Source organism: Sciurus carolinensis, chromosome 3 (assembly GCF_902686445.1).
Source record: "Sciurus carolinensis chromosome 3, mSciCar1.2, whole genome shotgun sequence".
NCBI lineage: Eukaryota > Metazoa > Chordata > Mammalia > Rodentia > Sciuridae > Sciurus > Sciurus carolinensis.
The window spans coordinates 150,985,395-151,057,483 of record NC_062215.1 but is presented as its reverse complement, the minus strand read 5'-3'; the positions used below and the strand labels follow the sequence as shown (position 1 = coordinate 151,057,483).

The 72,089-nt window shown below is 37.7% G+C and overlaps 1 protein-coding gene across 1 annotated transcript; it reads right to left on the bottom strand.

The window, feature by feature from the left end:
* Window positions 1–26,680: 26,680 nt before the first annotated feature.
* Window positions 26,681–43,881, bottom strand: Icos (inducible T cell costimulator). Its single transcript, XM_047546084.1, has 5 exons — window positions 43,750–43,881; window positions 30,600–30,938; window positions 29,803–29,909; window positions 28,674–28,758; window positions 26,681–27,059 (listed from the first exon to the last, which is right to left on the bottom strand). The coding sequence occupies exons 1-5, from the start codon at window positions 43,805–43,807 to the stop codon at window positions 27,046–27,048; spliced, it is 603 nt and encodes a 200-aa protein (XP_047402040.1). The 5' UTR covers window positions 43,808–43,881; the 3' UTR covers window positions 26,681–27,045.
* Between the last annotated feature and the right edge of the window lie 28,208 nt (window positions 43,882–72,089).

Below are 72,089 nucleotides of genomic sequence, written 5' to 3'. Positions count from 1 at the left end.
GTTCACATATTTCTCCTGAGCTTCTAACCACCTACTGACACCTTCTGAAGTTCCACATGCCATCTAAACTCCACAAATACAAAATAGATCTATTCTTCCCCCAAGAGTATTCCCCACTCCTATCTTTCTCTCTGTGAATAGCATTATCATTTATACAGGTGTCCCAAAGAGAAAGGTAACATTGCTCCCAAGATAGAATCCAAACTTTCCAGTATACCATATAAGAAAGACTCACTGATCTAGTCCCTGCCTACTACACCAGCTTCATCTCTTACAACTCCTGCTGGTCCTCACCCCACTGTAGCTAGACTCTCCTTCTCAGAACTCTCAGATGAACTATGGTTCATGTTCCAAAGTCAATTCAAGTATTGTGTCCTTTATAAAGTTTTTTCTCACCCAGTTTTCCCCTTTCTAGAAGATTCAGTCACTCCTGTATGTCTCAAAGACTGCTTGTGTGCTTCCACTTGTGACTGTTTGCTACACATATTTATTCACATGCCTCTTTTTTTTCTATCAGACAGAAATACCCTCAGGTCAGACATCATGACTAGTTCATCTTGATGTGCACTGGATTTAACATGGATACATATAATAGTCATTCAGAAGATACTTATGAAAAGATCAAACTAAACAAGTGAATGGATTAATCAGTGGCTGTAATTGAAGTTTTAAAGACAGGAGTTGCTACTACAGGTACCCCTGATTAAGGTTTTTGTTCCTAGAGGTTCTAAATGTCAGTAGCCCAATGGAGCCAGAATTAACTTGGGGTTGGAGCTGAGGGGAGGAGAGGGAAATATGATAAATAAATCAATTTCAGTAAAGAGAAGGCTTTTAAAAGGTCAAAGAAGAAATCATAAAAAGTATAGAAAGATGGTTGGAACCAAATTATGGTGAACTTGAATGTCCAGATAAAGTGTTTACAGACTGAGGATTCAATATAGGCTCATAAGTAGAAGAGTAGCAGGACTCTTGTCAATTCATGAATAGCAAAAGCAATAACAATGAAAACCAGGAATTTTAACATGGCCTCATTGTGCAGGAAGAAGTAAAGACCAGAGTCCAAGGAATAGGTGGGATCAATGGACCAATTTAAGCCCTTTATATAGAGACTATTGTCATTGGGAATAGGAATAAAGAGGATAGGTCAAGTCAAATGAACAATCAGTTGTGTTGAAAAAATTTAAAGTTTTCTCAAGTAAAGTGAACTAGGCTGAATAACCAGCTATAAAAATAGGAGATGTTCTAAACGGTTCCCTCTCTGATGTCTCTTTGTGAAGAGACAGATACTTTGCTGAAAGTGAAATAGCTCTGTGACTCTATTTACATAATATCTTCTCTGTGGTTTCTTTTCTTTGGCTACTGAGTTCTGGAGACACACATCTCTGTGTGTTGCAAATCACAACCCTGTTATCAGGGAGTAGATAGAGGAAGGATGTAGGTAGGGGAAAAACAAAAACGCATTATTTCCCTATCTGATGTCTTTAATCTATTAAGGCTAGACATGTGGGAAGAAACAGACTGAATGACAAAAGATGCCAAGAAATTACAGATTCAAAAGAGGGGATTTCACAGAACCAACAGCCCAGTGAAAGATGGAGCCTGTTGTGATCAAGTAGGGGAAAGCATCTGTCTTTGTTCATTCGCCTATGTAGAGCTGGGATGGAGTTGTCCATGACCCCTTGACCATGGTCTAGTCAAATATCCTGAGATCAGTAATACCCCAGACTCTGTAAGTCATATCAGTCTGTTTGCTTTCTTTCAAATCACCTCAAAGACCTGAAACAACCATTGTTACTGAAATCAGAGTTCTGACAACAGGAACACACCAAGCAACCCACACCACCCATGGGATGGATGCATATCTACTTTATACTCTATTCCTTGGGCATTTAAATGTGTCATATGACTTTGCCCGATTTGTCAGAGCTCTTGTATAAAAATTTATGAAGCAGTTCTCACCTCATTGTACTCAATACATGGTTCCTAGGTTAGAAATATAAATGTAAAACTTTCCGAAATCTAAACTGAAGAAGCAACTGTCTTTATCATCTTGTTCCCCAGATCAAATCTTCTGTAGATTTCTTCCATGAAGCAGCAGGATAAGTCATCTAAAATAAAATCAGCCAAAGTTTTGAGATTGTACTGAGGAGAAGGGAGGAGACAGCACACATGATTAACTTTGTCCAGTTGAATTGAGAGTTTCTGAATGATTAAGAAGCTGGAACTTGACTAAGTCAGAAACCATGTGGTCTATAACAGAAAATCTTCTAAAAGAAAACAACAAACTTGCAGGTGAAGCAAACAGATGATTTCTGTGACTGTATAACTAGAACCAGAACTCACATTTCTCCTCAGTTCTGGATAAAGTCCCTGAGCCAAGACCATGCTAGGACAAGGGGATAAATGTATTTTCAGCGATTTTTTTAGAGAGGGATTTATTTTATAAATAAATAAATTTATTTTGATAATGTTTCCATTTCAGGCAAGTGAATGAATGTGAGGGGAGTAGGTTTTAAATTGTTTGCCCCGCCAGTATACCTGGTTTTTAACTTGCTATGTTTTTCCAATGAGAAGGAAAGCAACACAATTCTCACTAGAGGAAAGGGTACTAACCTTTCATTGCATCTGCCATAAGCTGGGCACTGTTGGGTCCTTTTACATACATTCTCACTTTTAGAAGTAGGAACAGTATTGATGGAATACGTTGGCATAGCTACCCTTGACCTAGAACTTCCTACATGCCAGGAAGTGTGAAGTATTTTAAACAGATCACACCATTGTCAAGGTTTTCAAGGTTCATCAATTTTGTAACATGTTTCAACACTTCATTCCTTTTTTTATTACCTTAACTTCAGATGAATCCCTCAGTTGTGAAAGATAGCTGCTGCAGTCATTGAATATTCTGTCCCATTGAATTCTTATTAACACTTCTAAGATTTGATTTTGTCACAAGCTCTTCAGTCGCCATGTAAGGACGACTGTACTGTAATTTTTATTTTTAGGAAACTCACAACATTTTGCATCTTACAATATCTTCTTTTTGAGCTCTCTGGACAGTTGATGCATGAATATATAACCCATTTGTAACTGAGAGATGAAATGACCCAAAAATCACAGACCTGACTAGTTGATATAGAAGATGGGCCAGATCAAAAGTCAATGTGTTCAAAGTCTATGGGTCCTTGTGTGTGTGTGTGTGTGTGTGTGTGTGTGTGTGTGTGTGTGTGTGTGAGAGAGAGAGAGAGAGAGAGAGAGAGAGAGAGAGAGTTTTGTCAAACTGCTTATTTTGCTGCTTCCGAAATACCATAGTTCTAATTCATGGGAATTCAGGCTTCCTCTTTTGACTCTTTGGGCTTATTATCTTATCTTAATGGTACAAAAATTTAGGTTGAGTAATCAGATCAAGATTAGGTACATTATTTCTGTCTAGCATTTAGATTTGTTCCCATTCCTTCATTAGGTGATGTAATCAGAAAGAGAGACTCACAGTGCTGGAAATAACCTTGGTCAACATCTTTTTAAGATGTCTATCAAGGTCAGAGGTCAGTTAGTAGCAGAATGGGGTGGGGAGGAGTAAAGCCCAGAGAACAGGGTTTGCTTCTTGGTGAACAGATAGTAACATGAATGCATGTCAGAGTCAAAGATCTGTGAATCTCTACTCTGAGATTCCTAACTGAGGAAAATTGTGAAGTTATTTAACCTGTTCAAGCCACTTCCTCATACCAGTGTGAATAATAAATGAGATTAAAAGTGTATGTTGCCAAAACTATACTTGTACAAAGTGTATTTATTAAGTATTAATTGTCATCCTTTTCAGGCAGATCTCTTAAATTTGGAACTTCAAGTGGTCCCTCCCAGGTAGTTGACCAGAACTTATAGTTTTCCATTGCTTCCTCCACTTCCAGGGCAAGGATTTTAGTGGGGACTCAGGTCCCTAGAACTGTGCCCTTTGGTGACCTGTGACCTGGGTTCAGTAGTCTCTGTGCCAGGATTGACCAGGACTTTCCTTTATCCAAGACATGCTTCACTGAGTCCTGAAACCAGCAGTCATTCCAATCCTTACTATGGTTGTTCCACCCTGAGAAGCTCTGGGTAGACCTCTGGGAAGTATTATGAATAGAAAATAAAAGTTTATTGTTCTTACTTTATGGTTCCCAAGGGCAAGAATGAACACAGAATGCCGCCTGAACTCCCTCTTAGGCTCTAAACACATTACACTACCACATACAACCCGCTCCCTGTAATTGAATCATATTACTTACAGTCACAGATTTCCCACTACAAAATATTGTCTTAATTTTAACTAACATGCTTACTCCTCAAAACCTAACAGAAAACTTTCCATCCTACCCAAATATCCTAGTTAAGGAAACACATAAGCTCCATCTTGCAGTAATGCACATTCAAACTTCTTCCCTTTTCATATGTTATTGGCCCAGAGTAATTTTATATTTTGCTACTTTCTCAGATATGGATCTCACTGATTCAGAAGCATATGTTCCTCATCTTACAATCTACCCCTCACTGGCAGGTCTACTGCTCTCTGACTGCCTCCCCCTAAATCTTCACAAGGCTGTTCCAAAGATTACCCCAAAACTATCCATTTCAATATCTTTGCTTCAGTCATTGGGAAGCACAATTAAAAAAAAAAAAAAAAAAAAAGACCAACCAAGACATGGCTTGTGATAATTAATTATTCAACTTTTGGGGTTCCTATTACATATAAAAACTGAACTGGATTCTGTGCCTTTATAGGTTACCTAATGCAAATTACTAAATATCTCTAAATTTGCTTTTCTTATATGAAGAATGGAGATAATGATGGCACCCACTACACAGGGTGGTTTTAAATACAGATCCTCCTCAGCTTATGATGCAATGATATCTTGAAAAAAAAAAAAAACTTTGTAAGTTGAAAATGTATTGAATACACCTAACCTACTGAACATCCTGATTTAACAATACCATGCACACAGAGTGTCACTGTCTGCCCTTAAGATCCCCCAGCTGGCAGGGAGCTGTGACTGGTGGCCCTGCCCAGCATCACAGGAGAGTATCATAAAGCATGTCACTACTTTAGGAAAACATCAAAATTCAAAATCTGAAGTACAGTTTCTACTTTCATATCATTATAAAGTTGAAAAACCAATAGAACAATCATAATCTGGGGTCCATCCATATTAAGATAGATAATCTAAAGGACTTGTCATGGTGTCTAGCACACACAAATAATCAGCCAGTAATAACTCTTGTTATTCATCATTAGACAATGGGCAATACAGAGATACCTAAGACATATTCCCCATTCTCAAGGTGCTTGGAGGATACTTGGGGTTTATAAGATATAAGCATGTGATAAGATAAACAGCCAAAGTCTGGTGCAGTAACTCACACCTGTAATCTCAGCTATTCAGAAGACTGAGGCAGGGGGACCACAAATCTGAGGCCAACCTGTCCCTGCCTCAAAATAAAATGAAAATGGTTAGGGACACAGCTCAGTTGTAGAACTCTTACCTTGCATGCACATGGCCTGGGTTCATTCTCCAGAACCACACACACACACACACACACATCCACACACACACACACAAGATGAGAACTATCCAAATAAAGTACATGATGCCATTATTTGTCTGATGAGTATAGGACAAAATACTGTGGGTCATAATACAATCTAGAAAGACCTCAGGGCGAGGTTGATGGAGAAGTAAGGAGCTGGGCTTTGACAGATGAACTGTACTTAGAGGTGAGGAAGGGTGAACACTGCAGATAGGGAAATAACAACAAGCAACATACAGAGGTAGGAAGGGGCAAGTGTCCAAAAACCACTAATACATGTCATGGAAACCTCATGCAGATTAGAACCATATTATGACAAGTAGTGAGCAAAATGTATGGTGCAGGTAGACATGAGATTTTAAACCACAAAGTTGTGGAAGCTTAACATGGGAGTAGTATATGGGATGGGTTTAGGAGAAAAAGACTACAACAGAAAAAATATATTGTTGCAATAGACTCAATTTAAGGTGAAGTACAGAGCTTGGGTAACTCTCTGGAGGTCAAAAAGGAAGCAGCCAGATCTGAAAGATAATTGTAGGGAAAAGATACACCCTGATCTAACAGGCAAGGGCAAGGTGGGGTGCAGGTGTTTGGAAGAATAGGGTACAGAACACTTTGCTTTAATCCCAGGAGGCAGAGAGAATGAGGTACAGTATCAATACTGAAATATGAAAGTCATTCACCCAGTTATTCATTCAACACACACCTGCTACCCAAGACGCTGTACCAGGTCATGGGGATCCAGAGATGAGCACACAGTCCCTGCCTTCCAGGAAATAGCAGTCTAGTCAGAAGGGGAAACTAGCTTGGGGAAGAAAGATGAGTATTTACTCATAAATTGATAGATCTGAAAAAAATATAAATGTCACCTAGAGTATTTCTCACCTGAGACAGACTTTAAAGATGAGAAACTGAAGTCTAGAAGCAGTGTGTGGTTGCCAAAATTCACACCTTTAGTTACTGTGAGCCCAGAATTCTTTGTATTATACCATTATTGTCTGTCCATGCACAACACTCTCTGTTGGGAATGTGTATTTGACATTCAATCATGCATTGCCTTGAGACATCATTCACAGGGTATCCAACTAGGGAATGGAGACCCATGGCATATTGCAAACTATGAGGGAAAGCAAACTATTGCTAACTCACTTCCATGCTCTGGTGCCTTTTTGCCCCCCAAAGATTCTAGGTTACTTCCAAGACCCATGCACCCTGATGTCTGCAGAAATGAGGGCAAGGTCCACCATCCATACACAAGAAACCCTGCCTCTGCCAACTCCCCCACTGCCTATATCCAAACATTCTTGAAGTCTTATCACTCTGTATCCTCAATATTGTTCAATCAGTTACTTCATTTACAGACTACCACCAATCATTCCCTCAATTCAGGTCCTCACTGTAGTTGCCTCCTATTTATTTGCCTCCCCAAATAATTCATCGATTCACTCTGCCATTAAACAGTTAAAATTTTCACCTTTCTACTTAAAAACCACCAAAGTTTCTTCATTGACTACAGGATAGTGTCCAATCTCTAGTATGACTGGAAGTTCTTTTCCTTCCCAAGTTCCTCTCCACTTCTTTCTAGATGTTCTATGTCCCTGCAAAAGATCTTCCCACCATTATCTGAACATCCCTAGGTCTTTCTTCTCCCTGTGCTTTTGCACATGAGTGTCTTTTGCCCTTTTACCTTTTCTTGTTATTTGAATGCCCACTCATCCTTCAATGCCCACCTCAAAAATCACCTTCCATTGATAATTTCTATTAATAGCATTTATTTATAACACACTATGGCAAAAAAATAAGAGGATATAATGCCACATACAGAGATATACACTACATAGCAAAGTAAAATACATTCAATTTGGCAAATGATGGAAAAGTAGGCTGCAGACAGGGGTAGTGTCCAGCCACAAAGTGCTTCTCAAGCCACACTACATATTGCCAGCTATTCAGTTATTCACCTAAGCCTCAGGGGCCTTTTTGTGCTTATGTGCTTTACTTCTACCCTAGACAGTGGGCCTTGCAGATAAGAAATTTATCTTCATTATTTCTGCATCTCCAGTTTCTCAAATGATGTCTGGCATCTGTTAAACACTGAAGAAATGGTTATTGAATAAATGAGCACCTGAACAGGTAAGTCATCTTTATGCCCCACACTCTGTGCTGAATAATTTCTAAATAATGTGTGAAGTGATAGAAAGAAATTCTGAAAAATATCCAAGTACTTAAAGATATGATCATCCTCTGTGGGGAAAACAGATAAATAGTTGGAAGTACATTGAAGAGTTGAACACATTCTCCATATTAAAGTGCCATAAATACAAACTGCTTGAGGTATTTATAAAGTCTTTTCTTCCTATTCACTCTCACCAGGGCAATGCACTTATCCCCATCTAACTTTCAATGGGAGAACATAAAAATTGCAATATAAAAATGGAAAAATGGAAAATCCCAAACTGAAATAAAATCTAAACAGATTACCCCTTTCTTAAGTTCTGGAAGGGTAAAAGATGGAAATAGTATCTTAAGATTTCAGTGATTGCCACAGTGAATATGGGGAACTTAAGGACTTTCTCAAATATTAAAGAAGCAAATTGTGAATGGTTGACTCTGAGGCTCTTAAAAGTACACAACCATACCAAAAACAGACATATATTCATCTTGCAAACATAATCGTGGATACTTTTGCATACAGAATATTGTCTTCTCACTTACCTGAGCAAAATGAAGAGCTGAAGGGAACATTTTTAGCTGTGAACTAAAACAGCATGTATTCTGATAACCCCAAACTTATTATCCAGTAAAGATTTTTTTAAATGCTGAAATTCAAATTCTAGAGACTGTGCTAAAATTTTTTAAATGCAAGAATAGTAAAATTGTAGAGATAGAAAAGACTTCAGAAACTATTTTTTTGAAATGAGGTGATAGAGTTCTGTCATGCTACCCCAAAACATGGCAGGTCAGTCCTTAAGAAAACAGCAGATTCAGGAAGGCCACTCTCTGAACTTCTCTTCTCCCCTGAAGTGGATCACAGGACTCTCCTTGGAGAGGTGCCTTCTCTATACCTGGAGGAAAGAAGCATCATTATCTCCAAAGACACAGGGACACAGACAAGAATCTGAACAGGCCCTATTTATTACTTATAAGTCATGCTGCCCCATTAATGTCCAGTCTTCATCAAACCTAAGCATAAAAATACTTATCCCTCTCTGTTTACTTATTTAGGTGTCAGGGATTGAACCCAGGGGAGCTTAACCACTGAGCAACATTACCAGTCTTATTTTTTTTAACTTATTATCCCCCTTTCTTTGACTCTTCATTTCTAAAGTTTCCCAAGTCACGTAAAACATGTTAAATAAGTTTTTACACTTTGCTCTGATTAATCTTTCTTTTGCTATAAGAGCCTCAGCTGTGAACATACCAATGGGTGAGAAAAGAAATCTTCTCTTCCCTACAGAGGAAACTGAGACCTCAAGTACATTAGACTAGTCATGAAATGACTGTGTAAAGATAACTTCACAGACAAAAGCTAATCTGCTTTGAGAAGTAAGAAAAATCATGTGCAAAGATTCCAACTAAATGAAATTGGGCATGCATGACTGGGATGAGAGGAAGAGGCCTGATCTGCAACAAGCCCAGGCTTCCGTCCAGAATCCCCTGCAGAACACTCCTTGCTCCCTTTCCCTGAGTACAGAGAGACTGGAGAACACTCAGGGGTAGGATAAAGAAACTGGAAGTCTCAGCAGTAGTGACAACTATGGGGAAACGAATAGATATGGAAAAATGAAGAAATGTGAGGTGCAAAAGTCAAAGAGCTCATGATAATTATGAGAATAGAAAATGTACTAATTTTAGGCAAATTATTAGGTAAAAATTGTATAGCCACATTGTAAACTTTCTTTCAGGCATGTAATTAAAAAACCTGTCCTAATCTTTCTTTAATTTTTTTTAAGAACATGTCATTTTAAAATTCAGATTTGTCTTTTTTTTTTTTAAAGATTCATATGTTAATTTGATCTACAGCAACACTAAGTACCACTTCTTCAGAAAAGCAAATTATACTATGGAAAAAAGTGCTTAGCAAGAGCTTCTGTTTTGTTCTTTGCGGGGGTGGCAGAGTTTCTAGATTATAGGCATTAGAACTGAGTCTCATTATCTCCGCTGAGCATTGTGTCCTACCTTTGCTGTGCCTCTGAGTAAAACTGGCTCCTAAATGGCCCCTACAGCCAGCAGCGGTTCAAGGTGGCTTTTAGAGCACAGCAGGAAGAGCTTGAGTTGGGTGGGGTACTTGACAATGTCATACTCAGTGCTTTTAGACACCAGCCTTTGCTCTTGATGACAAAGATAATAAAAGGAGGGAAAAACCCAAATGACTTCAAATAAGACTAGACTTCAAACATTTAAAAACTCAGAGGCTGCTAGTTTGAGTTAAGGATCTTTTATGGGTTGAGCTTGACTTAGTTAATGCCTCACCCCTGCCTTTACTAATACTGCACTTAGAAAAGAGAAATTGAAATTGTCTTCTGGAAATCATATAAAGGAAAAAATTGGGTCTATTTGGCCTGAAGGTGAAGAAAAGGTTTTCCAATCATCTTCAAGAATAAAATAGGATATCATGAAAGGGTTGATTGACCTGTCCTAGAGATATTTTAGTAATAGTTATTGTGAGCTATTTTCATTAATGGCAAAAGAAATTCGCTTGAATTTCAACAAACAAAAAACATATTCTAGTGAGAACTACTGGAAATCATAAGTTGGACCATCAAGAATGTGATCTACAAGGAGAACATCGCCAAGTGCCAGCACATCTGTGAATTTCGACCTCCCAGATCTCGCTGTGAGCCTCATCCTGCTGATTGTTTCCCTGCTGGTCCTCTGGCTGCCTGATCATGATCATCCGGCTCCTGGGCTTCATGCTCAAGAGGCAGGTTGCAGTTGTCATCGAGAAAACCCTCAATGCTGATTTCCCCTTTCCCCTTGCCTGGGTGACTGGCTACCTAGCCATTCTCCTGGAGGCAGGCATGACCATTGTGCAGGGCAGCTTGGTGTTCATGTCTGCCATGACCCTGCTGATCTGCATGGGTGTGATAACCTTTGAGAGTGCATATCCACTCACAGTGGGCTCCAAAGTCAGCACCACCACCATCCTGGCTGCCTTAGCCAACCCAGGCAACACTCTCAAGAGTTCCTTCCACATCTCTCGGTGCCACTTTTTCTTCAACATCTCAGGCATCTTGCTGTGATACCGGATACCATTCACCAGCCTGCCAATCTGCCTGGCCAAGGGGCTGGGTAACATTTCCACCAAATACCACTGGTTTGCCCTGTTCTACCTGATTTTCTTCTTCTGACCCCACTACGGTGTTTTGCTGCTGCCGCACATGCTGCCTGATATAAGGCAGTTGTAAGTGCTGCCACTGCAGCAAGTGCTGTGAGGACCTGGATAAGGTGCTGGAGAGGCAGGGTGTCCCCATCAAGGCCCTCAAGGTCTTTGACAACATAACCATGAGCAGAGAGGCCCAGGATGAGGTCAAAGTCTAAGCCGATGCCAGGGGAACCAAGGCCATCTCCAACAGCACGGCCTTCTAGGGACCGCCCAGAGGTTGGGGAGGATCTCGGGTCCCGGGTGCTCCACCATTCCTGTTTCTGTGCCTTCCACTGCCTCACAGGGATTTGTTCCCCACTAGAAAAACAGTTGACGTCAGCCCTAGCTCTCCTTCCCCTTCCTTAGGATGTCAACTTGCAGGGCAGTTTTATATCAGCTCCTGCACCCTTGGTCCCCCCTCCCAAAAGGAACAGGGCAACACTGAAGGAGACGTGGACAACAAAGCTGACTAGACAGGTGACCACAGCCACCCCTGCACATAGGTGCAATAGGATCTGTTCTCAGACCAAACTGCTCTTTAGAAAGAAAAATCCCCTGGAGGTATTTATGGAAGGTTCTCAAAGGTGTATATACATTTACGAAGCTGTCCTCAATTATGATACAACCCAGGGGCCTATTTCTTAGCAAAGACTGACTTCCCCCAAGAGTTCCTGCTCCCAGGGATCCCTGCCCCAGAGCAGCCCTGTGGAGGGCAAATAGCAGTTGTTTGGAGACTTGGACAAGACCATTGGTGTGGGGCCTCCCACTTCTCGGTGCTCCCCAATCCCCTGTCAGGAGTGCCTTACCTGGACATTTGTGGATGGTCCAAGCAGTTTACCTGCAGTGTCCTTTGTCCTCAAATTTCCAGGATGGGAACCACAACTGAGCTACAGAGAGAGTCAGGATACATTTGGCTCACAGAGAGTGAGAGAAAGACAGGGAGATTGATTGATTGATTGATTCTGAGTCAGGCTGATGGAGGGTGAGATCAGGGAATGGTTAGTATTTGGAGAGATTTTGATCTTCCAGAGGACCTTAGGCTAATTCAAAGTCAAATTGGTCGACAATCATTGAGGCTACACTGATGCTACTTTCTTGGTCAAATAGAAATAGTTCCTGTTGGAGCTCTTGAAATAGGTTATGCAAGTCCACTAAGCTTACCCCTTCCACTGCTGCCACCTCAAGTGCCAGGAATCGCCTGCTCTTGGGACAGGTCTGTTTGCCTCCACTTCCTCTTTTGTGTAAGATGACTTTCTGGGCCAATGGTCAACTTCCATCCATATTCTCACCCACACATGCATCCACTGGAATCTCTTTTCAAAAATTTTCCCATAGATGACTTGTGATTTCCTGCCTTCTCCATGCCTGAGAAACTCCAACTTTTCTCAGAGGAAACCTGGGTGCAGCTAGACTGCCCTGGAAACTATGACTGTGAGTGGCTGAGGGTTAAGGGGTGCTCTTCATGTCCCAGGTGCCTTCTCTCTGCCTTTCAGAGCCCCTTATTTTATTTAAACCACTGCTGCTCATCTGGACTGCTGTAATTCTCCCCTGGCAGGTGAGCTTCAGCCTTATCTGGGACTGAGGATTCTGTGCAACGTGCCCCAAGATCCTGTCCTCCCAGCATTTCCATCTTAACAGGTTGGGATACCAAGCTGAGCCCTCTCTGACCTTCCCCCCATGTAGATACCAATTCCCAAAAAAGAGCCATTAATACTCTTTATTTGTAGACATGTACATTATAGTAAATAGTCTGTGATTGTGTCTTATTTGAAAATGAGGCAGGGTTCTAAGATGTAAAGCACAAAAGACCACCTTTCAATATTTTAATACCACCTTCAAACAGGCCTCTGTGGTCACACCACCCTGCACACTGTAATTTTGTAAGTTAAACCTGGGCAGTGACCGTGGCTGTCTGTGCACACCGATTTTTGAAAATGAAATCCTTGTATTTAAGTTGATTGTATTTTTCAGTTTATTTTTTTACTGGTTATGGGAAGGAAAAAATAAAAGAGATGATCAACTCCCACCTCAAATTATAATTCCATTTCTGAAATATAAAACCTACTGAGAAATAAACTCTCAATGGGAGACATAATAAAAGCACATCAAAATCTTTAGGTTTAATAAAAGACTATACAAAGCCTCTCTACTGAACTCTCCCTGATTCATGTCCTAGTTAGACCTTAGGAAAGCTCATGCAATGGAATAACTTGGATCTCAAAATAAAGCATTATTCAGGACCTTGACCTCATATTGATAGAGAAAATAATAGAGATGAACATCCTAGTACTTAGATCAGCTCCATCAAATAGATAAACATGAACCCATGGTTATCTCCTACCTGTTGGTAAGGATGAAGTAAAAATGATAGGTAAAAGACAGTGCTAATTAAGGAGCCTCACATTAAAAAAGATGATTGACAGTGTTTTAGTCTGTTTTTTTTTTTTTTTTTTTTTTTTTTGCTGCTGTAACTAAATGATCTGATCAGCACAATTATAAAGGAGGAAAAGTTTATTTGAGGGCTCACGGTTTCAGCGGTCTTAGTCCATAGAAGGTAGGCTCCATTCCTCGGGGCTTGAGGTGAGGCAGAACATCATGGCAGGAGAGTATGGCAGAGGGAAGCAGTTCGCATCATCAGAAGCAGAGAGAGAAACTCCACTTGCCAGATACAAATATAAATATATATATACCCCAAAGCCACCCCCGATCCCACCTCCTCCAGCCACAACCTACCCGCCTTCACTTACCACTCAGTTAATGTCATCAGGGATTAATTCACTGATTAGGTTAAGACTCTCACAACTAAATCATTTCTCCTCTGAAACTTCTTACATTGTCTCACACATGAGCTGTTGGGGGACACTTCACAGCCAAACCAAAACAGACAGGGATGGTGGGTGCAAGTCCCCAAGCATTTTCCATCAGTTTTTCTCATATCCTTTGGAATTAACTATGAAGTTTATTAACTAAAGTGTGACTATCCTCTGCAAGACAGATCAGCTGTTCATCAAGACAGTCTTGTTCTCACCTTCAAGGTGCATCCTCAATCCACCCACTGCTTTGGCTTTCTCCTGTGACTACCAACAGAAAGCAAGAAATTTCTCCCAGACAGTATGCTAATTAGATTAACTCCAAATCTGCACTATTTTCAAACCTGAGAATTTGATCCCTCTTCTATTTCCCAGCCCAAATTATGCCCAACTATACTGTCCAGTATAACTCACAAGAGGTTATGCAATGTGATTAAATGGCAACAGTAATGTATTCCACTAATAAATTTCCAACAACATAAAGATGCCTGAAATTTGCATATAAACTCACTAGCATTGTGAAATTCCCAGAAGAAATTGAAGTTCAAAGATTAAATTCTCCTGCAAGTTAAAGTCCAAATAATTTAACATGCAAAAGAATTAATATCCTTAATTTTTCCTTCCCAAGTTATTATTCCACATAGGCTTAGCTAAAGGACTTAGGCTCAAATATTTGATTGGATTCCTTCAATTACTACTGCCTGGGACTTTTGTCACTGAAAGAAGCATAATTTCTTTTGTTCCCTATGTTAAAAGAATCCAAAGACAAAACAAGATTACTACAGCAGCAGCACTACACATATATCCTTAGAAATAAAGACAAACCCCAGGTCCTAGAGAGGTCATCTAAGGAAAAACTGAGGCAAATGAACACAATAGGTAGGCTACACCCACATGAATGTGGCCAAAGGCAGTAGCAGTGGACAGGGGCAACTGCAGGAAGAAGGGTAATCAAAAAGAGAAAGATCTCAATTTTAGTCTTGCCAAGATGCCAGTCAGTTGATGATGACAATTCAAAGTTTGTGACCATGAACTTAAATCCAACTGGGAAAATTTTTTCATAAAATATTATAACATCTGAGGGAAAATTCAAGGTATACTTTCTTTTCTCACAAAGAAGTACTAAAGCTATTTTAGGCTTCCAGGAAAGTTCAGAAATATACAATGATTACAGTACAAGTCACATGTCTTATTTCCATTTCCCCTTCCAATTTGGTTATGGTCCTCTGGTGTCATCCTGAGTGGGGTATCCTTTAAGACCCTAATTTCCATACTTCCTTTTGAGCCTGTCTTTTCAGTTCTGTGACACAGTCTCTGTTATCTCTTATCCCATGAAGCTAAATTCCATGGGCCTATGAATCCTGTTTCCTAGAACATATATTACCCTACTCCCTACATTTTCTTCTGCTGGGATCAGCAGATTGCTGAACTGAAGCTCCTACAAAAGCTTAGAACATCTTTCTCCTAGAAATCTAGAGACAGCTGACTTCTCTGCCTTGTCTCCTGAAAGCACTCACTGAAAAGCACACTTTGCTTTAAGTAGCATTCCATTCTGCTCCATATTTTTATGTGATGACGGAATGTATTTCAGGGGCTCATGTTTTTTCCCTGTTCTGTTCCTTCTGTTCGCATAGTTTAATTGTGATTCCAACAATGAATCCCAATGTTTAAATGAATACTTCCTTATTTATCACAAGTAGGGCTACCATGATCTTAGTACCTGAATGTCTTCTTTCACTTTCTCTTAGCTTTTTAGCATAGAGGTTTTGGTTTGCTTGTTTTAAAGGATACCAGAGAGAAAAGAAAAAGCAATGTTCTCATGCTACCCAAAACTCACTGCTCATCCTTCACCTACCTTGGATAATCCCAACCTCTGGAGACATCCACTTATCAAATCAATATATAACCAAGGTCACAATTAAATCTACAACTTTCCTGCCTGGTTCTCCTTTAATAGATCTCATCTTGCCAGGGCCTGGCTCAGAATCATAATTTTACAATCCTAGGCATTTGATACGTGCTCACTCCCATTAAAACCATGCTGCAGCAAAATTCACTCATCCAATGATTCATTCACTATTCCATTTTCATATTTTGGGTCCTCACCTCTAAAATATGTCCAAATTCTTTCTAACCACTTGGCATATTTATGCCATCTTCAAGGGGCAATTTTCTGATAGGTGTTACCATGGACTTTCAATCCAAGATGGCCCCTCTCAAATCTTTTAGGCCCTGGTGATCACTAGAAAATAATTCTGATCTGTTCTTTGAGAGATTGCTCTTGCTCTGTTAGATTACAAGAAGTCAGAGACACTGTCTGTCATCTATTAACAAATAAAATGCCTCCCCCCACCTAGTGTCCCATTTAGGGACAATCAGACCCGGATCTTGTCTCCTCCTGCTTGAGCTGACAGTCTCCCTCCATATTCTTCATTTATCAATTTTTCCATTTCAAGAAGAAAGACCAAGGCATATTTTCCAAACCACTTCAGCTCCTTCTGAATTTCTTAAGAACATCATATTCCTAGAGGCAGAATGTCAGAGGAGGAGACATTTTTAATAGACTTCTTAGCCTTTGGGTTTGCAATAATTTCAGTGAATTATTTCTCAACAAAACCATATGATGAAATAATCTCTTTCCAATAAGAATAACCACTTCCTCTTTTTTAACAGCTTCATTTTAAGTATAATTTATATGCAATACAATCACAAATTTTCAGTGTTAAGATTGATGAATTTCAGCAAATGTATACAATAATGTAACCACCACTGAAATTAAGATACAGCATATTTCTATAACCTCAAAAAGGTTTCTCATGATCTTCCTTCTACACCTGGCTCTAGGAAATCATTGATGTGCTTTCTGATACTATAGTTTTGCCTTTTCTAGGATATCATATAAATGTAATTACATTGCATATTATATCCCATTTCTTTCATGTCTCACTTCTTTCAGGGAGCCAGATGTTTTTTATATACATTCATGCAATTTCATAAAATCAGTAGTTTGTTCTTTTGTATTGCTGAGTACTATTCCATTGTATAGATTTTTTTTCATAATTATTTTATTCATTCACCAGTTGGTGGAGAATTTTTGTTGTTTTCAGTTTTTAGTTATTATGAATAATGATATCGGGAACATTTGCTTACATATTTTTTGCATTGTCCTATTTTCATTTCTTTTGGAAAACCTTAGGAGTGAAATGGCTAAGTCATAGGATAAAACTATGCTTAACTTCATAATAAATTGCTAAGCTATTTTCCAGAGTGGCATTATCATTTTTCAATCTCACTAACAATGTGTGAAAGTTGCAGTTGTTCTATAAGTGGCTGCACCTTAATTTTAGTATACTAGTGAGTAGTAGTATATTGTGGTTTTAATTTGTATTGCCTGATAAATAGTAATGCCTAACCCCTTTTTCTTGTGCTTATTGGCTATATTTATATATTCTTTAGTGAAGTGCCTGTTAAATCTTCTCATTTTAATTAGTTTTTTCTTATTATTGAGTTATAACAATTGTTTATATATTATGGACACAAGTCCATTGTCAGATATATGAATTACCAATATTTTCTACCACTATGTGACTTGACTTTTTATTTTCTTAATAATAATTTTCAAAGAGCAAAGTCTAATCTATTAAGTCTGTGTGTGTTTTTTTTATGCATAAAATCATGTAGAAAGTGGGGTAATTGTTTCCTCCTAGCCTCCTCCACCTGGATATCCCCTCTATATACATATACACTGATACTGCCTGTTTCCTCCTGTCAAACTCCTACTCATTCTCTAAGGCTCAATTCACATATGACTCATTAATTAGGATTCCTACTTCTCTTGTATCTCACAGCCTGTCAACTATTTAACACTTAATTTTCACCTAGCCTAGGTACTTACTATGTTCTGCATTGTCTATTTTATCTCTACTAAGCTGTAGCACCTTGAAGGTACTAATAAAGAATTACGTTTTTTAGTCTCTGTAGCACCCGCTGGAATGCTTTGCATGCAGTATTAAGCAGGCTTAACTTTTTTCTGGAATAAATAAGGAAATGGAAGGAAGAAGTAAGGAAGACATTATACACGGAGCTGTCCTATGGAGGAAGGTTTGTTTTGTGTTACTCTACAATGAGAATTGGAATCTAAAAGTGATCTTACAAGGAAACAAACCTCAGTTCAGCACCCATATTTGGAGGTTTTATTAATATTTGCAATGGGACCCCATATGACAGTGAGCTCTCTTTTACTAACTGTGCTCAAGCAAAAGTTAAAAAACTCTTTCAACACTACTCTAGAAAAAATTATAACATTGACCATAAGAGGTTAGACTAAACTAGACGACACATCATTTCCTTCCTATTTGAACATCCATGGGCAGTCACCAGTTGACCATTGCCCTTGATTGCCCTTGATTCATGTCCATTTTTGTTTTATGTCCATCTTGCAGCAAAGCTGGAGTACATCCCAAACTGCACTGTCGGGTTCTGTCCTCCTCCTTATTTGTTCCCATATATCTAACTTTTATCTTCACCATTATCTTTCAGTTACCCAGAACAACCCAGAATATTTCATCAACAGGTGCAATATAAGCAAGTAGGCATGAAGAACAGCTATCAGGAAATAGTAAAACAGAAGAAATTATTTATGAGAAAACTGTTGGTGCATTTCCACCTGGACCAGGAGCTAATTCAAACCAGTGGCCAGCCCAGAGCCTGAAGATGGGCCACATTACTACTGATGGTTTAGTAAGTAGATTATACCTGCTGGAGTTGTGGTGTGAGCATAAAATATAGATTCTGATAAGAATGAATTAAGATTCTGAAACTTCAGTGAACGACAAAATGTTCTTCTTTCACTCCACACTTACCAGAAGAAACCCTAGGCTAAGGATTGTGATAATTGCATAATTATTATAGCTCTTGCTCAAGTTATGATAATTGCAAAAATCTCAGATTTTAACAAATTCAAGGAGTAGTGGAGCTATAATTAAACTCAAAGGATTTAGTCTAAAATGAAAAGGTAGGTTCATTCCAAAAACCACTTTCATTAAAAAATTTAAAAAGTTGTTAGTCACAGCTTCTCATGTGTGGGGAAAAAAAAACAAACAAACTTTGATTGAGGAAGGTTGTTTCACCCGTGTCTCTTGGGTCAAGGCAGAGTGCAGAGTTGAAGAATATTGGTCATGTAGAACAGGGAGGCGGGGGAGGGTCAAGTTTTGGTGAAGAACAAGAAGGTTCTTCTCCCACAGTTGGTTTCCCAGAACCTTTCCCTGCTTCCGTTTTTTTATCCTATCACAGTCTCTTCCTGTGGCTGAAGGAGAGAGGAGATAAAGAGAGGAGAATGGATATTTAGGGAGGTTATAGGGTTATGCAGAGTTGGACTGAGTAGGAAAAAATTAGTAGAGGAAGAGATATGCAATTGTTTCTGCCCATTTCTGATTCTTACTAGGAAAGCAACCAGAGGGAAATCATTCCACATCTTTGGGGCATCTATGAAGTTGGGCTGGGAAGCTCAGGGAGTCCGTGGTTGGGAGGACTCTTTTTGGTTGAGTTTTGTAAATGTTTTTCCTTGATTGATCAGATTTGATGTCTCAGACCTTGCTTTCTCTCATGTGCAACTGATGATTCTAGACAGTAAAAATTCTGAATGGTTGGATTTCTGCAGTACTTTGCTTAAAATCCAGAATTCAACATAATTATTCCTTTAGGATGAGAGAGTGGAATTAGGAAGGGAGGAGAAGAGTGGAAATACAGTCTGATTATTTTAAATCACTCCTTTGATCCTCACATACCAAAAGGATTTGCTCTCAAAGCCTTGTTTGGGAAAAGTTAGACCGGATCCAACTTCCAACTGGAAAGCAGTCAGTGGTTCCCATATTTCTCATATTCATTCACTTGGGTTTCTTTCTGCTAAGAGTGCTTCCCAGAAAGATCTATTTTTCTTGACCATTGCAAGGAAATAAATTCAGACACTATAGCATTTAATATATACCATGGGAGAGAAAAAAAATAGAAGATACCCACCCTGATTTCCATTAGAAAGGAAACTCTGACCCAAAATAATTCAATTAAGTGTAGTCTACTTCCCACATTAATAAAACAAGCAAGCATTAAAAGCTAATGTCGACTTCTCTTAGGATTTTGGCAAGCTCTGCCAGATTCAGCAAGGAAAAAACCTTACTTCAGAGAGATGGGGACCCACTGACATGCAGGGCAGGACAGGCTCCAGACTAAGGGAGGCAGTTGAGTCTTTTCTTAACAAGGGTTCAGACCGTACTGACTCTTCAGTATAGTTTCATTTTCAGGGATGTGTTTTCTTTATTAACTAGCAAATAAATCACTGGGTCTGCAACTCCTTTTGGTAAAAGTAATGAAAAAACAACTGGCATTGAAGGAGTTGAGTTCAGCGTCAGTTGCTCTGAAGCCCATACTCCCTGTCCTCCTTCTGCCCCAGCATGTACACAATGAGCAATGGGCTTCAGCCACCTGGTAGGCTGAAGTCTGAAGCTCTGCTCTTGACTGTAGGACTAGGACTCAAAGCATGGCCTCCTGGACAGGAAAAGATTCTAAAGAAGATAATAACTAGAGCTTTCCCAAGAAAGGGTGTGGAGTTTCTGAACAAGAGTCTCAGAGGAGGTAGGCAATCTTAAGTACAGAAACCCATACCAGGAGTGGGAGGAAGGTTCATAGAGGTTCTCCATCCCCTCAAAAGCTCCAGTTTCCAGGTGGCTTTCTTTTGAAATTCAAGGTATAATGTGGCAATGTTATTTGTTATAAATCAAACACAGGGTGAGAAAGGCGGTACTTCCAAGGATGTTATGACAGAATGATCTCATGTACCTGGAGCACGAGTATGTAAGACATTAATAGAGAGAGCCTAATGGTTAGGTTACAGAGTAGGCTGAAAACGGTCCTCAAAATATAACCAGATCCTAATCCCTGGAACCCGTGAATTTTAACTTCTATGGCAAAAGGGACTTTGCAGATGTGTTTGCTAAGGATGTTGAGATGGGGAGATAATTTGGGACTAGATTAAATATAATCCCAAATGCTGTTCCAAGAGGAAGATAGAAGGAGATGTGACTATGGAAGGAGAGAAAGCAATGTGTCGATGGAAGTGGAGATTGGAATGACTTGCCACACACTTGGTAGCCACCAGAAGGTGGGAAGAGGAAGACAAATGGATTATTCTCTAGAACCTCAAGAAGGACTGACCCTGCCAATACCTTATCTTCAGCTCAGTGAGACTGACTTTCGACTTCTGACCTCCAGGACTGTAAGAGAATAAGTGTGTATTTTTTTAAGCAACACAAATCACCTAGTGCATAGTCATATGTTACAATAGTCATAGGAAACCAACACAGAGACAATGTGAATAGGAAAAAAAGAGCACACTAATTTATTAGCTGTTTCTAATGGGAAAATGTGGGAGGAACTGAAAGAGGATTGCGAACTGATAAGGAAAGGTGTTAGAAGAAAACTAAGAAGGAGGTGCTTTTCAAGAGCTACCTCCAAGTTTGTAAGGGGTATTTATGACAAAAGGGTTTCTTTTTATTGTAAGGAAGTCTTCTGTTTTTTGTGCTACTGGGGAATAGAGCCCAGGCATGCTAGGTAGGTGCTCTACCAAGGGGCTGCATCCCCAGCCCTTTTTACTTTGTGTTTTGAGTCAGGTTCTCATTAAGTTGCTGGCCTTGAACTTGCAGTTCTACCTCAACCACCGAGTCACTGAGATTACAGGTGTACACTGGCACCACTCCTGGTCTGTAACAGAGTCTGTTGCTGTGCTTTCAAGATGAAACCCATACCTACTTTGGCATCATTTTTTTAAAACATGAAAAAATAAAGTCTTTAATTTAATTTTTCTTCTGACAAACCAAAACTCCAAATGGATTTAGAGGCACATGGATTTCGTACTGGGGATTTTGCAGGAATTTATGTGACATTTTGAATTGTCTTAAGAAAGTATTTTCACCGCACTATTGAAATAATGATGGAAAAGGAGTGCCAAGTTCATTATACACAAGCTACAATTGCTTTGGATTATCACCATTAAGCCAAAAGAAAAGAATAAAGAGAGGCCATATTAGGGAGTAGTCCCATTTTAGGATTCAGGATTTTTGTCAAAGAACCATACTTGGATGCCATTATGCTATTTATTGACCCTGAAGATTAAAGCTTCTTCCATATGAATCCAGAAATTCACTTTTAACCCTCCTCAACAGTCAGATACCCTTTTATAAGGAGAAAGAAGGACAGACATCCATGTTTTAGTTGAAGGGTTTTCCCAATTCTACCCTCAGAGACTTTATTTCCCAGTGAAACTGCCTGACCACACTTCTACCTTCTTAAAAATTAAACAAAGAAAAATCATAGGAGCACTATGCTAAGAACCCAAGGGAGAAGAGATGGCTCAGAGTCCTTGTTAGAACATGTCCCTGAAATGACACAAGAACAGACAGAGTTTGAAAGACTGCGAAAGTCAAGTCCACAAGGACTGGTAGTAGGGGTTATTTATAGATTTGATCACAGACTGTCTCACTGTCTTGGACAGAACATATGGCAAGGTGGCAAATACTTAAAATTCATACACTGAATTCATGAGCACTAATCAACAAGGTAGAGAGAGAGATAAAACATGGCCTGGAGTGAAAGAGACACAGGCATAGTTTTACTTTCTTGTGACAGAAGACAGGAATTCACCATCTTTCTCATCTCACTGAGAATGCAGACCCTGGAGGAGGAGATTACATGTTGATACTGATGCCTTCCTCCTTCTGGAAAATTTCAAATTCCTCAGCTATGCTTTTCATAGAACAAAGGTTGACTAACAAGTAAGCTGAGTAACAGCCTGTCTTCTGTGGGACCAGGGGACTTCTCATCTACCCACTTAAAAAAGTGGGGCAAATGGAGTGGGTTGACATGAGATGAGGACTGGAATCACACAAGGAAAAGCTAGTCCCCTTTTGTGAAGCATGTGAACTTAATGAAGAAAAAGATATAACAACAATGTAGAGAACATTATTCAACAGGATTCAAGTTACTCATTAAAATAGGAGGTCTCCATGTCCCAGAGAAGTGGATGTAGGAGGGAATGGAGTAGAGGGAGCTAGCCACATTTTGGTGCCACTCAGTGATAGGTTCCACAGATACAGATGGAGTTAAAAAGCCAAATGAAAAGGGTTATTAATTAAATGATAGTTTCCAAAAGTGTGGAAGGAGTCAGTGAAGAAAGAAGGACGAAGCGCCTTTCTTCTACAAGGGTCTAAAAGCTATTTCCCCTAAGCCTGAAGGAGCAAAAGGAAGGTTTCCATTTGAGTTCCTCCAAATACAGTGAGATGAGGATTCCAGGGTAAGTTGTTCATGAGACAGGGGAAGAAAACACTGAGAGGAAAGTTAGGAAGTGAGGCAGAGAAGGAACAGCTACCAATAAAGAGGTAAGGACAGTTCTTACTGTAGGCCATGGGAACTTACACCATATGCATGCTCTGCAAGCTGGTATAAAGTTCAAGCCATAGGACTAGACCTCTGGGTCAGGGGCTGAACTGTGGCATCCAGCAGGGATAAGAGCCCAGGATAAGGAGGGCATACTCATGGAGGAATGACCCAGTTGAGGGTGTGAGAGCCCAAACAGGGTAGAAAAGGCATCCATGGAGCAGGGAAGCCCACTGTGGAGAGTCAGAGCCCAACAAAGAGACTAACGAAGGATTGAACAGCCTAGAATGAAAAGTAAGAGCCCCAGTAGAGAGAGGAGGGTACTGTACTGGGTGGAGTGGTTGGGAGGGCCAGAGCCAGCTCTCAGATCAGGAATGAATCACATAAATAAATACACCAAGGATCTAAAAGTAAGGTTTCTTACTGACAGAAGGACAAGTAAGAGAGAGATTAATCTGGAAGAAATGGTGTGGTGTTATATTGGAATTAATGACAGGGTATGAATCATGGATTTCTAGAAGGACTCATAGATATACAGAAACATGTGTGCAAGTACATATATATATATATATATATATATATATATACATATTTACATCTACATTTATATTTATACCTTTATCTGTCCATCTGTATGTCTATCTGGATAGATATATATCCCCAGCTCTGTCCACTAATTGGCCTAGGAGAAAGGAAATTCTATTAGCAATGACTAACACCTCAATCTTGGATTCTAAAATCACACTCCACTCAAGGAAATCAGGGCTTCTGGAGAAGCAGCTGATCCAATGCTGCAACAAGGAAAACTCAAGCTGAGACCAGAATATATTGTTCTGAAAAAGAAGCAAGGAAGTCCTAAAAGAATGATGAACACAAGCTTGACCTGGCTCCCACTGGTTGAGGATAAGATAATTTCAGCATCAAAACATAATAATGATAGGAGCAAACTTTTACTAATCAAATAATGTGTGAGACCATGACACCATGCAGATATAAATGAACAAATGGATAACTTGAAATTCTGATAAGGAACAGAAGATATACGAAGGTTCAACCTACTTTCCAACAATATTTATTAACTAGAAAGGAGAAAAGGGATGCTTTACAGTGAAGAAGTTTGGCAGACATCTCTTTAGTCAAGTAATTAAAATGAACACTTACAGACATGTAACAAATGAAAATTGTGTACTTCCTGATGAGATACAATTAAAAGAGCATAGTATCATTTCTGTGTTATTTCTGACAAAGGTGAATAACCTGATCTTGTTCAGGAAGAACATATCAGACTGACCCAAACAAGGGACATTGTATGAAATAACTGCTTGTCATCCTCAAAAAAAAAAAAAAAAAAACCCAAGACCACGAAGTCTAGATGGAGGAACTGCCCAGACTGAAGGACACTCCAGAGACATGTCTACTAAATGCAAATGGAGGTCCTGAGCAGGATCTTTGGCTACAGAATACATTGTGAAGACACTTGGCAAATCTCAAATGCAGTCTGAGTATTAGATGGTAGCAATGAATTGATGTTAAAATTCCAATATTGATGACTGCAGTCATTTCATAATTGATGACAGTCTTGGAGGACAGTGTTCTTTTTTGCTGGAACTACATACTTTTCAGAAGTGATGAGACATTAGATCCGAAACTTAGGAAAAAGAGCAGTCTTTTAGCTGTAATTCTATTTTGTAAATTTGGATTCTTTCAAATTTTAAAAAGATGAGAAAAAAGCAGCAGTCCCACTCATTGCACAAGGTCATTCAAGAACAAGGTCAAATTTGCAAGCACTAACTAAGGTCATCATTTCCCTGCCCAAACAGAATACTGTGAGGTATTTTCCAGATGCTGTGTATCCAAAGCATATTCTTTAATTCCTACTACTGCTAAGATGTACTTAATAAATAGCTTCTCTTAAAACCAGTTTTTATTTCACAGAAATTTAGTCCTTTACCAACTCATTTTGAAATGTTCAATGTTGAGATGAGAATACTTTGTGGTACACCTTAGGACAGCCAAAGCCATGAAGGCTGTCCTCCCCACCCTCACCCCCCACAACCAGCTCAGGGAACACCTCTGCAAAGCCAGCCAGGTGGCCAACTAAAAACAGAGAATACCATACTTGATTCAAATTATAAGTTCAGTACTATACTGTACACATCAAGCATTACACACGCTTAACACAATATAAGTATGCATAATGACATATCAAGTCTCACTTTTAAAGTAAACCAGAAGCAGGAAATAACAATGAGGTTGGAAACTCATAAAAACTACCTAATGAGGTCCTCATTTTACATAAAATTAAAAATTTTGTTACATACACACTAGCTGCTTCAGAAGCCTTAGGCATGTGGGCAGAAAGTGGAGAAAATATTCCAGCTAAGAATAATCCCATGTTACATGTATTTAAGAACCTTTCCAGCCAAATCATATTCTAAAGAAGATTATCTTAAAGGGTCAGGGCCAGTTTCCAGGCTGAATGCATTGTAGAAGGAACTGTCCCCTAACCCATGTGTACTTTTTCACAGGTTCTAGAGGTACGAAGCTGGAGGAGATCTGTTCTGATTCCCAGGGTGACTTTAGTCTCTGGGGTACAGTAACTGGCTGTCCCTGGTTCAGAGGAGTCTCAAGCCTGGAGCTCTGTGCAAGTCCAGAGGGCTGCTCTAAGCTCATGGGGACCATTCTAACCTGTCAAGCCCAGAGGCAGCATGGCTGCAACTTGACAGCCGTCTTCCTAAACTGCAGCTTTCAGGCTAAGTGAATTATTCACTCTACCCCAGGAGAATGCTTGCTGATTAAACATGGTTTTGTTTGTTTGTTTGCAATTTTTATATGATCCATAAAAATAGCCAAGCTTGTGATTAATAGCACCATGAAAACACAGATAATGGTAGAAAACAGGGTAATAAAATGAAGTTGCTTTTGATTCTGGGCATGTTTCCTACCACTAATATTAACAAAGTAAACCATTTTAACTGAATTTGGGGAAGTAAGATGTTTTTCTAGAGAAAAAAAATCTTCTTGTAGGGTGAATATAACACAGAATATAATTTTCCTGTATTCTCCCCACAAGATATATATATATATATATATATATATATATATATATATATATATATATTTGTGTACATGTGTGCATATGTGTGTATACAATTTTATTAAGCAACAGAGGAAAATATGTAGACATAGCTTCTATTCAGAATGGTGCAAGCTGTCAAGTAAGAATGTAGATATATTTTTAAAAGGAAAATTGAAGGCAGGAGAAGACATCTGAACTCTTGGTGGAGTGGTCCAACTAAGGCCCAGAAATTGGAAGAGAGCACTATGAAGGTAGTAATATATTGGTACAATATAGTATACATCAACATCCCAAAAATAAAATAGCTACAGTTGTGAAGCATCTCCCTCTACTGTCTGATTTCAAAAGGAATACTCGTCCCTACAGAAAAGAGAGGTAATCTGTTCATAAAATGAGGACAGATGCTGGCCCTTGGCTACCCATTAGCTTTGCAGATTAATACCCTTGGCATCTTGAATTTTTTTTTTAGATGCATTTGTTTTACTAGCTGGTGCATTGCTAGGAGCAGATGCAGAGAGGCAGGGACTCTATCCCAATGTGGTCTGTTTGTCGAGCACACATGAGCAGGGCCTTCTATAAGGCCAGTTGCGAGAGGGTGTTTGTTTTGAGTGAACCCAGCAATAGTGAGGCAGTCTGTTAAAATCACTCTCCACTGATAGAGTCACTGATCCAGATTGAACAAAACATCAACAGAAGATAATATGTCGTCAAAAACTGTCGGATTCTCGGTGGTCCAGGAAATGAAGGCATCTTGTACTTCAAAGTTGGTCCCCCAACCAATGTGGTTCATGCCTGGGTGCCAGAGATTATGAGGTCACATCTGTAACAAAAATTAAGTGTAAATTCTTTAAAATCTATGCACATGCCAAATCCCTTCAACAGGCTTTCCCCTTTCCCTCTCGTACCCAAACCCACACACATAGACACACACACCATCTGAATTCTTCTTTATGTTTCAAGACCGTACCAGTTCCTCATTTTTAAGTTTTATTCTGCCCACTCTCAAGGGCTATAAGACATTCTCTTAACACTTCATTCTAGCTGCTGCTGGAAGGGAGGGGACCACTTTCTGCACATGTCCCCTACTCCGGTGCAATAGCCCCGCTCTGCATCCCTCTGCTCCCCTGCTTTCTCTGAAGACCTGAGAACAGGCTTATCCCAAGCACAGGGCACATCTCAGGGATGAGGGCAAGCTAATGTTCCCAGCAGGCAGTTCCAAACCAGTGGTGATGGAACCAGTGGATAAATGCCCCACGTACCTTCCTTCAGGAGAACCATTCTGACATCTGATGAAGTCAGGCCCCTGTGACCTAGAGCTGAGGCCTTGGCAATGCACCCCCAACTTCCCACTTGCCTTTTTTCCTTGCCTGTCTCATTCCCTATTCTGCTCCGTCACACCTTTTCCTGGGTTCACCTCCCAAGTAAGACACTTGCAACCCAAATACCCATTTCAGATTCTGCTTTCAGGGACCCAAACTAAGACAGAACACATTATTATGAACACAATGATTGGGATAATTTTTTTTTTCAATTGCAATGTAACAAAACAAAGTTCTTTGCAACCATCAAAGCTACGGTACTGTCTAGAGAACCAAACGCATTATTGAACCCTATGGGCATCAATTTTTGTTATCTAAAAAAAGGAGGGGATGGACTAACAGTGCATTTTTAGCTCCCTTTACTGCTAAAATTCCTTGACAACAGAAGCTGTCTCTGTGCCTTCAGTACAGTCCTTCACCACCAAGGGTGGCAAAAATGCAGAGGCTCCTCTTTCCTTACACACTTCGCATCATTCGAGCCTCAAAGGTGTAAGACATACAAATTTTCCACAATGGAAGCTCCAGACTTTCTGGATGCTCCTCACAGTAGGCAGCACCTAGTTCTAACTCTCAAAAGAAAAGGTCACTTCCACCTACCTAAGGTTTCTAAGGCCATTCATGGTTCCTAGCCTTGCCCTCTCTTTGCATAGATATACCCGAATGTCTTCATTAATCTCTCCTTTCCCATCACCTGTAGGATGAGTCCAGGTCTCTCTTCCTAATCTCGGTGTAAAATTCTCAAACGTCTATGCAGTCCCCACAGCACCACACTCAAAAGTTCACACTTAACTCTTCACGTCAATGCTCATCATATGACCTGATGAACTTTTCAACAAAGAAGATTTAGGATCCTTCCAGTTTTTTAAGTAACACTTAGAAAATTACCTTGACGAAGTTGTGGCTTATGAACTTTTTAATGGGTTATTTATTTTTAATAGAAATACAGTTTGTGTTAAATATATTTGAAAATAATATACTGCAGAGGGCCTGGATTCTGTTAAGGTAAAAATTCACATTTTTTTTTAACAGAAAATACTAAAATGAGACCTTAGGGATGCCTACTTTTCCTTTGAAACAACCCTCTTCCCTCCCCAAACCTCCAGGTGGAGCCGTACCTGCAAGTCTGGTTTTCTTCGCTGTGTGCACGGCTGCCATGAACATGTATTCGCTGTTGGGGTCATGCACACTGGATCCGTACTTCTGAAAGAAAAAGTCAGAAACGTGACTCGTCATCTGCTCTTTGCCATTTTTCATGCCTATTTTCTATTTTTTGTTGAAGAGATACATGACAAAAGGGTGATCATGAACTAATTCCTGGTGGTGGGTTAAGTATAACGGTACTAAAAAGACTTCAAGTACTAAGAATTTTCTGCCAAATTTCCTTCCTCATTTTTGCCCCTTATTGTTCCTTCCCCAATCAACTTGGATTGTGGCACTGCCTCAACTTAGATTGTGGCACTGACTCAACTTAGATTGTAGCACTGTTTCATCTTCTTCCTTCTTTCCTTCTTTTCAAATTCTATTCTGGCACAGATACACGCACCACCTGGCACACTGTGTGTGCATTTCAGTATTAGCACACGTGCATAATATGCAGAATGACATAGGGTCTCTGAGTCAGAACCTGCAATGTAAAAGACTAAAAAGAATGTCCTACAGACATTATTTAGATTTTTTTTTTTTATTTTGCCGTCGTCTTATCTCTATGAATAGATTTTCAGCAGTTTTCATTAAAAGCAAGGAGTCTAGTAACTTGCCAGGAAAAGAAGCTAGCAATTTCCTTCTCAGCTACTACTGGCACATTATAAGATTTTTTGCTGGTATTCTTAATTTACCAGTTACGTGAGACCTACGACTAATTGTTTCATCTTTTCCCTGACTCTTAGGAATCTTAGATTCAAAGCTATGTTTAGTAATTTCAAAAATCAGAGACATCTATTTGAATATTTTAACCTTCTTCCTAATCTTTTGTCTCCCTTGACCCCAATTTCCTATCTTTTTTGAATAATAATAATCATAACATAGCTCTATAAGCCACTGAGTCTTTTTGGAATGAAGCAAGTTGTAAAATAAACAAATAAACAAGCTCCGTTCCAACTTATTAGTTTAATTAGTAGGTATATCTTAGGGAAAAAGAATTGTCAACCTTTTGATCAAATAACTCTGGCAAAGAGCAATGTGTATTTTTGATGAGTAAATAACTACTCAGGAAAGCATATGCAAGAAGAGATAGAAATTTCTTACCTTTTTTGTAAACCAAAAAATAAAAAAGCATCCAAAAGTGTACACAACAATAAAAACTGCACATCCAATGGGTAACCAGAACTTCAGTTGGCAACAAAGCTGTGATTCTGGATTGCAAAAGAGGCATGTTAATTAAAAAAACAAACAAAAAACTCTGAGAATCAAATCTCTTTCAGTGCTGAATCATGAGTTCTTTTATAAAATTTAAAGGAGACATTAGTCATATAAAGTTTTTCTTCATTAACATCAAGAAATTCAGTAAATGGTAGCTAATATCACCTCAGTATTATAGCAAGGATCCAGAAACTAAAACCTAAGAAATCTACCAACATATGTTTACAAATGTGGTCAATACTGTATTTTTGCAAAAGAGTAAGTAGGAAAAGTAATGGTATAAAACCATGATTTTTAATCATTCTCACTACATTAACAAACTCAGCAGCAATAAAACACTTTATACCTTCCATTAACAGAGGTAATCATGGTTAAGCTATGAATTGGGGTATTTGTCTTAAATTGTTCTGTTTTTCATTGGCGTGTGTTTTAAAGACAACGTGACCTAATTCTAAGTCAACAGTGTCAACAGTCTATGTGATTAAATTACATATTACCAATAATACCAATTATGATTAATAATAAATCATGTCTTGTATATTTCATCAAAAAATGATCTGCCATCAACTACACCTAAATGAACTCTAACAGGAAAGGTACTTGTTTAATTGTTTTCATTAGTGAGAAAAGTTGTCAGAATGTATATGTACTCTTAAGCCCCAAACATAAAAGCAATGTCTTACCATAAATATGCAAATATTCTCTGCTAAGAATCTTTTCTTGAAAAGGAGGAGGATCAAAAATTGATAGGTTGCAGACGTAATAGCTGCCATGAGAACTGTCCAAGTTATTTAGAAAAAAGGAGACACTGTTGTTGGATAACTGAGATTGGCAGAATTTCATATTCCTAATGGACACCATGTTTCCACTTCCCTTTATCTTAGTGAGATCACAGAGTACTTGCCTCCCTTTCAGTAACTCCATTTTAAACTGCTGGACAGTCTCAGGGTATTTGCATAAAATTTGTACACCTCCATTGTGAAATGTAAACATATCAAACTTGGCAGAATCATTGATTTCTCCTGGATAAAAAGAAAGAAAACAAAGCAAAGTGACGTTTTGTGAATATATTGCCCTAATAATTATATTTAAACATAAAAGTAATCTCTTCATAAAGTCACCTCTATTGCACCAAAATGAAAGATTTTCATGTACAGGCTAACAAAGAAAAGAATATAACAAAAGGTAAAACCATGACCCAGAAAAAAACCTAATTAGAAATGTGCTTGTCTGATATGAGTATGTGATACATAAAGTATTAAGTATTCAATAATACATATAAATAGATCGAATCAAACAAATATGGGCCCTCACAATGGAGACCGATGGTAAACAAATAATTATGTAGTGATACACCATAATTTGTGCTAGGAATGGAGAACTATTCAGATATATGGTTGGGCTGGAATAGGTTATAATTTTGATTGGAGGATCAGAAAATGTCCATTGAAAGAAGTGACTTTTTCAAAAGAGAAATTGAAAGTTGCATAGCTGTTAGTTGAACAAAGAGAGATTAGGGGAAAGATACTATTTAAAAGAAAAACATTTTTAAAACTACAAAATAGCCAAAGCTAAAATTGGACAATTACATATAAATAGATATTTACATTATACCCTCCCACTGCAGAATAAAAGAACAGATCAATTATGTTCAAATAATAGGGATGGGTTTCTCTGAACCTCACTCCCCAGAAATGAATCAAAGCCTGATAATAGAGGTAAGGTTTCATATTTTTGCTTACTTTCTCACATTTTAAGAAAACTTTAAGCTCAAAAGAACCAAAGTTATTTTTGTGAGCTACATGGGTATCACAGGAGGAAACTGAAATGACATTAGACTGGTTGCAGATTCTGAGCTACTAGTTTATAAGTTCTTTCTTTTACTTTTTCTGATCCTTTTAATTTTTTAAATATGATAAAGTTTCATTCTGATATTGGGAAAAAATTTATTAGCATGAAATTTTTTTTTACTCAAGTTTTGAAATCTTTTTTTTTAAGAAGATTAAATAAGTATAAAGAACTTTAAGAAAAATTTCCCAATTCTCCAGGGAAATAGAAATACTGTTTGTATGTTTTTGCTCTTTATCGTCCAGATACATGCTACTTTTACATAGCAAATGTTATTTTGTGTTCTGCTATTGTCATTTAATGGCATATCATGAACATTTTATCATCTTAATTTTCTTTTTAAATGATTACATAATCTGCCATCATGTTAATCTATCATAACCTATTAAAATTAATCCACTAAGGTGGGCTATCAGGGTTCTTTTCAGCATTTGGCTTTTATGTAAATATTATGGTATTTTGCCAAAATATTTAAACATTATTATAACACTGTGTATCTTCATATTGCTTTCTTAATTAAGTGTTCCAATTTGTATTAAGACCAGTAGCATAGAAGAGGATTGAATTGCTGTGTCTCTTCTTGCATTAGTTTCCTCAATTTCATCTAAAGTTCACAGTTACTTATTTTCTTTAATATCTCTAGGCTTAAACTTATACCCCTTGTATTTCTAGGGAATAGATTTTCAGATTAGGGATTTGATTATGAAAAAAAGCACAAGTGTTCCAGTTTTCAGTTATGGAAATACAGATTGTTCAGCAGTAAAACAACCAAAAGCCCCAACAAAATGTCCAAAAATAATATTAAAAGGATTAAATAAGGATTGACTAAAAGAGGAGAAAGTATCAGGTTAAATTTGTAAAGAGACCCAGAACCCAGAAAAAGAAATAGAACTTAGAAGCTGCTTTTTCTCTGAAAGCATTTGTTGATCTCCCAAGTTCAAACTGTGTGTGTGTGTGTGTGTGTGTGTGTGTGTGTGTGTGTGCGTGTGTGTGTGTCTGCAAAGTAAGGAATCTAACAGACTTTCTTCTCAATAATCTTGGACCCCAAAGAGTTACATACTTGGAGTACAGGAAACTAGAAGTAAACCAACTCTCAAATGGAGTCTACCCCACCTTCAAATCACTTCAATACTCCAGAAAGTCTCAGTCCTTGAAGTTGATTTGAGGAGATACTAGACTTTTATTACCACCAGGTTTTTAAAGCAAAATTGCAGTCTATTCTAAGAAAAAGTTTTAAATTCTACACATACTATTAAATGCAATGATAAGAACACTATTAAAAATAGCAAAACACACAAAAAATAAGGCAACAATATAAACAATAAACTACAGAGACAAACCCACAAATAATTTATAATCTTTGAATTATCAGATCTACAAAATAAGACAGTTGAGCTTATTATGTTTAAGGAAATAAATGACAAACTCATAATAACATCTGCAGAGCACAAGAAAAATTTTTAAATTAATTTTAAAAGAACCAATTAGAACTGGGGAAAATATGGCACTAACTGAGATTAAAAACTCAATGGATAGTTTAAAGGAATTTGATGAGGCTATAGAGAGAATTGAAGAACTAAAAGATAGTTCAGAAGGCAGTTGCAATCCACAGATACATGAATCCCAATGAATCACAAGCAAATTTCTTAAAGATTACATGCACACCTTACACGTATCTTAGTGAGAATCCTAAAAGAAGTTAGAGAGAAAAATACGCACTTATTACTTTCAAAGAAGCAACTATTAAAACTGGCAGGTGAAATCTGAATATCAGCAACAAAAACCATGATGCATCTTCAATGTGCTGAAAGAAACTACCTATCAACCTAGAACATTCTGTCTAGGAGGACAGTAAAGATATTTGCAATTTGAAACTTTGATAGTGAAGTGTGAATGTTGAGACTTCTTGCATAATCACTAAAAGAAAAATACTAGAACTATACCCTAAGTAAGTATCATAAAACCAGCCTAATAGTTTTGTCTAGGGGTTGGGGGGTGGATTAGAATGATGAAGGAAACACACAGGGTGAAAAACCTTCTGTGTGTGGACAATGGTTTACTTCTTGGTCTGTGGTTATTATAGGGGGTGGGATAATATACTCTACCATTATTTATTAAATTGTGCATTTATGCTTTGGTCACATTTCTATGTAGACATTTTGTTTTACAATAAAAAAAGTCAAAAATATAGGGAGAAAATAATCCTTGTTTCAATTTTTTAAATGGAAGGAACAATGTAAGCAAAAAGGAAAAAACTGACAGAAGATAGATACAGTCTACATTAGATTAAAATGAAGCACATTTTGCTTGGGGACTTACTTGTCCTAGAGTGAATTATGTTGTGCAACTCTTATTTTGATGCTTTTGTCTCCACTGTCTACTGCAGAAGATAAGATCATCGGACTGGTTCTCTTAAAATTGTTCAGAGCAAATTTCCCAAACACCTTAGGATGGCAGCAAAAAAACCACAAAGAGGTCTTGGGGCAAAGGTGTCTGCTGCCACTGTATACACAAACAAACATAGATGCCTTGTGTTCTGTTTTTGAAGATAACTTGGTCAGCAGCTTTTCCCCCTTTTGTGCCCACTTTGTGACCTACCACCCAACATAAGTTGGAATATAATGATGGACATGCACTACAGTGTTTCTCAAGGAAACCAAAAACAAATTCTTTTCTAGCCAGGCTCTGTGACTAGGGTATCCTTTAAACATCCATCTCCTCATCTGTGAAATAAGAAAATAAAATGGAAACACCTTTCCAACAGTTACTTTGTCTGGATCATGATCAAAACCTACCCATCTGAGATTGCTAAACCAAGAGAGCTAAAACATTGCAGTTGGGTGAGTCCCCCAGAGAGGAGGCCATAATCTTGTCTTAAAATGGAATATTCCAAGAAGTCAGAAAAATTAAAATGAATGCACCTAAATTTCTTTCCCACAAAAGTATTTAGGAGGGCTTGGAAAGGTTCCATTTTTCTTGGATGACAGTATCAAGTTATGTGCCATTGATATCGACTAGGGATTCCAACTTGCCATTTCTATTGGGCATTCTTAATTATTCTTTTTATCATTTTTTTGCTTCAAAGCCACCTGAGTCACCTTTTCACTATCTCTGTAGTCTGTAGTCATAAGACGGCTGATTTAGGTTTGTACATGCCCAATGCTTAATCTTTCCATCTGGAAGACATTTGATGACTTTGAGTCTGTCATTTGAGAGTTTTCAACCATGGTAATTAATTGATTACAAAATTATGTTGATGCCCAAGAGCAGATCTATTCAGATACCAAATCACAAATAATTCTTTGTGATAGTATTTTGAAAAAATAATATCAAAAGGAGAACATCGCTTACAAAATGGTTGCATTTAGTGGATACACAAGTTATGGGAAATCAGAATATGTTAGTGTATTGTAACTGCAGAAACAGCTAGACTATTTTCTCCACTCCTTGTGATATTCTGAACTTCAAGTCAATTTTAATATCCAGTGTCTGCTTTGATTGGTTGGATGTCAAATTTGTCTGGCTGATCGCTCTGTCGTACCAGTAGTTAAAAATTTTTGAGTGTCCTGCACATCAATCTCTTTCTTCTTGCTAATTTTCCTTCCTCTCATATTTACATTTTCTTCACATACAGTCTCTTAATTAAAAATTTTTCTCCAAAATATCCTCTCTTACACTGTCTTTGATATGCTCATCACTCTTCCTAAGCTACCACCGCCATCTCCAGTAAATGTTCATGCACACGGTCAGTCCACGTTCCGATCCTGAGGGCACCCTTGCTTTCACTCGCCCTATTTCCTGTAACGTAAGTCAACCAATTCCCAGCATCATACACAGGCAGATCTGGAGAACTTAGAAATCACACAGAAAGTCTCTGTGTACCGACAACTGAAGGCCCAGACAGAATAAATTATTTGCCTGAGGTCACACAATTTCTTGGATGCAGGAAAGATTTTTGGTTCAGTCCACAAAGTATTGTTAGTAACAATGAATAGAAGTGTAATAGAAGCAGTCAGCCATGTGAACCTAGACATGGTCGCCATCTTAAAAGACCACTGCTAAAATCTATCACTGGGAAGAAGGCCTAATTTTCTGTTCCTCTGTTTTACAGCCAACAAAATCTACCCACTTCTCCATCTAAGCTGCAACTGGTCAAAATCGCAGTCATCTCTCTGGCGCTAGAAGAGCTCACTAACTTTCTGTTTTCACTTTTGCCCGTTTATAATCCCTTCTCCACCAAGAAGCCAGAATGATCTTCTGACATAGAGGATAAGATAGTATCACTGTCCTGCTTATAAATCTTGCAGGGCCTTCCCATATCACTTGTAATAAAACCCACCCCCGACCCTGCTTCCCAATGACCTACGGCTTCCATGCTACCTCTCTACTGCCTTTTACACCAGTCACTCAACACACCAAAGTCACACTGCCCTTCTGTTTTTATTCCTCAAATATGTGAAGCTGGTTCTTAGGGTTTTGAACTGAAGTATTTTCTCTGATCTTCATATGATTGCTTCTCTCTCCTTATTCAAGAATAAGGATACTTCTTTAGCAACCAGTGAGCACATGACCCACCTAAGTCATTTTCTATCATATTACCTGAAATAGAAAATATTTATCACTATCTGAAATTATGTGGTTTATTTGTTTGTTTACTTGTTTATTGTCTGACTACCCCACCATAATATAAAGCTAAAATCAGGGACTTTGTTGATCATTCATCAATCCATTCCAAGTATCTACAATAGTACCTGGTATACAATAAGTTGCAATAAATATTTATCAGATGGAAGGATGGATGGATAGATGGATAGATGGATGAATGAATGGGCAATACAAAAATAGATCTCAGAGACATAATCAACCTAGGGAGATAAAGCATGGAATATAGAATATAAGAACTAAAAGTGCTCTTAGAAATGATCAAGGTGAAACTTTTATTTTATATTTTGCATTTACATTTGTTAGGTTAAATTGGGCTCAGAACTCTGGGGATCTTGCCCAGGATTGCAAAACTCAGCTAGGATGTTATCCCAAGGTTAGCTATACCATGGTGCTTTTCTTCTGGAAACAAATACATGAAGACATACAATCACACATACAACTCACCACCCCGACTGGGATGTCAGGTTCTAGTAAAGATTACCTATCTGAACTTTAAAGAAAAAGGCTCTTTAACTTAAAATACCCACTAGGATCATAAAGACTTGTTTAGCTGATCAATTGTTCTCTTGGCTCTTTGATGTCTATGAAGGAAAGGACAGGTTCAAATCTAGTTGATTTTTTAGATCCTCGGCATGCACAGTATGGCCAGGACAGTGGGCCCTGGACCAGTGATTGTTCTGACACTTCCCAATGTTTATTTACAGCAGGTTAGTGATTTACTATATAAACATCACATTACATCTTTTGGGAATTGAAACACTGTCAGAAACACAAATAAAAAGATGTTCTCTTATATCCTGGTAATGAGTCTGAAAACCTGACTACTACATGTAAGATATCTGTTCACTTTCGGCTATTTTACTTAATCACATTAAGTATCATGTCCCGTGGGGTGTATTCTTCCCAAAAGAGGCTCCACCTGTTGACTACTACTATGATTCTTATCATGCTGTCTTTGCTATATATAGACTAATGTTTTCAAGAGTAAAATCAGAATTGTTGTATTGGTTGAGTTTTTTAGGTTTTCAAATTTTTCAAAGATAGGAACCTTTGCATCTCTTTTTGGGGATGTCTTTGCATGTCTTTTATCTGAGAATTGCACGATGGCTCAAGAGTCTATTTGCAAGTTGATTATTTTATTATCTGAAGTATTTATTTTCTTTCACCTACACTGCCAGGACTCTATACATAGTTGTATTATCCCTAGTTAATCCTTTGGAGAAAACATTTGGAGAACTCACATAAGGCGAAGGGTGCAAAACAGATCAGCAATGCAATTTTATTCTCTAACTCAGACTGCTAACCACAAACCTCTACAAAGGTCTCGGAGTGATAAAAAGATAAGATCTCCTGAGTTTGCAATTATTGATGGTGCTTATTAAACACATTTTCTGAAATCAAACAATGATAAGCCTTAGTTTGGTACAACCCAGGAATGTTAGACAAGATACAAAGTTCTTAAAATGCCACGCTTATATTACATTTTGGTCACACTTGATATTTTACACAGAAATTCTGGCATTATTAGAAATGTGATTTCCACCTATTGTTTCTACCTTTCATAAAAACAATATCATTTCATATGAGTTTCCTAGCTAACACTTTTAGAATCTTGGTTAGTAGATTTTTATATATGCATCATTTCTATACTTATGTTACAATTCAAAGCCATCTACATTCTGAAGAAGTGATTGAGTTCAGGAAGGTTGAGAGGGTATGCAAGATAAATTCAATATAATTTAATTTTCTAACATTGGGGGGGAAGCCAAGAACTGTGAAGAAAAGTGAAAACAGAGACAAAAAGACAAAAGAATACACACACACACACACACACACACACACACACACACGATGTGTAAATTGTTTTACTCTCTAAGGAACTCTACAGGAGGCATAAAACAACTCTCGGTTCTCTAAGCATGTATAATAAGAAAAATGAAAGATCCATTTTCTCCTCCTTAAAAGTTATTTTCTCTGTGAAAATGGAAAAATCCCAAAGGTGTTATAAAACTTTGTAGCAATAGTCACAAAGTAATTAACTGTGACTATTAGTTATTTCATTGCTATTGATTTGAAACAGTCATACTAGGGAAATCTCATGAGATTAAATGAACCCAGCTTCACTCCACCGAGGGGGAAGGAGACAGTTTTAACCACTCTCCACAACAGCCACCTTGTTTCCCATTCCTCGGCTGCTGTGTAAAAGTCTCTGGGCACATGGACTGTGTGGACTCTTTTACATTTATGGCTCCAGCTCTTACTTTGACCACAGTAACTCAGTTCTGTCTCTCCCACTCAACCCTCCAGTCCTTGGTTTCCAATTTCTTTTAGCATCTCTATCTGGATATACAATAACACATCAAGTGTAACATTTCCAAACTGAACTCAATATTCACTCATCAAACCCAAGTCCTATCCTTTAAGGGAGTCACTACTCAGACCCTAGGCCCCTCAGAGTCTTTTTCATTTCTTTCTATTTCTGACTCTTTTCATCTAATTGGTCACCAAGTTCAATTGACTCTATCTCCTGGAGAGCTCTTGAATTCTGCCCTTCTTTTCCATTCTCATTGCCATTCTAGACCTCTTTCATGTCTTCCCTTTCCTGTGGAAACATCTCTTTAGTTATTTGGTTGGCCGTCTCTCCCTGCCTTCATGCTGCTCCCACAATTGTGTTTCTAAAGAGCATTCACTTCCCAGATTCAAAGTTTCCATTAATCTATTGCTTAACCTCCTTCACATGACACAATGTGCCTCCAGAACCCCATAGACCATCTGTGAAAACCACAGTGAAATTGTTGGCCATTCCTTTCACATCAGTACTTGTTTTCATAAACTACAATATCCTGTTACTCCTTTATCTGACTAGAAACCCTTTTCATTCTTTAAGAACCATTTGAAATGCCAACTCCTCTCTCAAGGTCCTCAAAGACTCCAACTAAGCTCTCAATAATGCCTTATTTAAACCGATATATTTATAGCACACAGTCCCTTACAGCCATCATTACCCTTGCCTTTCTTCCTCATTTAACCATGAGTTCTACAAGGATATGGTCTACATCATGGTTGCCTAAATAAGCCCGGGACCTCAAACAGAGTAGAAGAATGCAATATTTTTTAAATGAATGAACAGAAGAAAATGAAGGCTTAGCATGATATTGGCAAAGGTTCTTAGGCTGAAGAACAGAGGAGGAAAAATAGAGTAAGAGATTGTATTTACAAGATACTGGGGGACACTTATTTCCCAGTCCAAAGACCAAGACTCAACCCAAATGATGCCCAACCAGTTCCTGAAATCCAATAGTTTTCAGTAGCTTCCAAATAACAACAGCTGCAAGGGCAGCTTGTAAGTATTAAGTGCCTTTATGCATAGGGTACCGTGTGAGGTGCATTACATGAAATATGCCATTTGCTTCTTGTAACAACTTTGAAGTCAGATTGCCTATTTTTATTTCTATTTTAGAGTTGAGGAAAATGAGACCTGACTAACTGGCCCTGGGTAAACAGCCCAATATCTGGTAGAACCATAATTTGAACCTAGACAATCTGACCCCAGAGTCCACAAACTTAATGAATTTCCTAGTCCAAAAATCTCATCCAAATCCTGCATTTTACAGAAACTAAAGCATAGGAGCTAAAGAAACAAAAAGAAATATTCAGCATCAGGCTAGATATGGAAATTATGTTCAGATTTTTTATATTATATTACATTTATTTTATATTAGATTTCAATATTAAAATAATATCACATAATACATTATATAATATAGATTATATAATAAATCTTAGATATATTATTGCCCCCAAACCCTCAAAATGGTGCCACATATGTGTTCTGTGATTCAAAGAATTATCACATGTCTAAAATATATAAAACAATTTCATAGATATGCAATTACATGTGCTTAATGCTCTCCTTCCCTTAGACATTCATTCACCAGCTATTTTGTTTTACATGGCTCTGCATATTTGAACCTACAGAAAAGTCTGGATCCTGACTCTGGCAGAGTTAAAATTCTTAACTTAATGATCATCCAATAACTTATCTGCCAGTAGAAATGCACAGAAGGGAACTCACACATACAAAAAAAAACTTCCACTATCATTGAATAAGTGCAAACTGGCACTTCTTTGGGATTTTCTCTTTAGTTCTAGACGGGACGAAATAAATAGAACTTTCTTTGTGAGAGCAGCAAAGGGAGTATTGCTCATTGCATGAATGGATTCTTCCATGCTGAATCCTAGAACAACATAAACAAAGGCTGTAAAAAGTTCAATTTCTTAAATTCAAAAATGTTACCTTTCAACAGTCTTTGCTTACAGGAAGTGATATATCTGTATCAAAATGGCTCAGATAGATTATATCAGCTCTGGGGGGTCACCCTGCTTAGAGACAACCTGCTTCCTTTTCACTTTTGCTTGAACAAAGTGGATAACAAGTATCACTATATTGTGCACGACCCACAGGAGATGTTTCTGCCCAGACCTGAGAGATTGGAGAGGCTCAAAGGTCAGCTCATGTCCAAGGACTTCCCTCTGAGCTCTGGAGGAAAAACCAGGTGGTGAAAGGCCCAGGACAGTCTCCCTGCAGTGGTGGAATTCAGGAATCCTCAGCGCCCTCAACAAAGCAGGGGTCCAGGTGGGCTCCCAGTTTCCTGACCCAACACCTCCTGAGGCTTTAGGCAATATCTGCCATCAACATTCCCACACTGCTTTCAGGGTGGTCTTCCCCAAACCAGGTTCATCAGGTCACCCACAAGGTCCCTGTTGCCCAGAAAGTTGAGGAAGAAGCTCTTCTGAATGAAGTAAGAGTTTTCACAACAGTAGAAGAGACTTCTACTGTTTCAGAATCACTAAAAGAACATCATGACTTGGTTAAATTTTACATCAAGATCCACCAAAGACTGGGAATGGCCAAGATTCCCAAACTTCTTAATTTACCAATCAAATAACAAAAATTGACCAGAATTTCTGACACTTGAAATCTGTGTCATGTCTGTGCCACTTCCACAGAGTATGGAAAGAATGTGGATGTTGAAATCAGACCCATGGAGTTCTAATCTCGATTCTGCCACTAACTGCTGTGTAGCAATCCACTTAGCCTTTCCTGGTCTGAGCTTCGATTTTCAAGCATTGACTGAGGTAAGAAAACCTTTGTCTACGTAGCATAAGAAAGACTTCAGTGTTGGAAGGATTAAAAATTTGACCGAGGACCTGTGGGTGCTTAGTTTACCTGAGTTTAGTCCTTTGTGTTTATTGCTTTTAAAATGGCAGTTGCTGAATACATCATCATAGTGGTATTGTGAATATGATGATTACTAGTGTATTTATTATCACCATTTAGCTATTTGTGCCTTAATTTTGCCACCTATCAGAAAATGGCATGCCAACATAGTGTGGTTTTCAAGGGATGAGAGTGAGCACTGGTTTTATTCATTTGGAATCGAAGGTGACTATTATTCCAAATGCACAATTTATTCATCAGCTTAGTCTGGCAGTGGTAATAATCCTACCCCGGGCTAAATCTATTCTTCCACAGAAAGAATACCAATGCCAATTCAAAGCTCTGGTGCATAGTACCAAGAAGCATAACTGCCAAAATGGGTTTGGCATGTTGGAATGGTTTTTAGTAGTACAAATAAGCCCTGCAAAAACTCACACAAATGTTCTTGGAAGAAAATCCAAAATCTTTAACATGGCCCTATGGTCTGAATGATCGGGTCTCTCCTTTCCTCTCCAACCTCACCTTGCGACATCACCAACCTCTTCTCTCTCTGAGCAGAGGCACAGTTGCTTCCTTCCAGCTCTCTGACCATGCTTCATTCCCTCCTGCCACAGGTACTTCCTGCTTACTCTCTTCGTGCTGTGGAATGGCCTTCCCCACCTTCTGACTCTCCTCCTAATTGATTCCTACTGTCGCTCAGCTCTCAACTCTAGTGCCATTTCCACAGAAAAGACTTTAGTGACCCTATACGCCAATCCCACCCACGCATCCACCCCATCTAGCCAGGCTCCTCCTTACATCTTCTCGTACAACTGTGTTTTGCTTGTAACTACTGTTAATTCCTGGAACTGTTTCATTAGTGTCTCTCTCTCCCTAGCATTGGATTCGTTTCAGGAGAGCAGGAGAGACCTGGTTTTGCTCTCCTTGTACAGGTCGCAGCTAGCCCAGCACCTCCTACAGGGCAAAAGTTGGTGCTACACGAGGGAACAAATGAATGAATGGACTTCAATTCCAGAATTATCCATGTTATTTATGCTGCTAAAGGACTTTGTGAGGTTGCAGGAAAGGCAAGAACAAATGAGTAGCCACAACTGCTCTTGGGACTTGTTACAAGTAACAATTTACTCTAGAGAGCATTTGAAGAACTGAAATAGGACACCATCAAACATTGGACAAATTCAGTTTGGGTTTTGAACTTTTTTTTTTTTTTTTTTGAAAGAAAAGTAATATGTATTTCTTTGTACCATTGGAATAAAAGGCATTTCTAAATGGGATTAGACTTACTAAAAGTTCTGCCTTTACTTTTTCTGTTAACAGAACTTCCCCATTTAATATAATTTTACTTGACTTTCCCCAGTCTCAAGAATAGAGCCCAGAGTTAAAAAAAAGAAAAGAAAGAAAAATGTATAGAGTAAAAAGCACATATATTAATTTACATTACATATAACATAATTAAATTGTTCGTTTAGAGTCTAATGTATACCACATGAGAGAAAGAATCAAAGACTCCAAAATGATTTTTTTTATGTCTACAGGAGTTAGAAAGATTTTTAATCATCCACTCCTCCTTGGCCTTTCAGGAGTACTCTCAAACTTAGTGTCAATAAAAACCCTATGACAGCTGACATATTTCAGATAACAGACCATCCAGGTAAGATTAAAATCAAAATCCTTCTTTGAAGCACTTCTGTTTTATTTTCTACCGTAGAAGAATTCCTAGCCCAAATGCCAGGGCTATTTAATTCTCATTCTGTTGACACAAGTTATTTTTCCTTTCATCTTTCTCCAAGAACAGTAAGCCCCTCTTCTACTTTATCCTCTGACAGGTAAACCAAGCAGGTAATTTAAAAATTTAATGGTTTGTTGAAACATATTTTTCATTCTAAAGCACAGTATCAAAGGCAGCAATGCAAACCCAGTGCCATCCAAGTGACCTGGGGACATGGTACCCCCATCCATGTGGTCGGGCTGCTCTGAACAGTTGCTGGTTTCAAAAAGCAAGACCACTTTCTATTTGGTGCCTCATTTTTATACTTTTGATTTTTCCTAACGCTCACCTGAATTATAACTTAATAAAAAATAGTCAAAAGGCCACTCACCTGTTAGAAGTTCGATTTGGGAGCAGAAAACAAAGAAATACCAGAGGTCTGACTTCATGTTTGCCAGAAATAGGTCTGGTCCTCTCCTTCTGTGTTCAGAGCTGACAGTTAGTTCATGTTCTTAATTGTTTTCTATTTCCTGAAGGAGGAAGTGGGTTCTGTGGGAGTTGATGTAGTGTCACTCTTACCATCAAATCAAGGGAGTGTCTTTTCATTGATGTCAACGGCTATATGGGAAGTGTTACTGCTTATGGAGGTGAAGGATTTAATCCATGGATTACTAATGATTAAACAGAAAAAAAACTTGACACTTTTTCTGTCTCCAACTAAACAAATTAAAAAGACAAAGTCTACTATTTTCAGAACCACTTTATTCAGAGGTACCACTGGATCAATAGCTATTAGAGGTAACAAGATCTGCAAACACCACATGATAAATAAGACATAGGTTTTGATACATTTCTATCTTAGGTTATTTGCTCCAGGGAAGAGAAAGCCATTGAAATAAATTAAATTATTGCAGAAATTGAAATGAAGAAATCTGAAAAAAGAGCATCTCAGGTATCTTAGAAATAATATTTGCATGACATTCATTGTAGATTGTAAGTTTCCAAATGATGGGGTCAGGTTTAAATTAAATTAAACCTTGTACTGCATGGTAGAGAAGTTTATAGAAAATAGGAATTCTGCACTTAAATGCTCAGATGAAAACAAGAAAGTTGGAAAGCCTGCCATGGTTCCTTTATCCCAGAAGGGAGATAAAATAGAGATGACAACAATAATAATATAAATAATTATATTCATATATACCTAATGTCCTATATGAAATACATATTAGTATAAAACATAAAATTAAAGTCATACATAATATATTCAATATGTAAAAAATATACCATGAATATAGTCCAATATTATATTTATGTTATGTCTTAAATGGATTATTTGTGTGCATATAGATATGTGTGTATACTCATTTAATTCCTTCTGCCACTCTATAAAGTAGGAATCACTCATCTCCCCATTTCACAAATGAGGAAAACTGAGGCACAGAGAGGTAAAGTGCCTGACCTGACCCAAGTCATGCAGTTAGTGTCAGTGCTGGGATTTGGAAAAGTGGCTTCGGAGTCTCACTCAACCAAAGCAGATGAAACTATTCATGCCAAGGCCTGACGATCCTGCCACCCAGAGGTTTGATTTCCCTTCCAAGTTTCTGGATCCAGGCTGGGCTTTCTGGGGAGGGATTGATTCTCAACCTGCAGAGATGACATTCAGATGAGAGACTTACATCAGTCAGGCAGAGCAAGCAAGGTACAAGAGCCTATATCCAGGTTCTGAAGCAGATCCAGGTTTGGGGACACAGAGCTATAATTAGGGACACTGGATAGAGCCAAAGGGGTGGAAGGGCAAGGAGGAAGCTAACCTTGGAGTGATGTCCCAAGCTGCCGAGGCTTCCCCTAGATTTCTTCTTCAGGTCTCCTGGGTTCTAGCACTAGACGTGAACAAGTTGGCCTGAGCAGTAAAGACTGGGCCACCAGGACCCCTGGGAACTTGCTACCCTCATTTCTTCCCTTTTGCCCCCGTGTCCTGAAACAGCATTAAGAGGAGATGCTCCCAAGATTCATTGACATTGTGCTAGAGTCCTATTCCAGCAAACACACAGGCAGTGGAGAGGAAATAACTTTCTACTCTAGTTGTGACCCTGCTCTGGAACTAAATATGAGAGCTTTACCTGCGTGTGAACAAAACTAACCCAAGTTCCGAGCTCAGCTGCAGTTTCAGAGGAAGATATAAGGCAGGAACCAAAGAATGAACATTTATGGAATACATACCCTCTTTCTGACATGCATTAACTCATTCATTTCTCACAACAGCTGTACCAGAAAGATCCCAGTATTATTCCCATGTTATAGAGGAAGACACGGACAGTTCTAGAATTAAGCAATTAGCCCAGGGCCACTTAGCTGAAAAGTTATGTAACCAAGTCAAACCTGGACAACAAGACTCTGGGTTAAATACTCTTCCTTACCATGTTACTCTCTGAAGCCAGTCTCTATTTATTTGGTTATGGTAACATGACTTTTTTTAGTTCTAAATTTTCAGAGAGAAAGTGTAATTAGGTCCTAGAGGATGTTCCAAATTATTTGAATAAAAAAAAAATGATTTCCTTATAAAACTTAGGTGCTGTTTCTACCTCAACGGGAGAAAAGTTGTACACGTTGCAGTCGGATTCAGCTTTAGTTGGACTAGTTATGTGTGTTTTATTTGATGTGAATCTGTTTGCTTCCTCCCAGTCGTCATGCTTCTTGGTTCACAGTCTATCTGATGGTAACTGAGAAATCTGACTTGCCTCCATAACCATGTGTTTTAGGTCAAAGTCGCCTCTTCTGATCCTTTCTTCTTCAAAATCTCAGTTAAAGAGCACAATTACTTCTGATCAGAACAGTCAGAATTACTACTAGTCTTCTACCTGGAAAATAAACCAGGCAAAAATTTCCATTCACCCCACAGGAAGTATGTTTGGTTTGCTTTTATTTTGTTTCATTTCATTTCATTTTTCATTCCATGACTTAACATGGTCTTGATTTGTGTGTGCAGATGCCTGGGGTGCGGGTGGGGATGGAAAGTTTCTTACATTAAAGGCAGAGCATGTTTATCATTTCTTGCCTTGTGGGCGCCTGAGTTCCTAATGCCTGCAGCAAGCTAGCTCTTCTCACACAGGTGAGTACCTTCCTTTTGCCTTGATTGAAACCTGAAAGAAAAAATTGCCTGAGTAAAGGAGCTCACCTATCAGGGCTATGGAACCCAAACACTGAGGTTGAAAAGCATCCAAAAGTATCTGTGCTTCTCTTAAGCTCGGTTTGCCATTTTGAAATGGACAGTCATGGAAAAAGAAGTGTCCATGAATCCAATGGTCTCTCCTGCTACATTGCCTATGTGGAGTGTCACTACTACCCTGCCACTTAACCAACCCCTTCCTTTCCCCCATTAATTCTCTATAAGCCCTAATGACTCTACTTTCTACCTATCCCCCAAGTCGTTTTGTCTTCTCTTTTGCCAGGGTCACTGCCTCAGAACAAGCTCTCTGTTTTTCCTGTCCCTACTCTTGTCTTGTTTCAGTCTGTCTCCACTCTACAACCTCAGTAATCTTTGAAAACATAAGTCTAATCCATCTACACTCTACTGTCAAGCACCCTCCTCTGGTTTCCTGTGGATCTTGTATTAGGATCCAACTCTTTACAAGGCCCTTTACAAAAGGCAGCTTCTCACCCAGTTCAGCCTCATCTCCTGCCACGGTTTTTCTTCCTCCTGCAACCAAGTGCTTCCATGGAATTCTCCAAATTCCCTCACCTAAGTCTTCTTCCTGCTGCCAAGAGCCCTCTTCTTATCCTTACATTCCCTCTGCATCACCTCAGGCTCCCCTCTTTTGCAGAATCCTACTGTTCTTCAGGCCTTTGCTTAAATACCCATCCATTCATCAAAGACTTCCCTGATCAAATGACTAGTGTCCATTTGTTGGCTTCTCTGCATCCTCCCAACACCCCTCAATGTCCCCCATCCTGGGACTCATCACACGATGGTAATGACCTATTTACTTTTGTCAACCTAAATTAAAAAAAAAAAAATACATCAGAGAGAGAGATTCTCAAAAGAATGATATTTATTTGGGAAGAGCAGAACACTGCAATGGGAATATAGTAAACTGTGGGCATGAGGAAAAGGGTAGTTTTAAAAGACAAAAATGAGGAGGATTACATCAGGTATTTTGAAACAGTGATCCTTGTCCGCAATGATTAATAACAAGAGTGGCATCAGTCTGAGGTTGAACAGACATTTGCAGAGCAGATGTGTTTGTAGAAGTACTTTTTACATAAGGTCGCGGTGGCCTCTGTGCAGGCTTGTGGTTCTGGGTAGTCTTGTGATAGTTTCTATTAGGCAATTATGCATAAAACTCTTCCTTCATCTCATCCTGGCTTTATTTGTCTCCTTTGGCAGGGTTGACCAGAGTGACTCCATTGTGATTCTGACAAACTGCAAGTCCTCTTCACACTTTCTCACAGCCCCTATTGTACTGTGAGCAATATCACAACAGAGACTGCAGGTGCCCTCTTTGCAGCCATAGTCGCAATGCCGGGCACGGTGCCTGGGACACAGTGAATGCTCGTGACTGTGGAATGAACAAGAGTTTGAAGAATCCCTCACTTTCAAAGGGACCATGATACCTGAAGAATGCTCACTAGTGACCACTTTGCCTTTTGAATCATAATGTGAGCACAGAAAATTACCAAGATGTGTTTATCTTTCATGTTGACATTGATTCAAAATATAATTCATCATCCTGATTCATCCTTCATCTGATCATTTGCCCATCCCTGTTCATTGAATAAGGAATATTCTATTTTAATTGCCAAATATTTTCTCGTTTAAAGTTATTTATTAATCCATAAAACCCATAAAAACAATCATACATTTCCATTTAAGGTAAAAGCAATAACAGTGTGAGATGTGACATAAACAGATATGACTGATATTTTTAACAAATACACCTCCTGACTCAACTACGTCAGTTGGGCCTTGATTCCGATGATGGTGACATTGCTCACGACATTTACAAGGCACCTGTCTGATCCATTCCCTCCAGCCTCTCCAGGGCTCTGGTTCCCTCAGTCCTGTCATTTGGCTCTGGATCACCACCCACAGCTCCTTCCTTCAGTTCATTACAAACTGCAAGTCTCTAGAATCTTTCCAGTCATGAAGAGATCACATACACACACACACACACACACACACACATCCTCAGACTCTGCAAACCCTGCCCTCTATTTCTGTCTCTTCTTTCTTCATAAAGAGAAGTCTACACTTGGTTTCTACTCTATTTTTCTACTCTTTATTTTTTCCTAATGGCCCCCAGACCTATTGTAAATTGTTTCTGTTTCTTATCATTCCCTGAAACAGCCTTTCCTAAGCTCTCTTAGGACCTCCACACTACCATCTCCAGCAAGTACTCTCTTTCCTCGCCATCCTGACCTTGCTGGATCATTCAAAGATATATTTGCTTACTTTATCTTGAAAGAGTACCACCACTCCTGACTGAGTTATCAGACCTAAGAACTGCTCTTCTCATTTTAGGTGACTCTGTCTGCCTTTACGCAGATTGATTCTGTGGATAATTGAAAGTGATTCTCAAAAGAGACTTTCAGCCTCCTAATTCAAGAAACACTTCAGTGAAGCCCATGCATGGTCCCCAGGTGTGGTCAGAAGCATTGCTGTCCTCTTCTCCATCTCTCTGACCTCTCTCTCCACTTGGACTCCTTCGTCAGTTCTTCTAAGTCCTCTCTCCTTTTCAAAGTGGTTATTGGTGTTCCCCAGAACTTGAGCTTCAGCCTCTGCTTCCTCGTTCTGTATACTCCTTATGGGTGATCAGGAAGATGCCACACATCAACTCAAAGACTAAATGGACTAAAATATTATCTCCACATTTCTTGTACAACTCCATTCTAAAAGTGTTCTGAACCATAATATCGGAGTTGAAATTAAGTACAAAATCCATCTCGAAAGACTACAATTCAAAAGACACATGAATTTATACATGGACAGGGCCAGGCAGATAGAACAAGTGAATGAAGTAGGCCAGATAAAAGGCAATGAGCAGGGAGTGGCAGACACACAGGCAAAATGGCCAGCACACAGGAGATGCAGTCATCAGCTCCAGCCACCCCGCCACAAAGGAATAGGAAACCAATGTAGCCATGGCTTCTGATTTCTTCCAAATACACTCTGAAGTATAGTCTTCTTGGGAAATATACCATTGAATAAGTTGCAATTATTCAAAAAATCAAAATACAATGTGAGCCCAGATTATGAGTGGCAAACAAAACATATCTTACATTCCAATTTGACCCATGGACAGTTCACTTCTAACCTCTCCTTTAAAAGACAACACTGATTTTTGAAAAACACAAATGTGTTTATATATACATATACACACATCCACACTCATATAAAGTAAAGAGACCCTGGCCATAGACCTGATTCTGTCACCCGCCAGCTGTGTGGCTCTGATAAAGGTGCCTACCAACTGTTCTGAGTGGAAGTTCTCTCATCTGTAACCACAGAAGATTCTTGTAAGGTAATGTGTATGAAAGCTCTTGAAAACATTACATGATGCCAAAAACCATTTAGTTATTATGCTTTAAATTTTTCATGATTTTTCAATAATTATTTATATTTATTTATATTTTTAAACTATTGCATCACATTTTATCTTACTTCGAATTTTCATACATAGGATTGAGACTGTGGAAAATCACACAATAGTTACCATTGGCCTTCTTTGGGTGGCTATTTATAGTAAGATTTTAGTTACCTGTCCCCAGGAGTTGATGAATTTTTAGGATCACAAAAAAGTTTAAATTTAGTGAATTCATTCCATTTCAGAAACTGCTCTTTGCAAGCACCTTAACTGGCAAAAGTAACTCCTCTAAACTCTGTTTAAAATCCAAATGCCCTTCACTTAGGGATCTTAGATAGGATAGAACATGCTATTGGAATCTGTTAGAAATTGCAGGTTAAGTCAAATTACATTCAGTTTCTTGGGCTGTGCTTTGTGTGAATGGATGCCATCTACTGGTATAAACTGAAAATTAGCTTTCTTTTTTTGAGAAGAAAAATAGCTATTCATTTTTCAAACCAAAAAAGAAAAGAAAAGAAAAGAAAAAAGGAAAGAAAAAGAAAACTACATCAATCATTCTCACGTGCTTCAAAGTGTAATTTCTAAGATGTACAAGCCAAGGATTTCACAGAATGATAAGAAAATGTTCATGATTCAGTAAGTGGAAAAAGCAAGTTGTATGTATAACATATACATAAGCTTGATGTTTAAAATTTTACATAAAATTTATAAAGAAAAATATATAAAAACCATACAAAGAAAAAAAGAAAAGAAAGGCACCAGAATCTTCATTTGCTAGTATTACAAATGATTATTTCTCCTTTGTGTTTTCCTGTGCTTTTAAGATTTTCCTCTATGACCACGTATCATTCTAATACCAGAAATAAACTGTGAGACACGCACTGTGTGAGATTTTTTTTCTTCCTTAAAGTTTTATAAAATTGCCTTATATATACACAGAAGCAGAACACATAAAGCACAAAAGGCAAAAATAATTAAATAGCTTAATATTGAGCTTTATATTATGGCCAGGCAAAGTCTTTATTTATTTTTTAAAATCCATATTCATCTAACATTTTTAAATACACCTGAGAATCATTGTTGATTTTTCACAAAGTCTCCCCGCCCAACATTTCCACTCTCTAAATTCCATTGGGATTTTGATTCCATACAACATTGAGTGCCCAGACCTCTACATTATGACTTGGGAATCCCAGAAACATCCTATAATCTAGTAATTCATAGTTTTCATAAGCGATTTTATTTTACAAAATCAAGTGAGGTTTTAACAGGTATAATTCAGAATGCTATCAAAAGCTAATCTCATCCTTGTTATCAATGTCCACTTTTATTTCTTAATCACTATTTCATGTCTTGAGTAGACTGGGTAGCTATAAGAAATCACCATGTAACCAGAGTTGCCCTCATTCTTAAATGCTGAACCACCTAAAAAGAGGAGCAAGAAGCTTGCAAAAGCTAGTGGAGTTTGACAGAAATCATGAAGAATAACTGAGATTGGGCTCATGTTATGTCAGGAAAAATCAGAGATTGTTGAAAAGTTTAATGGAGAAGATGGAGTGACAAATAGACCAAAATACCTTGGTGATTGAGGCAGGTGAAAGAAATGATGAATGGCAGAAAATGCATATTCTTATGGTTGCGCTACAGTACACATGACACCCACACATCTTATATGCTAATATCCAAATACTTGTGCAGAACAATCATCATCCCTATCCTCTTATCATGCTGACCCTGTCTCAAATAAGTTAAACGTTTTGCTCAAAATAGCTAAGCCAAGGTCAGAACAAGAACTCAGATATACTTGTTTCTATGTTAGTGTTCTTATAATGTCTGGAAATAAAAAGAGAAACAAGGGTACTGGGCTTGTAGGAGTCTACACTGGAGGCTTGGTTCCACCTCAGTCTCTCGGAGCTTACATCTTCACATACTGAAAGAATGTAATTAGTTATAAAGAAATTTGGAAACAATCTCTCTTCAGTTAATCATTATTCATTCAGTGCATCTATATATAGATATAATATATGGTAAGTGTGTGTGTGTGTGTGTGTATATATATATATATATATATAATACACCCATATATAATTATAATTACCTAATTATCAATGCACTGAACTCATGCCTCTCTGGCTTTTCATAAGTCATTAGATATAAAAATATAAACAAATCTTTTCAAGGGCAATTATAAGGTCATGAATATTAATGTCAAGCTTTATCATCTAATCCCCACCTTAAATCTTTAGATTTCATGACTGACAGATATACTGGGTTTATTATCAAGACACTATGAGCCCAGCTTAGATCCCCAGATCGGTAGATGGGCAGTTTTCCCAAATGGCACATTGAATCAAAATTCTTAAGGAACATGGGTCAAAGTAGAGTGAGGACTATGAGGAAATTATCAAAGCAATATTAAAGTTCTTCCAAAAGAATACATTTTTTAATATAAAGGAGTAGAGATGATTAGGAGACCTGACACAAGTGGTGCCATATTATAAAGTTATAATAATTAGATTATTTTGTACTGGCAAAAACATAGGCAAGTCAATGTAATAGAATATATGTCTAATACTAGGCACCTTTTACAACAAAAGGATTTGTGACCAGATATTACAAAAACTTGGGAAGAGCTGGAGAAACCGATTCTGGGCTTAGCTTCCAGAAATAACTCCCATTCTTCCATTATTTTATCATAACCATAAAAGCTGCCATGACTTCCACAGGCCCAGGCCACCTCTGCAAAACAGATGTCTTCCACTTATGTCATTTCAAAAGCAGGTGTTGTGTTGGAACATCTAGTTGATAGAAAATATTTTTTACTATTAAAAAAAAATGAGGGCTGGGGTTATGGCTCAGTGGTAGAGCACTTGCCTAGCACATGTGAGGCACTGGGTTCAATTCTCAGCACCACATAAAAAAATAAAGATATTAAAAAATAAGACACCAATGAGCTAATTAGTTAAACTGAGCTATGAAAATAACTAAATAGCCTTTCTAAATCAGAAACAATATCTATTTTAAAACAGAAAAATATTGAATTAAGAAACAGAAAATGTAAAAAAAAAAGTATTATTTTTATTTTAAGAAATCAAGGGGCTGGGGAGATAGCTCAGTCGGTAGAGTGCTTGCCTTATAAGCACAAGGCCCTGGGTTCAATCCTCAGCACCCCCCCCCAAAAAAAAAAAGAAATCAATATAAGCAAGATTCTCAGCATAAGGCAAAAAAATAACTTAGATACTAATGAGAATGTTTTTAGCTTATTTAGGAATCAATAAATGGGATAGATTCAAACTAAAAAGCTTCTTCTCAGCAAAGGAAACAATCAGCAATGTGAAGAGAGAGCCCACAGAGTGGGAGAAAAATCTTTGCCACATGCACTTCAGATACAGCACTAATCTCCAGAATTTATAAAGAACTTAAAAAACTTTACACCAATGTGAAGAGAGAGCCTACAGAGTGGGAGAAATCTTTGCCACATGCATTTCAGATACAGCACTAATCTCCAGAATTTATAAAGAACTTAAAAAACTTTACACCAATGTGAAGAGAGAGCCTACAGAGTGGCAGAAAAATCTTTGCCACATGCATTTCAGATACAACACTAATCTCCAGAATTTATAAAGAACTTAAAAAATTACACCAAGTTTACAAATAACCCAGTCAATAAGTGGGTTAAGGAAATGAGCAGATCCTTCACAGAAGAAGATCTGCAAGCAATCAACAGATATATGAAAAAATGTTCAACATCTCTAGTAATAAGAGAAACGCAAATCAAAACTATCCTAATATTTCATCTCACCCCAATTAGAACGTGTATTTTCAAGAATGCAAGCAACAACAGGTGTTGGCAAGGATGTGGGGAGAAACGTACACTCACACATTGCTTGTGAAATTGCAAATTGGTACAGCCACTCTGAAAAGCAATACAGAGATTTCCTAGAAAACTTGGAATGGAATCACCATTTGACCCAGTTATCCCATTCCTATGCCTATACCCAAAGGACTTAAAATTAGCATACTACAGTGATGCAGCTACATCAATGTTTATAGCTACTCAATTCACAATAGCTAGATTGTGGGACCAACCTAGATGCCCTTCAATTGATGAATGCATAAAGAAACTGTGGTATATATATACAATGGAATATTACTCAGCCATAAAGAAGAATAAAATTATGGCATCTGCAGGTAAATGGATGGAGTTGGAGAATATCATGCTAAGTGAAATAAGTAAATCCCAAAAAACCAAAGGCCGAATGATTTCTCTGATAAGTGGATGATGATACATAATGCGGGGGAGGCAAGAATGGAGGAAGGAAGGATTGTATAGAGGAAAATGAGGGATGGGGAGGAGGCAGGGGGAAGGAAAGATAATATACAATAGAATAATAGAAAGAGAATGAGACAAACATTATTACCCTATGTACATGTATGATTACACAAACGTTGTGACTCTACTTTGTGTACAACCAGAGAAACAAAAGTTGTACCCCATTTGTATACAATGAATCTAAATTAAAAAAAAAAAAGAAAGAAAATACAATAACTAATTACTATGTAACTTTTTAAAGTGTGCTTTAAATAGATAATTTTCTGGGTCTCAGAAAGTTGACAAAGGAAAAAAAAAACTGAAGAGAATAAAACCCTGGAAGAAAACAGAAATGAAAGTAAGAAACTATCTCACACAAAAGAACTGAACCTAAAATATTCCACAGTGAGTTTTTTAATGACCTTCAAAAAGTAGAACATTTGCAGTCTGGAGCTCTGGAGACAACATCCAAAGTGTTCCAGTGTATTCTGTGGAGTTTGACATAGAGCTTACATAATAAAATCTAACAAAGTTAACTCGAAAAAGATGCACAGACCAATCTCACTTATGATTACAAATACAAACATATTTATTAAACACAAAAAAGTGTAACCCAGTAGTTCATTAAGGGAATAATCCACCAAACAGAATTTATTCCCAAAATGCAAGACTTGCTTAATAGTAAGAAATTCATATGTCATTAACTTAAAGAGAAAAAATAAACAGTCATCTCTGTAGGTATCTTCAATATATTCAACATCCTTGCATGATTTTTAAAAAGAAAAATCTTTTGATAAGGAGAACTAGATGGCTGCTTCTTAACCAGATGAAGTCACCACTTCATATTACTGGACGTTATTGTGTTTAATTATGAAACATGGAAGGGGTTGCCTAAAGCTAAGAGGAGACACCGCCCTTCTTGTTTTTCAGTATTCAAAAAGATATTTAAAAGAAATAATTGCTATATGCTTTTTCTTTCCTTTTTTTTTTTTTTCTTCATTTTTTGGTACAGGGGATTGAACTCAGGGGCACTCAACCACTGAGCCACATCCCCAGACCTATTTTGAATTTTACTTAGAGACAGGGTCTCACTGAGTTGCTTAGCACTTGCTTTTGCTGAGGCTGGCTTTGAACTCATGATCCTCCTGCCTCAACCTCCTGAGCCACTGGGATTACAGACATGCACCACCCGGCCCCACTGCTATGTGCTTTTAAAAAGAGGGGGAACCAGTATCAGATATGTGCTCTGATATACTTGATTATCAAGAGAATAAACTGAAAAGGTATTATGACTAATAAGGCCACCAGGAACAAAATAAATATGAGAATAGCCTATAGTTTGATAGACATCAGGAAGAAATGAATGATTAAAAAACTATAAAGAAAATTACAATAAATATACACTATCAAGAAGGCTATGAAACTAGGGGAGGGATATAAAAAAGACTGAAAAAAGATGGAAAGGTACACAATTCCTCTAAATGGAAAGACACAGTGTTACTATAATACTAATTCTCCCAAATTAATTTATAAATTAAATATATAATTTGTAAATAATTTTCTAACTGAAATAACCAACTGGATTTTCATATTTGGGAATCTGAGCACATGATCTGAGAGTTCTTTGGAAGAATGCAGTTGAGAATGACCAAGACAATGTGACTGGAAGGGGACATGACAGGAGAGCTGAGCCCAAGAACAGATGTAAGAATTTTATATTGAATACAAAAGCCAGAAACAAAGCCAAATAGCAGGCGAATTCAATAAAATGACAGATGCACAGAATTTCAAGTCTGTGAGAGAAACATGTATTTTTCAGTGAATGAAAGGTTAAGGATAATCAGCCAGTCATTTGGGAAAAGTAGCCTTAAAGCCCTACCTCAAATAATATGACCAAATAAATGCATAATTCAAAATTAAATGTAAAAAATTTAAGTCATGAAATAATTTGAAGAAAACATAAAATTTAAATTAGAAAAACATACTGTAGCCAGGCAAGTGGCACATACCTATAGTGCCAGCTACTTAGCCTGGGTGACAAAGTGAGTCCTAGTCTCAAAAAAAAAATTGAAAAGAAAAGAAAATTATACTCTACTACTTGGAAGGTTAATTATATTCTAATTGCTTAGAAGGATAAACTCCTCTATGTTTATTTCTCAGGCATTCTCCTTATCTGTATTATCATTTTTTTCTTTTTAAAATTATAATCGTGCTAAAAAAGAAAAGACATGTTTTTAGAAAACATATGGATGAATGTTTGCCCAATCTCTGGGTGAAGAAGAATATTTCTTAGCCTCAAAACTTAAAATAAAATATAAAGTGAAAACATTGATAAATTTAATAAATAAAATCACAAATGTCTATGCATCAAAAAAGTATAATGAAAGGTAAAATGGTGAAGGGAAAAATATTATCGACTTTTATAACAGCAAAATCTGGACAATGTAATCAATGTATAAAACTTCATACAAGTCACTAATAATAATATGAGCACTCTTATTTACATTTTTATAGTAGGTAAAAAGCCTAAGAAGGCAATTCATCAAAAAAGGCAGCAGTCCAAAATCCACATTAAGAAAAAAAGAAAACAAAAAAACAAGATCACAAGTAAGCAAAAACAAATGAGCTGTGAAATCATGAGATACATTTTTTTCCTACCAAGTTGGCAAAGATATTTGAATGACAGTTTTAAAATATCATGGAATATTAGTATTGATATTCGATGATTTTTTTAAAAATACTAAATAAAATCTAATGTTCAGTTTGGGTAAGGAAATTAACAGGGGGCACTGTTACAGCTGATGCGATTGAGCCTTAAGTCAACCTTCTGATGGGCAGTTAGGTAATAAATAGCAGAAACTTTACCGTGCATCGCCTCAAGAGGTCTCAGGACCACATAAGCCTGAACTGTCACTTTATCTGACATTTCCAAGCGGGTCAGGGGCCCATTCAAGCTCAAGTTAGGACTTCAAATCAATACACATGTATGCACCTACATTATACATTAGGTCCCATCTACATAAACTTCAAACATTCAGATATTGTTTTATCTTCATTATAGCTATCTGGGATCTCCCAAATGATTGGACCAATTTTCTTCTTTTAACTGTTTTGTGTTAGATGGACAAAGACTGAACAGTAATATGCCAGAATTCAGGCCTATTCCATCCTGGAAAATTTGCCCAGGAATAACCATAGAAACACATTTATAGCCTGAGAGAGAATAACAGCAAAGCAAATAGAAAATGTAAATAGAACCATTCTGTTTATCCTTCCTACATTGACTGGAGGCCCTGGAATGGGTTTAAGGTAATCTAAAGATGCATAAGCAACAGTAGAACTTCTAAATGTGCTCTACTTTTCATTGCTTCAGTAGCCTTATTCTAGTATATTAAAAACTAAAAATCAATGCTACATATTCCTGTGGATGGCCTGTGTCTGCATGTTGCCTTATTTCATGAGAGAAGGGGTATTCTTTGGAATTGATAGGTGGCTACAATTGTCAAGATGTCAGCTGACAGTCTATAAAGAATTTTATTTTTCTGTTAACAAAATGCAATAGCAACAGTGCTAATCTCTGTCATCTAACATAAAAGCACAGAACTGAAACCAGAACACGTTATCATAAACAAGAGGTATAGAACCCAACATAAAGCAATACTGACTTTAAGATAACAGAGAATATATTAATCAGGAGTTTTCTTTTATTCTCTTAAACCATTTTGGGAATGAGCTCCTTAATAGGAGCTGAGCCTAGAGCTTTGAAGGAAGGAAGGAAGGTGGCCTAGAGCTTTGATTCTCCAGCTTCACCTTCCTCCTGCTCTCCACTCTTCTGCCAGAGCTCCCACAGCTGAAAGCAAGTGGAAGCCAGTGGTGGAAAAAGTCACTTAATAGTTTCCTATTAAGGAGCTCGTAACCAAAATGGTTTAAGAGAATAAAAGGAGCCATTGGCTCATAAATTAAAAATAAATCCAAGAGACTTTACCTTCAGGTACAGTTAGATCCAGGAATCCATCTTTATTTGTATCTCATTCTTGCTGTATCATATGTTCACTTCCTTCTCAAACATGTTCTTTCAAGGATTCTATGCTTTATCCTTCAAGTTCTGCAAACTTGACAGTTCACAAAGAGTATATAGCGTTAGCAAAAGCCCTAGGGTGATGGATGCATTCTGACTGATACAGACCACTTGCTTATTGTTGAAATAACCCCTGTAGCAAAGGAGATGCAGACCTCTAGTTGACTAGACCTGGTCATGTGCCCATCCATGGAGTCCAGAAATGAGATCAGTCCTATTCCAACTGTATGAACTAAAAGCTGAGGAAAAGTGGCCCTAAGGAAGAATCAAGGTGCTATTACCAAAAAAGAGGGAAAAAATATTAGGGAGACAAGAACAGCAGAAGTCCCCACAGAGGGAAGCTGCTTCCTTTATCTTAACTGGGGGCAGAGGATTAATGTTCAAGACACAGTATGAAAATTCCTTGTAGAAGGATTTCGAAAGAAACTTTTATAGTACATAATCGACAGTGATTAATAGAAACCTTTTCTAAATCATTGCATCATTCAAATTAGAAAATGAAAAAATAGGACCCTGCAATTAGCATTCATTGACTGTTCAAAGGTCTTATAGAGTTCTATACCCAGTTACCTCACTTTCAACAAGAAGTGAAACACTTGGAGTGAGAAGGACCCTTTCCAATCTCCTCCATGCTGGGAAGGCTGACACTTACAGACCTCCTTGACTTTTTCCACCACTGGCTTCCACTTGCTTTCAGCTGTGGGAGCTCTGGCAGAAGAGCGGAGAGCAGGAGGAAGGTGAAGCTGGAGAATCAAAGCTCTAGGCCACCTTCCTTCCTTCCTTCAAAGCTCTAGGCTCAGCTCCTATCAAGGAGCTCGTTCCCACCATGATTGCTACTCTTGCAGCTCTGTCTAGGTTCTGCCAAGCAGTCTCTCCCCTTGATCTTCAGAAGATTGAGAGGTAGTTATGGCTTCCTGTTATCGCTTACGGGGAAAATTTCTCTGTCTCTTGTTGGTTTTCTTTAACCCTGCTTACACCTTTGCAAATAGTCTCTTTACTAAACTCTCCCCAGTGAGTGACCCCTACTCCTGTTTACTGCCTATTTCCTTGGGGCAAGGGGGATTATCCAATTGATCCAAGGATCAATTTTGTAAAGAGATGAATTTAGCAAGCACCAGGCTGCATATCGTTATTTCAGGGGTGAAGCAAAGAAAAAGCCTGCACCTTACCCAGTCCCTCACCTATTGATCGATTCACTGATGCCCGAATTCCTTTAAGTGGAGACAAAGCCTTCATTACAGGATTGTGGAGAGGACTTGACAGGTAAATGTCCCTGACTCAAAAGTGCTCCGCTATATCAATGACTTACATCAGATTCTTTATTGAGAAAATCATGGAAGGAAAACAAAATGGTAAGGCGGGAGAGAGATGGAAGGAGACAGAACAGGGAGGAATGAGACTGATGAAGATAAGTCAATGAGGAAAAGATCCAGGAAAAAAGAGTGTGTGCCAAAAGATAGACTTCTTCCACTCAGGACCTTGAAGGCTAGCTCTAAAGCTAAGCATCCTTTGTGCACCAGCCTAACTCCCTGCTACAAGCTACTTTGAGTCCACCTCAACATTCATGTCTTGAAGTCCCAACCTGCAGTACCTCAGAATATGACTGTATTTGAAAATAGGGTCTGAAAATGGTCAGATGGGTAGGTCCTAATTCAAAAAGATTGGTGTTCCCATAAGAAAAGATTAGGACACATACATACACAGAGGAAAGACTTTGTGAAGACAGAGAAGAAGACCACACGTAAGCCAAGAGAGACCCTCAGAAAAACATAGCCCTGACTACACTTTACCTTGGACTTGTTGCCTCCAGAATTATGAAAAATTTCTGTTGTTTAAGTCACCCAGTCTTTGGTACTTAGTTGTGGCAACCTTAGAAAATTAATACACCCATTCCCAAGGTCCCTAAGGTAAAAACTTCCCTTCTGAAAAAGAAAAAAAGAGAAAAAACGTTTCCTCTCTTCATCAGACCAAGAAACCCAGGTCAATCCATTGTTTGAGTATATACCATCAGATCCATCACTTTGGGGGGAAAGGAAGAAAAAGAAAAAATATCAATAGTGCATGTATTCGATAGTCACTTCTGGGAATTAACCTGTGGTTGAACCATTGCCTACTATCCTGCCAAATATTAGAACTAAATTTCATTTCTAAGAAAGGACTTGGCATTTTAAGACTTGATATGTCACTTTTTTGCACACAAGGACCACTGGGTGAAAATATATGAAAAGTCCCCAATAAAGTCAACTGATATTAAAGAATACGAAACAAAGCAACGACCTCTGGATTGTAGAGGTCAACTCCCTACCCCACTCCTAGGTGTTGTCACTCCAACAAGGATTATAGAGCCTTCTCCAAGACTGCTGGACCTCCTGGAACCCATACCCTAACCTAAGGCAACCGCCTTAATTTGTACTTACTAGATTAAGTACTCAGTTTGCTGTTGATCACTACCCCTATGAACAGAGAAAGTTCAAACAGCAGCAGAAAGCAAGACAAAGAAAGAGCACCAGGCAATCACATTTATTTATTCATTATTTTCTCCCCATAGAAATAAATACTACTGGGATATTCCCTATTTCTATTGCAATTATTAAAAGGTAATAGAATTCTCTTCCAAAAGTTGTACTTGAGAACCCACTCCCTTAGAATAAATGTAAAAGCACCAAGTAGGTTTGGGACTGATTAAAAAGCAAACTTAAAGAAAATTGAAACCAAATTGCTAAAATGGAACATCATAGGTAACAGAAACACCATGAATGCAGTCATTTGCTTTATACTGTCTTGTTTTAGTTTCAAGTTCCAGAATTTTTCATTTTTCCTGATTTGCTATGGCATCATAATCTAGCCCTACTTTGTATGAATTTTTCCTTCAACTATGTAAGAGCAGAAGTTCTTTTGCAGTCTTAAATGTGAAGTTTATTACATCTAGTGGCCACTAATTTTTTTCCACTGAAATATAACTCGATTTTTAAAAAAAATTAAAACAAAAAGACTGGATTCCCCTCTGACTTGCTGGGTTACAGACTGTCAGAGCAAATGTGCTTCTTTGAGAGAGGCTGGTTGACTGGTGCAGAGATGCAGGGCGGCTTCCAGAACCTTCTGGACTGGAACCCAGGCTTCACCAGTTTACTTGCTGCAGGTACTTGGGCAAGTGACAGACACTCTCAGACCAAGTTTTTCATCTGCAAATGAAGGTAATGGCAGTACCTCCCTCCTTAGTTTGCTGAGGGAATTATACAAGTGAGGCACTTCATCTAGTTATCTGTTTTATTTTCTTAATAAGTATTAGCCAAGAATAATAAGTATTAGCAGAGAAATGGCACTCAAATTCTCACCCCTTATCTGTCTTCAAGTCAGCCAGGCTGCCTAGCCATTCCAACAGCCAATAAACATCCTGGGGTGTTTAAATGAATCAAAGGGTGACCTCTGTGGTTAGCTGGCCAACAGCTAGAGCTGTCTCTGGGGACTCTGAGTTGGGCTGTGGTGATGGTGGTGAGGTTTTGTGGCATAAATTTTCTTGGTGGGTTTTGCTTTGAAGATGTAAAAGTTGTTGTTTACTTAACAACTTGTCTTGCTCTACCTGTAAGATTTAGTAAGATCTTAAAGGTATTTCTTAATTAGGTGAATCCTAAAAACTGAATACAGAAAGAAGATAACTAATGTGAAATGTGAGAAAGGAGAAGGGACGTGAATGAAGCTAACTGCAGAACTTGACATTATTTTTAGGTCTGAAGTCAAAAAGTTTTCTTGTATTGCCTCATAGTAGGAAAAGTTCCTTTAAACATTTTCAACCTATCAAATTCCATCCATAACCATGATGGAAGAGAAGAAAATGGTGGTTATCTTTCCCCTCATAATTTCCAAATCACTGTGTTGGGTGTATTTATTTAGAGTTTCATGTTGGCACTGTTTTCCCTAAAGGCCCCCAGAATTTAATACAATAATATCACTCTTTCAAGGGTATAGCTATGTTGGCGAGGTTTTAGAAGTTTCATTTGCTATCCCATCTGTGCATAAACTTGGGGACTCTGAGCTGGGCTGTGGTGATGGTGGTGAGGTTTTGTGGTATAAATATGATGTACCTAGAAAGCCCATCTGTCTGGTCCAAGGGAGTTAAGCATAAAAAAATGTCATAGTAAATGTTTCCCTCTATGGAAATAGTGCTCTCCAATTGCCCAGAATTTGAACCCAGAAATTGTTAGCCTTAAAGGGATTTAAAATATCCAGGGAAAAAACCCTGAGTGTATATACCCTCTTTTAAAGATAACATTGGACAGCGCAAGGTGTCAGATGCTGCATCTGATTGGTCAGATGGCAGCACGCCCACTGTCAGAGCAAGCAGTGATTGGTGGGTGAAGACCCCCAGAACTTGTCCAGATGATGGGAGATGAAAGAGGAAACAGTGAGAGGGAGCAGAGAAAGGAAGGAAAGCCAACGGGGAGAGAGACACAAGCAGCCAGAGGAAGAGAACCAGAGGAAGGCTGTGAAAAGAAAAGCAATCTCTCTAGGGAAAGATTTAACAAGGGAGTTGATTTATTGAGAACATCGCACCCACGTACCCACGTCTGTGTTCTTAGAAGCTTTTGTAAGTGAGCACTTCAGAAATCAAAAACTGATCTCCCCATATTTCAAACATTCTTATTCTCCCTGAGTGATTTTTATTTTTATTTTATTTTATTTATTTGTTTTTGCTAGTTCCTGCTGCCACTTGAGCTATGATTATCTCAGTATTTGTATTTTTAGTAAATTTGTCCTTATGTTTATATATTTACATATAAATTTTATGAAGTTATAGAAATTTCATATCAGGAATTAAATGAAAAGGTGGCATTATTTGCATAAATAAAAGGTGTCAATAAAAAAATAAAGAAAATAGAAACAAATCATGCATTAAATTCTAGCCAGATGCTGGAGAAGAGAGGAGTAGAATAATGGAGAAAGAGAAAGAGGGATTACCAAGTGGTGGGGACATTAATGATATAAGGACACTAAATTAGTCTTGTTCATTGATAAAATCAAAAGAAATGAAAGAGAATCAAAATGAGGGAAAATACTCTCACCTCATAAGGAACATTATTTAATGTCATGTACAGGCACCAGCTGAAGTTATTGTTACTTATATGTCTGAAAACTGATGGTATCTGTTCCACACTTTAGAAAGCACTGGGGCTATAAACATTTTACTCCCTAGAAATGGCCACACTCTTTATAAATTCAGACATTTTTTTCCCTTACACTACCCACCAATGTTATGAATTAGTTTACTTGAGCCACCCTCCAAGAAACACATCATTTCTGAGAGTACTTAGTCTTAGTAAGGGTTTATAGAGGGAGACCCAGGACCATAACTGGAAAAGGACCAGACACCAGAGAAGGGCTGCCAAGAAGTCACTGGGCCCCTGAATAACATCCCAGTCACTGTATCCACCTGTGCTGCTCATTATGACAGCCCAGGACACATATGGCTATGGAAGAGAAAGGAAAAATGGTTATCAAACCAAAATGCACGGGTTGGGGAGATAGCTCAGCTGGTAGAGTGCTTGCCTTACAAGGCCCTGAGTTCGATCCCCAGTACCACAAAAAAAAAAAAAAAAAAAAAAAAAAAAATGCACAATGTAAAATACACACCAGATTTGTAAAAAAATAATATAAAATTGTTTCAATTCTCAATTTCATGCTGATATGTTGAAACAATATTTTATGTATATCGAATAAAAATCATAACTAAAACTAAATTCACTTATCCCTTTTTAATTTTTAGATTACTTTATTTTAAACCAAATTTAAACTTACAGAAAAGGTGCAAAATTTACTTGTCTAGCTTCCCCTCAAGTCAATGTTATATAACCCTAATATAATCATCAAAACCAAGAAATTAACATCAATATGATACAAAAGTACAAACTACACTCAACTCGTATCAATCCCTCCACGCCAGAATTCAATCTAATACCCCACTTGGAATTTAGTTGTCATTTCCCTCTAATCTCCAATCTCAATCTTCCTCATTCATTATTTTTTCAATTTTTTTTATTTTTTATTGGTTCTAATTAGTTATACATGACAGTACAATGCATTTTGACACATCATACATAGATGGAGTATAACTTCTCATTCTTCTGATTGTACATGATGTAGAGTTACACCAGTTGTTCAATCATATATGAATATAGGGTAATGTCTGATTCATTCTACTATCATTTCTAACCCTAACCCCCCTCCCCTCCCTTTACTCCCTTCTGTCTAGTACAAAGTACTTCTATTCTTCCCTAGCATCTCCCCGCAAATTTTGAATTAGCATCCACATATCAGAGAAAAATTTGGCCTTTGGTTTTTTTGGAACTGGCTTATTTCACTTAGCATGACATTCTCCAGTTCCATTCATTTACTGGAAAATGCCATAATTTCATTCTTCTTTAAGACTGATTAATATTCCATTGTGCATATACACCACAATTTCTTTATCCATTCATCTGTTGAAGGACACCTTGGTTAGTTCCATAGTTTAGCTATTGTGTATTGGGCTGCTATAAACATTGATGTGGCTGCCTCAGTGTAGTGTGCTGATTTTTAAGTCCTTTGGGTATAAACTGAGGAGTGGGACAGCTGGGTCAAATGGTGGTTCCATTCCAAGATTTCTGAGGAATCTCCATACTGCTTTCCATAGTGGTTGCACCAATTTGCAGTCCCACCAGCAATGTATGAGTGTACCTTTTCCCCCACATCCTCGCCAACACCTATTGTTGCTTGTATTCTTGATAATAGACACTCTAATTAGGGTGAGATGGAATCTTAGGGTTGTTTTGATTTGCATTTCTCTTATTATTACTAGAGATGTTGAACATTTTTTCATATATCTGTTGATTGCTTGTAGATCTATGAAGTGTCTGCTCTGTTCCTTAGATCATTTATTGATTGGGTTATTTAGTTTTTTTGTGTTAAGTTTTTTGAGTTCTTCATGGTAGAGATTTGAGCCTACTTTTTCATCTACTAGGATTAGGGTCTCTGGTCTATTGCCTAAGTCCTTGATCCACTTTGAGTTGAATTTCGTGCAGGGTGAGAGACAGGGGTTTAATTTCATTTTACTGGATATGAATTTCCAATTTTCCCAGCACCATTTGTTGAAGAGGTTATCTTTTCTCCACCATATGTTTTTGGCACCTTTGTCTAGTAATGAGATAACTGTATTTATGTGGGTTTGTCTCTATGTCTTTTATTCTGTACCATTGGTCTATGTATCTGTTTTGGTGCCTCTATCATGCCATTTCTGTTACTATGGCCCTGTAGGATAATTTCAGATCTGGTATTGTGATGCTTCCTGCTTCATTTTTTGGGTTTTTGTTTTGTTTTTGTTTGTTTGTTTGTTTGTTTATTTGTTTTTTGGTACCAGGGATTGAACTAAGGGGCACTCAAACACTACGCCACATCCCCAGCCCTATTTTATATTTTATCTAGAGACAGAATCTCACTGAGTTGCTTAGTGCCTCGCTTTTGCTGAGCTGGCTTTGAACTTGGATGCTCTTACTTCAGCTTCCCAAGCTGCTGGGATTACAGGTATATGCCACTGTGACCGGCTCTGCTTCACTTTTCTTGCTTAGGATTGCTTTGGCTATTCTGGGTCTTTTATTTTTCCAAATGAATCTCATGATTGCTTTTTCTAGTTCTATGAAGAATGTCATTGGAATTTTAATAGGAATTGCATTAAATCTGTATAATTCTTTTGGTAGTTTGACCATTTTGACAATATTAATTCTACCTATCCAGGAGCGTGGGAGGCTCTCCATCTTCTAAGGTTTTCTTTAATTTCTTTCTTTAGTGTTCTCTAGTTTTCTTTGTAGAGGTCTTTCACCTCTTTTGTTAGATTGATTCCCAAGGTTTTGTTTGTTTGTTTGTTTTGATTTGTTTTTTGTTTGTTTGTTTGTTTGTTTTTTGAGGCTATTGTGAATGGGGTAGTTTTCCCGACTTTCTCTTTCGGTGGATTCATCACTGATATATAAAAATGCATTTGATTTATGGATATTGATTTTATATCCTGCAACTTTGCTGAATTCATTTATTAGTTCTAGAAGTTTTCTGGTCAATGTTTTGGATCTTCTAAATATAGAATCATGTCATCAGCAAATAGTGATAGTTGTATTCTTCTTTTCCTTTTTGTATCCCTTTAAATTATTTCAACTGTCTAATTGCTCTGGCTAGAGTTTCAAGGACTCTGTTGAATAGAAATGATGAAAGATGGCATCCTTGTCGTGTTCCAATTTTTAGAGGAAATACTTTCAATTTTTCTCCATTTAGAATGATGTTTTACTTGGGCTTAGCATAGATAGCTTTTACAATGTTGAGTTATATTCCTACTACCCCTAGTTTTTTCAGTGTCTTGAACATGAAGAGATGCTGAATTTTGTCAAATGCTTTTTCTGCATCTTTTGAGATGATCATTTGATTATTGTCTTTAAGTCTATTGATGTGATGAATTACATTTATTGATTTCCATATGTTGAACCAACCTTGCATCCCTGGGATGAACCCCACTTGATCATGGAGCACTATCTTTTAAATATGTTTTTGTATGTGAATTGTCAGAATTTTTTTGAGAATTTCTCCATCTATATTCATCAGGTCTGAAGACTTCTTTCATTGATGTTTGTTTTTCTGGTTTTGGTATCAGGGTGATACTAACCTCATAGAGTGTGTTTGGAAGGGTTCCCTCCTTTTGTATTTTATGGAATAATTTGAGAAGTATTGGTATTAAATTGTTTTTTTGAAGGTCTTGTAGAACTTGACTGAGAATCTGTCTAGTCCTGGGTTTTTCTTGGTTGGTAGACTTTTGGTGGCATCTTCTATTTCATTGCTTGAAATTCATCTGTTTAAATTGTGTATGCCCTTCTGATTCAGTTTGGGTAGAACATATGTCACTAGAAATTTGTCCATGTCTTTGAGATTTTCTATTTTATTGGAGTATAGGTTTTCAAATAGTTTCTGATTATCTTCTGTATTTGTAGTGTCCATTATTTCCTTTTTCATCATGCATTTTAGTAATTTGAGTTTTCTCTCTCTCTTCATTAGTGTAGCTAATGGTTTATCAATTTCATTTATTTTTTCAAAGAATCAACTTTTTGTTTTGTCAATTTTTTGAATTGTTTCTTTTGTTTCTATTTCATTGATTTCAGCTCTGATTTTAATATTTTCTGTCTTTTCTTGCTTTTGTGTTTATTTTTCTTCCTTTTTCTATGGATTTAAGATGCAAATTAAGTCATTTTATTTAAGTCATTTTATTGACTTTTTATTCTTTTAATGAATAAGTTCAAGCACTGACTTCATAGTGTCCCAGAGATTTTGATACATTGTATCAGTGTTCTCATTTACCTCTAAGTATTTTATTTTATCCCTGATTTCCTCTGCTATCGATTCATCATTCAATAGCATGTTGTTTAGTCTCCAGGTATTGGAGTATCTTCTATTTTTCATTTTATCATTGATTTCTAGCTTCATTCCATATGATCTGAAATAATTCAGGGTAGTATTTCTATTTTTTGTATTTGCTAAGAGTTGGTTTGCGGCATAACATGTGGTCTATTTAAGAGAAGGATCCATGTGCTGCTGAGAAGAAAATGTATTCGCTCCTTGATGGATGAAATACTCTATATATGTATGTTAAGTCTAAATTATTGATTGTAGTCTTTAGTTCTATAGTTTCTTTGTTTAGTTTTGTTTGTTTGTTTGTTGTTTTGTTGTTTGTTTGTTTGTTTGATTTTTTCTTGGCAGATCTATCCAGTGGTAAAAAAGATAGGTTAAAGTCATCCTGTATTATTTTGTTTTGGTCCATTTGACTCTTAAAATTTAGAAGGGTTTGTTTGATGTATGTAGATGCTCCATTGTTTGGGGTATAAGTATTTACAATTATATCTTGTTGATATAGGATTCCCTTAGCCAGTGTAAAATGTGCTTCTTGACTAACTTTGGCTTGAAGTCCACTTCATCTGATATGAGAATGGAAACCCCTGCTTATTTACACAGTCTATGTAAGTGATTTGTTTTTTTCCCAAACTTTCACCTTCAGTCTATGGGTGTCTTTTCCTAGGAGGTGAATCTCTTGAAGACAGCATATTATCGGATCTTTTTTTTTAAATCCAATCCACTAGTCTATGTCTTCTGATTGATGAGTTTAGGCCATTAACATTCAGGGTTATTATTGAGATATGATTTGTATTCCTGGTCATTTTGGTTTATTTTTGGTTTTTAATTTGACCTAATTTCTCCTTTGACTGACTTTTCCTTTAGTGTAGTTCCTCCCTTTACTGGTTTTCATTATTTTTTTTCCATTTCCTCCTCGTGCAATATTTTGCTGATTATGTTCTATAGACATTCTAGTTGTGAATTATTTTAACTTTTGTTTATCATGGAAGGTTTTTATTTCGTCTTCAAGTTTGAAGTTTAGTTTTGCTGTATATAAAATTCTTGGTTGGCATCCATTTTCTTTCAGATCTTGATATATATTATTCCAAGACGTCTTGGCTTTGAGGGTCTGGGTTGAGAAGTCAGCTGAGATCCAAATTGGTTTCCCTCATATGTGTTGATTTTTTTTTCTCTCACAGCCTTTAAAATTCTATCCTTATTTTGAATGTTAGTCATTCTAATTATAATGTGCCTTGGTGTGGGTCTACTGTAATTTTGTACATTCGGGGTCCTGCAAGCCTCTTGTAGTTGATTTTCTGTTTCATTCTTTAAATTTGGGAAATTTTCTGATATTATTTTATTGAAAAGATTGTGTATTCCTTTGGTTTGCACACCTTCCTTTATCCTGATAATTCTTAAATTTGGTCTTTTCATGTTATCCCATAGTTCTTGGAAGTTCTGTTCATGGTTTCTTACCATCTTCTGTGTATGGTTGACTTCATTTTCAAGAGTATATATTTTGTCTTCATTGTCTGAGGTTCTGTCTTCCAAGTGATCTAGTCTGTTGGTAATTCTTTCCGTTGAATTTTTAATTTGGTTTATTGTTTCCTTCATTTTGAGGACTCTTACTTGATTCCTTTTTATAATTTAAGTGAAAGTGTTCCTGTATTTTCTCTCTGATACCATCCTTTATTTCAGAGATCAGTCTAACTATGTACCTTCTAAACTCCTTCTCTGACATATCTTCTACTGTGTTGTCTATGGAGTCTATTGTTGGAACATCTTGGTTTGTTTGAGGCACTTTGTTTCCTTGTTTTTTCATGTTGTTTGTGTGTCTTCCCATATTGCAGTATGGATCTGAGGCAGTACTGTTTGTACCCTGTACTCTTACAGTGTCCCTGAAGGCTTCCAGTACCTCCCCTTCAGGGACACGGTATACTGGGAGAAACCAGTATTAACAGCACACATTGCAAACAATATACAGCTTTAAACCAAATAGCTACTATTAAAGCATCTATGGTTTTGTCACAATAAACAAAAATGATGTATTCAGTTATTGTCTACAATATAAAGAGTAAATTTGCTGAAGAGATTTACCATTTCAAATGATGGACAAAGAGGGAATAGAAGTAGTATAGGATGTGATATTTATGAGGGAGGAGAGAATATAGTGGTAAAAATTTATAGTAAGAGCAAAGGATGAATTAATAGACATTGATTGTTAGCTTGAGAAAAGTGAGAAAGAAAATCCAGGGGTATAGATAAGTGAGAGAAAAAATATTTAGAGTTTTTTTTTTTTTTAAAGTAATAATATAAGAATACACAACAAAACTGTAATATACTATCAGACATCCCATTCCTCAATAAATTGATGCATGAAAAATATATGTATCCAAAAATGGTAGAGATATGAGAGGTGGGGGGAAGGAGAGTCTCAATGGAAAATTGAACAATTGTTTCTTGGCTTTCAAAATTTTTCTCAGCTTTCTTTCTTTGCCATAATTGGAGTTATCTGAAGTTTGATAGTAGCTCTAGTGGGGTGGGTGCCAGACTGGTTGGCTTGTTGTGCTGATAGCAAGATACCCTCATACCCTCTTCCAGTCTTACCACCTCTTGTAACTGGTCCCTTCTGTCCCAGCACACTTCAGGACTCTCTGAGCTGAAAAGAGTCTGGTTCTCTCCAGTTTCTCCAACCTGTGCTCCCCCCAGGGAAATGACCCCAGTCTCTATCTTTCCACAAGCCTACCAAGGCCCAGACTGGCCTATGCAGACCCAGCTGCAATCTAACATATCTGGGCTTCAGATTCCCCAGATTCTGCCTTGCTGCAGTTCCACGATCTCAATGCCCTATCAACTTGCAGAGACCACCAGGGATGTGCTCACACAAAGAAGCAACCCTGCAAAGAGACAGCCAGATGGTGGCCACTAGAATTTTAAAGGCCACAAGAGAAAAGTATCAGATTACACATAAGGGAAACCAATTCGGATCTCAACTGATTTCTCAACCCAGACCCTCAAAGCTAGGAGGTGCTGAACAATATACACCAAACTCTGAGGGAAAATAGACGCCAACCAAGAATTTTATATCCAGCAAAACTAAGCTTCAGATTTGAAGGTGAAAGAAAAACCTTCCATGGTAAATAAAAGTTAAAAGAATTCACAACTAGAAGGTCTACACAATAAAATATTCTCAACAAAATATTTCATGAAGATGAAACAAAAAAAGTGAAAACTAGAAAAGGGAGGGGCTACACTAAAGGAATAGTCAATCAAAGGAGAATCTAATTCAGATTAAAAACTAGAAATAATCCAAAATCACTAGGAATACAAATCATATCTCAATAATAATCCTGAATGTTAATTGCTTAATTTCATCCATCAAAAGACAGACTGACCTCCTGCATTGTGCTATCAGCAAAACAAGCCAACCAGTCTGGCACCCACCCCACTAGAGCTACTATCAAACTTCAGATAACTCCAATTATGGCAAAGAAAGAAAGCTGAGAAATTTTTTGAAAGCCAAGAAACAATTGTTCAATTTTCCTTATCCCAAATGTTAGTCATTCTCATTATAATGTGCCTCTGTTGTAATTTTGTATATTTGGGGTCCTATAAGTCTCTTGTACTTGATTTTCCATTTCATTCTTTAGATTTGGAAAATTTTCTGATATTATTTCACTGAAAAGATCGTGCAAAACCTTTGGTTTGTATCTCCATGCTTTCATCTCTCCTGATAATTCTTAAATTTGGTCTTTTCATGTTATCCCATAGTTCTTGGAAGTTCTGTTCATGGTTTTTAACATCCTCCCTTCATGATCAACTCTATTTTCAAGAGTATATATTTTGTCTTCATTGTCTGAGGTTCTGTCCTCCAAGTGATCTAGTCTGTTGATCATGCTTTCTATTAAATTTTTAATTTGGTTTATTGTTTCCTTTGTTTTAAGGATTTCTGTTTGGTTTGTTTTTTCCAGAATCTCTGCCTCTTTATTGAAGTAATCTTTCACTTCCTGTGTTTTCTCTCTGATTTCATTCCCTATACCATTCTTTACTTTGCAGATCAGTTTAACTATGTACATTCTGAACTCCTTCTCTGACATTTTTTTCCACTGTGGTGTCAATGGATTCTATTACTGGAGTATCTTGGTTTGTTTGGGGTCATTTGTTTCCTTGATTTTTCATGTTGCTTGTGTGTCTTCCCATCTAACAGTATGGATCTGAGTCTACCCTGTGGACTTATAGTGTCCCTGAAAGTTTCCAGTTTTCACTATTTAGGGGGAGAAAAATAATAACAACCAATACAAACAATTTACAGCTTTAAACCAAATAGTTCCTACTATGATGTCTACAATGTTAACTATCACAATAAA

Excerpts from the sequence above, each read along its gene's own strand:
- Icos (XM_047546084.1), bottom strand. The coding sequence starts at position 43,807 with ATGAAGTCAGACCTCTGGTATTTCTTTGTTTTCTGCTCCCAAATCGAA. Across the intron at positions 29,910-30,599 it reads AGAATATTTGCATATTTATG|AATCACAGCTTTGTTGCCAA; the intron begins GTAAGACATTGC and ends TTTGCAATCCAG. Across the intron at positions 28,759-29,802 it reads TTTTTTGGTTTACAAAAAAG|AAGTACGGATCCAGTGTGCA; the intron begins GTAAGAAATTTC and ends TTTTTCTTTCAG.